This window comes from Electrophorus electricus, chromosome 23, assembly GCF_041902795.1.
Source record: "Electrophorus electricus isolate QZ-2024a chromosome 23, ASM4190279v1, whole genome shotgun sequence".
In the NCBI taxonomy this organism is placed as follows: Eukaryota; Metazoa; Chordata; class Actinopteri; order Gymnotiformes; family Gymnotidae; genus Electrophorus; species Electrophorus electricus.
In genome coordinates, this window is record NC_137519.1 from 1,044,638 (window position 1) to 1,097,875 (window position 53,238).

The 53,238-nt window shown below is 41.2% G+C and overlaps 5 non-coding genes across 5 annotated transcripts; all 5 read right to left on the reverse strand.

Annotated features, from left to right (window-relative positions):
* Window positions 1-5,520: 5,520 nt before the first annotated feature.
* Window positions 5,521-5,592, reverse strand: trnap-cgg (transfer RNA proline (anticodon CGG)). The gene has a single exon. It is a non-coding gene; the product is annotated as a tRNA-Pro (tRNA).
* A 9,438-nt stretch (window positions 5,593-15,030) lies between these two features.
* trnap-ugg (transfer RNA proline (anticodon UGG)) lies at window positions 15,031-15,102 on the reverse strand. The gene has a single exon. It is a non-coding gene; the product is annotated as a tRNA-Pro (tRNA).
* Window positions 15,103-17,426: 2,324 nt separating this feature from the next.
* On the reverse strand, window positions 17,427-17,498 carry trnap-ugg (transfer RNA proline (anticodon UGG)). The gene has a single exon. It is a non-coding gene; the product is annotated as a tRNA-Pro (tRNA).
* A 2,324-nt stretch (window positions 17,499-19,822) lies between these two features.
* On the reverse strand, window positions 19,823-19,894 carry trnap-ugg (transfer RNA proline (anticodon UGG)). Its single transcript has one exon. It is a non-coding gene; the product is annotated as a tRNA-Pro (tRNA).
* Window positions 19,895-22,855: 2,961 nt separating this feature from the next.
* trnap-ugg (transfer RNA proline (anticodon UGG)) lies at window positions 22,856-22,927 on the reverse strand. The gene has a single exon. It is a non-coding gene; the product is annotated as a tRNA-Pro (tRNA).
* Between the last annotated feature and the right edge of the window lie 30,311 nt (window positions 22,928-53,238).

Consider the following 53,238-nt stretch of genomic DNA (forward strand, 5'->3'; position numbering starts at 1 on the left):
CACTTTTTAAAAATCACTGTGGAAGCCGGGGCGCGCCAGCCCTTTAACCTATCTCTATCAAATTCACTGGCTATAAACTAGGCCTTGATCTGATAGAGCCCACTGAGTTGCTTAGCCTGTGAAAACCACACTGGCAATGACATGGGAAAACACACTTAATAAAAACCCCACAATGCATGTGCATCAATGAGTAGAGCTAGCCGTACAAATCTCAAGGACATTAATACAGGCATTGGACAGATGGTTGACATTAAGTTTGAAAGATCTAGTAAATTGGTAAATATTTGGTACATATTAGAGACACATATTTTAGTACCATGTGTGGGGAAGTTGGAAAATCAGCTCTGGCGGATGATCATTTCAGCGCTTTGCAATGTTTTTGGCTATGCTGTGGTTCCGCCAGAGCTGATTTTCCAACTTCACCACACATGGTACTAAAATATGTGTCTCTAATATTTACCAAAGCTCAAGCCAGGTCTGGTCCCTTAAATCTTCCACCCTACAAAGTTTAGTCGCAAGGCTAATCTAATTTGATTGTTACAGTTAAGACAGCATATTTAAATAGCCTGTGAAAAAACACTCCTAAGTCTAGCGCACTAATACTTTGACTCAGCAAAATGCACTTTTTAAAAATCACTCTTGAAGCCTGCATGCCAACCTTTTAACCTTTCTCCAGCAAACTCACTGGCTATAAACTAAGTCTTAGTCTCATAGAGCCCAGTGAGTTGCTTAGCCTGTGAAAACCACACTGGCAATGACATGGCAAAACAGACTTAAAAAATAAAACCCGACAATGCATGTGCATCAATGATTTGACCTAGCCTTACAAAAATCAAGGACTTTAATCCAGGCATTGGACAGATGGATGACATTCAGTTTAAAAGCCCTAGCTTTAAAGTTGCTGGTTGGGTGACACTGTGCATTTCACTGTAAAAATAGACATCTGATAGACCCCACTGCTCGTTGTGACCTTCCACATGCTAAGCGCTCTTAGGCATTCTTGAGAGGCCTTAACATCAAAGGTATGATCATTTCAGCCCTTTGCACTGTTTTTGGCTATGCTGTGGTTCCGCCAAAGCTGAATCAAGGCCATGGCCAGATGGAGCATGCCGAGGTTTGTGATGCTGCATCAAATGGCTTAGATTTTATTCACCTTTGAAAAGAAGCATTGGCAATGACTCAGCAAAATGCACTTTTTAAAAATCACTGTGGAAGCCGGGGCGCGCCAGCCCTTTAACCTATCTCTAGCAAATTCACTGGCTATAAACTAGGCCTTGATCTGATAGAGCCCACTGAGTTGCTTAGCCTGTGAAAACCACACTGGCAATGACATGGGAAAACACACTTAATAAAAACCCCACAATGCATGTGCATCAATGAGTAGAGCTAGCCGTACAAATCTCAAGGACATTAATACAGGCATTGGACAGATGGTTGACATTAAGTTTGAAAGTTCTAGTAAATTGGTAAATATTTGGTACATATTAGAGACACATATTTTAGTACCATGTGTGGGGAAGTTGGAAAATCAGCTCTGGCGGATGATCATTTCAGCGCTTTGCAATGTTTTTGGCTATGCTGTGGTTCCGCCAGAGCTGATTTTCCAACTTCACCACACATGGTACTAAAATATGTGTCTCTAATATTTACCAAAGCTCAAGCCAGGTCTAGTCCCTTAAATCTTCCACCCTACAAAGTTTAGTCGCAAGGCTAATCTAATTTGATTGTTACAGTTAAGACAGCATATTTAAATAGCCTGTGAAAAAACACTCCTAAGTCTAGCGCACTAATACTTTGACTCAGCAAAATGCACTTTTTAAAAATCACTCTTGAAGCCTGCATGCCAACCTTTTAACCTTTCTCCAGCAAACTCACTGGCTATAAACTAAGTCTTAGTCTCATAGAGCCCAGTGAGTTGCTTAGCCTGTGAAAACCACACTGGCAATGACATGGCAAAACAGACTTAAAAAATAAAACCCGACAATGCATGTGCATCAATGATTTGACCTAGCCTTACAAAAATCAAGGACTTTAATCCAGGCATTGGACAGATGGATGACATTCAGTTTAAAAGCCCTAGCTTTAAAGTTGCTGGTTGGGTGACACTGTGCATTTCACTGTAAAAATAGACATCTGATAGACCCCACTGCTCGTTGTGACCTTCCACATGCTAAGCGCTCTTAGGCATTCTTGAGAGGCCTTAACATCAAAGGTATGATCATTTCAGCCCTTTGCACTGTTTTTGGCTATGCTGTGGTTCCGCCAAAGCTGAATCAAGGCCATGGCCAGATGGAGCATGCCGAGGTTTGTGATGCTGCATCAAATGGCTTAGATTTTATTCACCTTTGAAAAGAAGCATTGGCAATGACTCAGCAAAATGCACTTTTTAAAAATCACTGTGGAAGCCGGGGCGCGCCAGCCCTTTAACCTATCTCTATCAAATTCACTGGCTATAAACTAGGCCTTGATCTGATAGAGCCCACTGAGTTGCTTAGCCTGTGAAAACCACACTGGCAATGACATGGGAAAACACACTTAATAAAAACCCCACAATGCATGTGCATCAATGAGTAGAGCTAGCCGTACAAATCTCAAGGACATTAATACAGGCATTGGACAGATGGTTGACATTAAGTTTGAAAGTTCTAGTAAATTGGTAAATATTTGGTACATATTAGAGACACATATTTTAGTACCATGTGTGGGGAAGTTGGAAAATCAGCTCTGGCGGATGATCATTTCAGCGCTTTGCAATGTTTTTGGCTATGCTGTGGTTCCGCCAGAGCTGATTTTCCAACTTCACCACACATGGTACTAAAATATGTGTCTCTAATATTTACCAAAGCTCAAGCCAGTTCTGGTCCCTTAAATCTTCCACCCTACAAAGTTTAGTCGCAAGGCTAATCTAATTTGATTGTTACAGTTAAGACAGCATATTTAAATAGCCTGTGAAAAAACACTCCTAAGTCTAGCGCACTAATACTTTGAATAAGCAAAATGCACATTTTAAAAATCACTCTCGAAGCCTCCGTGCCAACCCTTTAACCTATCTCCAGCAAACTCACTAGCTACAAACTAGGACTTAGTCTCATAGAGCCCAGTGAGTTGCTTAGCCTGTGAAAACCACACTGGCAATGACATGGCAAAACACACTTTAAAAAAAAAACCCCACAATGCATATGCATCGATGAGTTGACCTAGCCGTACAAAAATCAAGGACTTTAATCCAGGCATTGGACAGATGGATGACATTAAGTTTGAAAGCCCTAGCTTTAAAGTTGCTGGTTGGGTGACACTGTGCATTTCTCTATAAAAATAGATGTCTGATACAGCCCACTGCTCGTTGTGACCTTCCACGTGTTAAGCTCACTTAGGCATTCTTGGGAGGCCTTAACATCAAAGGTATGATCATTTCAGCCCTTTGCACTGTTTTTGGCTATGTTGTGGTCCCGCCAGAGCTAATTTTCCAACTTCACCACACATGGTTCTAAAATATGTGTCTCTAATATTTACCAAAGCTCAAGCCAGTTCCGGTCCCTTAGATCTTCCACCATACAAAGGTTAGTCGCAAGGCTAATCTAATTTGATTGTTACAGTTAAGACAGCATATTTAAATAGCCTGTTAAAAAACACTCCTAAGTCTAGCGCACTAATACTTTGACTCAGCAAAATTCACTTTTTAAAAATCACTCTCGAAGCCTCCGTGCCAACCCTTTAACCTATCTCCAGCAAACTCATTGGCTATAAACTAGTCCTTAGTCTCATAGAGCCCACTGAGTTGCTTAGCCTGTGAAAACCTTACTGGCAATGACATGGCAAAACACACAGTAAAAAAAAACCCACACAATGCATGTGCATCAGTGAGTTGACCTAGCCGTACAAAACTCAAGGACTTTAATCCAGGCATTGGACAGATGGATGATATTAAGTTTGAAATCCCTAGCTTTAAAGTTGCTGGTTGGGTGTCACTGTGCATTTCACTGTAAAAATAGACATCTGATAGAGCCCAATGCTCGTCGTGACCTTCCACCTGCTAAGCTCTCTTAGGCATTCTTGAGAGGCCTTAACATCAAATGTATAATCATTTCAGCCCTTTGCAATGTTTTTGGCTATGCTCTCGTTCCGCCAGAGCTGATTTTCCAACTTCACCACACATGGCACTAAAATATGTGTCTCTAATATTTACCAAAGCTCAAGCCAGTTCCGGTCCCTTAGATCTTCCACCATACAAAGGTTAGTCTCAAGGCTAATCTAATTTGATTGTTACAGTTAAGACAGCATATTTAAATAGCCTGTGAAAAAACACTCCTAAGTCTATCGCACTAATACTTTGACTCAGCAAAATTCACTTTTTAAAAATCACTCTCGAAGCCTCCGTGCCAACCCTTTAACCTATATCCAGCAAACTCACTGGCTGTAAACTAGGCCTTTGTCTCATAGATCCCAGTGAGTTGCTTAGCCTGTGAAAACCACACTGGCAATGACATGGCAAAACACACTTTAAAAAAAAAACCCACACAATGCATGTGCATCGATGAGTTGACCTAGCCGTACAAAAATCAAGAACTTTAATCCAGGCATTGGACAGATGGATGACATTAAGTTTGAAAGCCCTAGCTTTAAAGTTGCTGGTTGGGTGACACTGTGCATTTCTCTATAAAAATAGATGTCTGATACAGCCCACTGCTCGTTGTGACCTTCCACGTGTTAAGCTCACTTAGGCATTCTTGGGAGGCCTTAACATCAAAGGTATGATCATTTCAGCCCTTTGCAATGTTTTTAGCTATGTTGTGGTCCCGCCAGAGCTAATTTTCCAACTTCACCACACATGGTACTAAAATATGTGTCTCTAATATTTACCAAAGCTCAAGCCAGTTCCGGTCCCTTAGATCTTCCACCATACAAAGGTTAGTCGCAAGGCTAATCTAATTTGATTGTTACAGTTAAGACAGCATATTTAAATAGCCTGTTAAAAAAACACTCCTAAGTCTAGCGCACTAATACTTTGACTCAGCAAAATTCACTTTTTAAAAATCACCCTCGAAGCCTCCGTGCCAACCCTTTAACCTATCTCCAGCAAACTCATTGGCTATAAACTAGTCCTTAGTCTCATAGAGCCCACTGAGTTGCTTAGCCTGTGAAAACCTCACTGGCAATGACATGGCAAAACACACATTAAAAAAACCCCCACACAATGCATGTGCATCAGTGAGTTGACCTAGCCGTACAAAACTCAAGGACTTTAATCCAGGCATTGGACAGATGGATGATATTAAGTTTGAAATCCCTAGCTTTAAAGTTGCTGGTTGGGTGACACTGTGCATTTCTCTGTAAAAACAGACGTCAGGTTTAGGTGATTGTTACCTAAGTAAATTCCTTAAAACCTAACAAGCAAATTCTGGCTTAGATCACCAGGACAGGAAGTGTGCACTCTTGTATTGTCTGAAGTTGGACACTACTTAGCATAATCTTAAAGGAGTTTCCTCGCTCTAACATCAGTCAGAGATTTGAGGTGAAGGCGGGCTTGTCCGGGAATTGAACCCGGGACCTCTCACACCCGAAGCGAGAATCATACCTCTAGACCAACAAGCCTTTTCACACCCCCCTATAGTCCCCTTTTTACTGGACATTTGAAAGAAACAGAAGTCAGGGGCCCAGCACTTTTCAGAAAGGGCCACTAATAAATGGTGCCAGACACCTGTGGATCTAAAGTAAGGAAATGGGGCTCGTCCGGGATTTGAAACCGGGACCTCTCGCACCCTAACCAAGAATCATACGCCTAGACCAACCAGCCCGTGTTGGCAGTTTCCATTGATTGATTTTTCGATTTCTGGCTGAAGTCCACATTTGGACACCTTCTGCTAGCCGGCACGCCATTGAAGGCCGAAAGAATGCAAGCCATCTGCTCGTTGTGACCTTCCATATGCTGATATCCCTTAGGCATTCTTGAGAGGCCTTAACATCAAAGGTATAATAATTTCAGCCCATTGCATTGTTTTTGGCTATGCTGTGGTTCCGCCAAAGCTGAATCAAGGCCATGGCCAGATGGAGCATGCCGAGATTTGTGATGCTGCATCAAATGGCTTAGATTTTATTCACCTTTGAAAAGAAGCATTGGCAATGACTCATAAAAATGCACTTTTTAAAAATCGCTGTGGAAGCCGGGGCGCGCCAGCCCTTTAACCTATCTCTAGCAAATTCACTGGCTATAAACTAGGCCTTGGTCTGATAGAGCCCACTGAGTTGCTTAGCCTGTGAAAACCACACTGGCAATGACATGGGAAAACACACTTAAAAAACCCCCCACAATGCATGTGCATCAATGAGTAGAGCTAGCCGTACAAATCTCAAGGACATTAATACAGGCATTGGACAGATGGTTGACATTAAGTTTGAAAGCTCTAGTAAATTGGTAAATATTTGAGAAACATATTTTAGTACCAGATGTGGGGAAGTTGGAAAATCAGATCTGGCGGATGATCATTTCAGCGCTTTGCAATGTTTTTGGCTATGCTGTGGTTCCGCCAGAGCTGATTTTCCAACTTCACCACACATGGTACTAAAATATGTGTCTCTAATATTTACCAAAGCTCAAGCCAGGTCTAGTCCCTTAAATCTTCCACCCTACAAAGTTTAGTCGCAAGGCTAATCTAATTTGATTGTTACAGTTAAGACAGCATATTTAAATAGCCTGTGAAAAAACACTCCTAAGTCTAGCGCACTAATACTTTGACTCAGCAAAATGCACTTTTTAAAAATCACTCTTGAAGCCTGCATGCCAACCTTTTAACCTTTCTCCAGCAAACTCACTGGCTATAAACTAAGTCTTAGTCTCATAGAGCCCAGTGAGTTGCTTAGCCTGTGAAAACCACACTGGCAATGACATGGCAAAACAGACTTAAAAAATAAAACCCGACAATGCATGTGCATCAATGATTTGACCTAGCCTTACAAAAATCAAGGACTTTAATCCAGGCATTGGACAGATGGATGACATTCAGTTTAAAAGCCCTAGCTTTAAAGTTGCTGGTTGGGTGACACTGTGCATTTCACTGTAAAAATAGACATCTGATAGACCCCACTGCTCGTTGTGACCTTCCACATGCTAAGCGCTCTTAGGCATTCTTGAGAGGCCTTAACATCAAAGGTATGATCATTTCAGCCCTTTGCACTGTTTTTGGCTATGCTGTGGTTCCGCCAAAGCTGAATCAAGGCCATGGCCAGATGGAGCATGCCGAGGTTTGTGATGCTGCATCAAATGGCTTAGATTTTATTCACCTTTGAAAAGAAGCATTGGCAATGACTCAGCAAAATGCACTTTTTAAAAATCACTGTGGAAGCCGGGGCGCGCCAGCCCTTTAACCTATCTCTATCAAATTCACTGGCTATAAACTAGGCCTTGATCTGATAGAGCCCACTGAGTTGCTTAGCCTGTGAAAACCACACTGGCAATGACATGGGAAAACACACTTAATAAAAACCCCACAATGCATGTGCATCAATGAGTAGAGCTAGCCGTACAAATCTCAAGGACATTAATACAGGCATTGGACAGATGGTTGACATTAAGTTTGAAAGTTCTAGTAAATTGGTAAATATTTGGTACATATTAGAGACACATATTTTAGTACCATGTGTGGGGAAGTTGGAAAATCAGCTCTGGCGGATGATCATTTCAGCGCTTTGCAATGTTTTTGGCTATGCTGTGGTTCCGCCAGAGCTGATTTTCCAACTTCACCACACATGGTACTAAAATATGTGTCTCTAATATTTACCAAAGCTCAAGCCAGTTCTGGTCCCTTAAATCTTCCACCCTACAAAGTTTAGTCGCAAGGCTAATCTAATTTGATTGTTACAGTTAAGACAGCATATTTAAATAGCCTGTGAAAAAACACTCCTAAGTCTAGCGCACTAATACTTTGAATAAGCAAAATGCACATTTTAAAAATCACTCTCGAAGCCTCCGTGCCAACCCTTTAACCTATCTCCAGCAAACTCACTAGCTACAAACTAGGACTTAGTCTCATAGAGCCCAGTGAGTTGCTTAGCCTGTGAAAACCACACTGGCAATGACATGGCAAAACACACTTTAAAAAAAAAACCCCACAATGCATATGCATCGATGAGTTGACCTAGCCGTACAAAAATCAAGGACTTTAATCCAGGCATTGGACAGATGGATGACATTAAGTTTGAAAGCCCTAGCTTTAAAGTTGCTGGTTGGGTGACACTGTGCATTTCTCTATAAAAATAGATGTCTGATACAGCCCACTGCTCGTTGTGACCTTCCACGTGTTAAGCTCACTTAGGCATTCTTGGGAGGCCTTAACATCAAAGGTATGATCATTTCAGCCCTTTGCACTGTTTTTGGCTATGTTGTGGTCCCGCCAGAGCTAATTTTCCAACTTCACCACACATGGTACTAAAATATGTGTCTCTAATATTTACCAAAGCTCAAGCCAGTTCCGGTCCCTTAGATCTTCCACCATACAAAGGTTAGTCGCAAGGCTAATCTAATTTGATTGTTACAGTTAAGACAGCATATTTAAATAGCCTGTTAAAAAACACTCCTAAGTCTAGCGCACTAATACTTTGACTCAGCAAAATTCACTTTTTAAAAATCACTCTCGAAGCCTCCGTGCCAACCCTTTAACCTATCTCCAGCAAACTCATTGGCTATAAACTAGTCCTTAGTCTCATAGAGCCCACTGAGTTGCTTAGCCTGTGAAAACCTTACTGGCAATGACATGGCAAAACACACAGTAAAAAAAAACCCACACAATGCATGTGCATCAGTGAGTTGACCTAGCCGTACAAAACTCAAGGACTTTAATCCAGGCATTGGACAGATGGATGATATTAAGTTTGAAATCCCTAGCTTTAAAGTTGCTGGTTGGGTGTCACTGTGCATTTCACTGTAAAAATAGACATCTGATAGAGCCCAATGCTCGTCGTGACCTTCCACCTGCTAAGCTCTCTTAGGCATTCTTGAGAGGCCTTAACATCAAATGTATAATCATTTCAGCCCTTTGCAATGTTTTTGGCTATGCTCTCGTTCCGCCAGAGCTGATTTTCCAACTTCACCACACATGGCACTAAAATATGTGTCTCTAATATTTACCAAAGCTCAAGCCAGTTCCGGTCCCTTAGATCTTCCACCATACAAAGGTTAGTCTCAAGGCTAATCTAATTTGATTGTTACAGTTAAGACAGCATATTTAAATAGCCTGTGAAAAAACACTCCTAAGTCTATCGCACTAATACTTTGACTCAGCAAAATTCACTTTTTAAAAATCACTCTCGAAGCCTCCGTGCCAACCCTTTAACCTATATCCAGCAAACTCACTGGCTGTAAACTAGGCCTTTGTCTCATAGATCCCAGTGAGTTGCTTAGCCTGTGAAAACCACACTGGCAATGACATGGCAAAACACACTTTAAAAAAAAAACCCACACAATGCATGTGCATCGATGAGTTGACCTAGCCGTACAAAAATCAAGAACTTTAATCCAGGCATTGGACAGATGGATGACATTAAGTTTGAAAGCCCTAGCTTTAAAGTTGCTGGTTGGGTGACACTGTGCATTTCTCTATAAAAATAGATGTCTGATACAGCCCACTGCTCGTTGTGACCTTCCACGTGTTAAGCTCACTTAGGCATTCTTGGGAGGCCTTAACATCAAAGGTATGATCATTTCAGCCCTTTGCAATGTTTTTAGCTATGTTGTGGTCCCGCCAGAGCTAATTTTCCAACTTCACCACACATGGTACTAAAATATGTGTCTCTAATATTTACCAAAGCTCAAGCCAGTTCCGGTCCCTTAGATCTTCCACCATACAAAGGTTAGTCGCAAGGCTAATCTAATTTGATTGTTACAGTTAAGACAGCATATTTAAATAGCCTGTTAAAAAAACACTCCTAAGTCTAGCGCACTAATACTTTGACTCAGCAAAATTCACTTTTTAAAAATCACCCTCGAAGCCTCCGTGCCAACCCTTTAACCTATCTCCAGCAAACTCATTGGCTATAAACTAGTCCTTAGTCTCATAGAGCCCACTGAGTTGCTTAGCCTGTGAAAACCTCACTGGCAATGACATGGCAAAACACACATTAAAAAAACCCCCACACAATGCATGTGCATCAGTGAGTTGACCTAGCCGTACAAAACTCAAGGACTTTAATCCAGGCATTGGACAGATGGATGATATTAAGTTTGAAATCCCTAGCTTTAAAGTTGCTGGTTGGGTGACACTGTGCATTTCTCTGTAAAAACAGACGTCAGGTTTAGGTGATTGTTACCTAAGTAAATTCCTTAAAACCTAACAAGCAAATTCTGGCTTAGATCACCAGGACAGGAAGTGTGCACTCTTGTATTGTCTGAAGTTGGACACTACTTAGCATAATCTTAAAGGAGTTTCCTCGCTCTAACATCAGTCAGAGATTTGAGGTGAAGGCGGGCTTGTCCGGGAATTGAACCCGGGACCTCTCACACCCGAAGCGAGAATCATACGCCTAGACCAACCAGCCCGTGTTGGCAGTTTCCATTGATTGATTTTTCGATTTCTGGCTGAAGTCCACATTTGGACACCTTCTGCTAGCCGGCACGCCATTGAAGGCCGAAAGAATGCAAGCCATCTGCTCGTTGTGACCTTCCATATGCTGATATCCCTTAGGCATTCTTGAGAGGCCTTAACATCAAAGGTATAATAATTTCAGCCCATTGCATTGTTTTTGGCTATGCTGTGGTTCCGCCAAAGCTGAATCAAGGCCATGGCCAGATGGAGCATGCCGAGATTTGTGATGCTGCATCAAATGGCTTAGATTTTATTCACCTTTGAAAAGAAGCATTGGCAATGACTCATAAAAATGCACTTTTTAAAAATCGCTGTGGAAGCCGGGGCGCGCCAGCCCTTTAACCTATCTCTAGCAAATTCACTGGCTATAAACTAGGCCTTGGTCTGATAGAGCCCACTGAGTTGCTTAGCCTGTGAAAACCACACTGGCAATGACATGGGAAAACACACTTAAAAAACCCCCCACAATGCATGTGCATCAATGAGTAGAGCTAGCCGTACAAATCTCAAGGACATTAATACAGGCATTGGACAGATGGTTGACATTAAGTTTGAAAGCTCTAGTAAATTGGTAAATATTTGAGAAACATATTTTAGTACCAGATGTGGGGAAGTTGGAAAATCAGATCTGGCGGATGATCATTTCAGCGCTTTGCAATGTTTTTGGCTATGCTGTGGTTCCGCCAGAGCTGATTTTCCAACTTCACCACACATGGTACTAAAATATGTGTCTCTAATATTTACCGACGCTCAAGCCATTTCCGGTCCCTTAGATTTTCCACCCTACAAAGTTTAGTCGCAAGCCTAATCTAATTTGATTGTTACAGTTAAGACAGCATATTTAAATAGCCTGTTAAAAAACACTCCTAAGTCTAGCGCACTAATACTTTAACTCAGCAAAATGCACTTTTTAAAAATCACTCTCGAAGCCTGCATGCCAACCCTTTAACCTTTCTCCAGCAAACTCACTGGCTATAAACTAGGTCTTAGTCTCATAGAGCCCAGTGAGTTGCTTAGCCTGTGAAAACCACACTGGCAATGACATGGCAAAACAGACTTAAAAAATAAAACCCGACAATGCATGTGCATCAATGATTTGACCTAGCCTTACAAAAATCAAGGACTTTAATCCAGGCATTGGACAGATGGATGACATTCAGTTTAAAAGCCCTAGCTTTAAAGTTGCTGGTTGGGTGACACTGTGCATTTCACTGTAAAAATAGACATCTGATAGACCCTACTGCTCGTTGTGACCTTCCACATGCTAAGCGCTCTTAGGCATTCTTGAGAGGCCTTAACATCAAAGGTATGATCATTTCAGCCCTTTGCACTGTTTTTGGCTATGCTGTGGTTCCGCCAAAGCTGAATCAAGGCCATGGCCAGATGGAGCATGCCGAGGTTTGTGATGCTGCATCAAATGGCTTAGATTTTATTCACCTTTGAAAAGAAGCATTGGCAATGACTCAGCAAAATGCACTTTTTAAAAATCACTGTGGAAGCCGGGGCGCGCCAGCCCTTTAACCTATCTCTATCAAATTCACTGGCTATAAACTAGGCCTTGATCTGATAGAGCCCACTGAGTTGCTTAGCCTGTGAAAACCACACTGGCAATGACATGGGAAAACACACTTAATAAAAACCCCACAATGCATGTGCATCAATGAGTAGAGCTAGCCGTACAAATCTCAAGGACATTAATACAGGCATTGGACAGATGGTTGACATTAAGTTTGAAAGTTCTAGTAAATTGGTAAATATTTGGTACATATTAGAGACACATATTTTAGTACCATGTGTGGGGAAGTTGGAAAATCAGCTCTGGCGGATGATCATTTCAGCGCTTTGCAATGTTTTTGGCTATGCTGTGGTTCCGCCAGAGCTGATTTTCCAACTTCACCACACATGGTACTAAAATATGTGTCTCTAATATTTACCAAAGCTCAAGCCAGGTCTGGTCCCTTAAATCTTCCTCCCTACAAAGTTTAGTCGCATGGCTAATCTAATTTGATTGTTACAGTTAAGACAGCATATTTAAATAGCCTGTGAAAAAACACTCCTAAGTCTAGCGCACTAATACTTTGACTCAGCAAAATGCACTTTTTAAAAATCACTCTTGAAGCCTGCATGCCAACCTTTTAACCTTTCTCCAGCAAACTCACTGGCTATAAACTAGGTCTTAGTCTCATAGAGCCCAGTGAGTTGCTTAGCCTGTGAAAACCACACTGGCAATGACATGGCAAAACAGACTTAAAAAATAAAACCCGACAATGCATGTGCATCAATGATTTGACCTAGCCTTACAAAAATCAAGGACTTTAATCCAGGCATTGGACAGATGGATGACATTCAGTTTAAAAGCCCTAGCTTTAAAGTTGCTGGTTGGGTGACACTGTGCATTTCACTGTAAAAATAGACATCTGATAGACCCCACTGCTCGTTGTGACCTTCCACATGCTAAGCGCTCTTAGGCATTCTTGAGAGGCCTTAACATCAAAGGTATGATCATTTCAGCCCTTTGCACTGTTTTTGGCTATGCTGTGGTTCCGCCAAAGCTGAATCAAGGCCATGGCCAGATGGAGCATGCCGAGGTTTGTGATGCTGCATCAAATGGCTTAGATTTTATTCACCTTTGAAAAGAAGCATTGGCAATGACTCAGCAAAATGCACTTTTTAAAAATCACTGTCGAAGCCGGGGCGCGCCAGCCCTTTAACCTATCTCTATCAAATTCACTGGCTATAAACTAGGCCTTGATCTGATAGAGCCCACTGAGTTGCTTAGCCTGTGAAAACCACACTGGCAATGACATGGGAAAACACACTTAATAAAAACCCCACAATGCATGTGCATCAATGAGTAGAGCTAGCCGTACAAATCTCAAGGACATTAATACAGGCATTGGAAAGATGGTTGACATTAAGTTTGAAAGTTCTAGTAAATTGGTAAATATTTGGTACATATTAGAGACACATATTTTAGTACCATGTGTGGGGAAGTTGGAAAATCAGCTCTGGCGGATGATCATTTCAGCGCTTTGCAATGTTTTTGGCTATGCTGTGGTTCCGCCAGAGCTGATTTTCCAACTTCACCACACATGGTACTAAAATATGTGTCTCTAATATTTACCAAAGCTCAAGCTAGTTCTGGTCCCTCAAATCTTCCACCCTACAAAGTTTAGTCGCAAGGCTAATCTAATTTGATTGTAACAGTTAAGACAGCATATTTAAATAGCCTGTGAAAAAACACTCCTAAGTCTAGCGCACTAATACTTTGACTCAGCAAAATGCACTTTTTAAAAATCACTCTTGAAGCCTGCATGCCAACCTTTTAACCTTTCTCCAGCAAACTCACTGGCTATAAACTAGGTCTAAGTCTCATAGAGCCCAGTGAGTTGCTTAGCCTGTGAAAACCACACTGGCAATGACATGGCAAAACACACTTAAAAAATAAAACCCGACAATGAATGTGCATCAATGATTTGACCTAGCCTTACAAAAATCAAGGACTTTAATCCAGGCATTGGACAGATGGATGACATTCAGTTTGAAAGCCCTAGCTTTAAAGTTGCTGGTTGGGTGACACTGTGCATTTCTCTATAAAAATAGATGTCTGATACAGCCCACTGCTCGTTGTGACCTTCCACGTGTTAAGCTCACTTAGGCATTCTTGGGAGGCCTTAACATCAAAGGTATGATCATTTCAGCCCTTTGCAATGTTTTTGGCTATGTTGTGGTCCCGCCAGAGCTAATTTTCCAACTTCACCACACATGGTACTAAAATATGTGTCTCTAATATTTACCAAAGCTCAAGCCAGTTCCGGTCCCTTAGATCTTCCACCATACAAAGGTTAGTCGCAAGGCTAATCTAATTTGATTGTTACAGTTAAGACAGCATATTTAAATAGCCTGTTAAAAAACACTCCTAAGTCTAGCGCACTAATACTTTGACTCAGCAAAATTCACTTTTTAAAAATCACTCTCGAAGCCTCCGTGCCAACCCTTTAACCTATCTCCAGCAAACTCATTGGCTATAAACTAGTCCTTAGTCTCATAGAGCCCACTGAGTTGCTTAGCCTGTGAAAACCACACTGGCAATGACATGGCAAAACACACATTAAAAAAAACCCCACACAATGCATGTGCATCAGTGAGTTGACCTATCCGTACAAAACTCAAGGACTTTCATCCAGGCATTGGACAGATGGATGATATTAAGTTTGAAATCCCTAGCTTTAAAGTTGCTGGTTGGGTGACACTGTGCATTTCTCTGTAAAAACAGACATCAGGTTTAGGTGATTGTTACCTAAGTAAATTCCTTAAAACCTAACAAGCAAATTCTGGCTTAGATCACCAGGACAGGAAGTGGGCACTCTTGTATTGTCTCAAGTTGGACACTACTTAGCATAATCTTAAAGTAGTTTCCTCGCTCTAACATCAGTCAGAGATTTGAGGTTAAGGCGGGCTTGTCCGGGAATTGAACCCGGGACCTCTCACACCCAAAGCGAGAATCATACCTCTAGACCAACAAGCCTTTTCACACCCCCCTATAGTCCCCTTTTTACTGGACATTTGAAAGAAACAGAAGTCAGGGGCCCAGAACTTTTCAGAAAGGGCCACTAATAAATGGTGCCAGACACCTGTGGATCTAAAGTAAGGAAATGGGGCTCGTCCGGGATTTGAAACCGGGACCTCTCGCACCCTAACCAAGAATCATACGCCTAGACCAACCAGCCTGTGTTGGCAGTTTCCATTGATTGATTTTTCGATTTCTGGCTGAAGTCCACATTTGGACACCTTCTGCTAGCCGGCACGCCATTGAAGGCCGAAAGAATGCAAGCCATCTGCTCGTTGTGACCTTCCATATGCTGATATCCCTTAGGCATTCTTGAGAGGCCTTAACATCAAAGGTATAATAATTTCAGCCCATTGCATTGTTTTTGGCTATGCTGTGGTTCCGCCAAAGCTGAATCAAGGCCATGGCCAGATGGAGCATGCCGAGTTTTGTGATGCTGCATCAAATGGCTTAGATTTTATTCACCTTTGAAAAGAAGCATTGGCAATGACTCATTAAAATGCACTTTTTAAAAATCGCTGTGGAAGCCGGGGCGCGCCAGCCCTTTAACCTATCTCTAGCAAATTCACTGGCTATAAACTAGGCCTTGGTCTGATAGAGCCCACTGAGTTGCTTAGCCTGTGAAAACCACACTGGCAATGACATGGGAAAACACACTTAAAAAAAACCCCAAAATGCATGTGCATCAATGAGTAGAGCTAGCCGTACAAATCTCAAGGACATTAATACAGGCATTGGACAGATGGTTGACATTAAGTTTGAAAGTTCTAGTAAATTGGTAAATTCTTGAGACACATATTTTAGTACCAGGTGTGGGGAAGTTGGAAAACAGCTCTGGCGGATGATCATTTCTGCGCTTTGCAATGTTTTTGGCTATGCTGTGGTTCCGCCAGAGCTGATTTTCCAACTTCACCACACATGGTACTAAAATATGTGTCTCTAATATTTACCAAAGCTCAAGCCAGTTCTGGTCCCTCAAATCTTCCACCCTACAAAGTTTAGTCACAAGGCTAATCTAATTTGATTGTTACAGTTAAGACAGCATATTTAAATAGCCTGTGAAAAAACACTCCTAAGTCTAGCGCACTAATACTTTGACTCAGCAAAATGCACTTTTTAAAAATCACTCTTGAAGCCTGCATGCCAACCTTTTAACCTTTCTCCAGCAAACTCACTGGCTATAAACTAGGTCTAAGTCTCATAGAGCCCAGTGAGTTGCTTAGCCTGTGAAAACCACACTGGCAATGACATGGCAAAACACACTTAAAAAATAAAACCCGACAATGCATGTGCATCAATGATTTGACCTAGCCTTACAAAAATCAAGGACTTTAATCCAGGCATTGGACAGATGGATGACATTCAGTTTGAAAGCCCTAGCTTTAAAGTTGCTGGTTGGGTGACACTGTGCATTTCTCTATAAAAATAGATGTCTGATACAGCCCACTGCTCGTTGTGACCTTCCACGTGTTAAGCTCACTTAGGCATTCTTGGGAGGCCTTAACATCAAAGGTATGATCATTTCAGCCCTTTGCAATGTTTTTGGCTATGTTGTGGTCCCGCCAGAGCTAATTTTCCAACTTCACCACACATGGTACTAAAATATGTGTCTCTAATATTTACCAAAGCTCAAGCCAGTTCCGGTCCCTTAGATCTTCCACCATACAAAGGTTAGTCGCAAGGCTAATCTAATTTGATTGTTACAGTTAAGACAGCATATTTAAATAGCCTGTTAAAAAACACTCCTAAGTCTAGCGCACTAATACTTTGACTCAGCAAAATTCACTTTTTAAAAATCACTCTCGAAGCCTCCGTGCCAACCCTTTAACCTATCTCCAGCAAACTCATTGGCTATAAACTAGTCCTTAGTCTCATAGAGCCCACTGAGTTGCTTAGCCTGTGAAAACCACACTGGCAATGACATGGCAAAACACACATTAAAAAAAGCCCCACACAATGCATGTGCATCAGTGAGTTGACCTATCCGTACAAAACTCAAGGACTTTCATCCAGGCATTGGACAGATGGATGATATTAAGTTTGAAATCCCTAGCTTTAAAGTTGCTGGTTGGGTGACACTGTGCATTTCTCTGTAAAAACAGACATCAGGTTTAGGTGATTGTTACCTAAGTAAATTCCTTAAAACCTAACAAGCAAATTCTGGCTTAGATCACCAGGACAGGAAGTGGGCACTCTTGTATTGTCTCAAGTTGGACACTACTTAGCATAATCTTAAAGTAGTTTCCTCGCTCTAACATCAGTCAGAGATTTGAGGTTAAGGCGGGCTTGTCCGGGAATTGAACCCGGGACCTCTCACACCCAAAGCGAGAATCATACCTCTAGACCAACAAGCCTTTTCACACCCCCCTATAGTCCCCTTTTTACTGGACATTTGAAAGAAACAGAAGTCAGGGGCCCAGAACTTTTCAGAAAGGGCCACTAATAAATGGTGCCAGACACCTGTGGATCTAAAGTAAGGAAATGGGGCTCGTCCGGGATTTGAAACCGGGACCTCTCGCACCCTAACCAAGAATCATACGCCTAGACCAACCAGCCTGTGTTGGCAGTTTCCATTGATTGATTTTTCGATTTCTGGCTGAAGTCCACATTTGGACACCTTCTGCTAGCCGGCACGCCATTGAAGGCCGAAAGAATGCAAGCCATCTGCTCGTTGTGACCTTCCATATGCTGATATCCCTTAGGCATTCTTGAGAGGCCTTAACATCAAAGGTATAATAATTTCAGCCCATTGCATTGTTTTTGGCTATGCTGTGGTTCCGCCAAAGCTGAATCAAGGCCATGGCCAGATGGAGCATGCCGAGTTTTGTGATGCTGCATCAAATGGCTTAGATTTTATTCACCTTTGAAAAGAAGCATTGGCAATGACTCATTAAAATGCACTTTTTAAAAATCGCTGTGGAAGCCGGGGCGCGCCAGCCCTTTAACCTATCTCTAGCAAATTCACTGGCTATAAACTAGGCCTTGGTCTGATAGAGCCCACTGAGTTGCTTAGCCTGTGAAAACCACACTGGCAATGACATGGGAAAACACACTTAAAAAAAACCCCAAAATGCATGTGCATCAATGAGTAGAGCTAGCCGTACAAATCTCAAGGACATTAATACAGGCATTGGACAGATGGTTGACATTAAGTTTGAAAGTTCTAGTAAATTGGTAAATTCTTGAGACACATATTTTAGTACCAGGTGTGGGGAAGTTGGAAAACAGCTCTGGCGGATGATCATTTCTGCGCTTTGCAATGTTTTTGGCTATGCTGTGGTTCCGCCAGAGCTGATTTTCCAACTTCACCACACATGGTACTAAAATATGTGTCTCTAATATTTACCAAAGCTCAAGCCAGTTCTGGTCCCTCAAATCTTCCACCCTACAAAGTTTAGTCACAAGGCTAATCTAATTTGATTGTTACAGTTAAGACAGCATATTTAAATAGCCTGTGAAAAAACACTCCTAAGTCTAGCGCACTAATACTTTGACTCAGCAAAATGCACTTTTTAAAAATCACTCTTGAAGCCTGCATGCCAACCTTTTAACCTTTCTCCAGCAAACTCACTGGCTATAAACTAGGTCTAAGTCTCATAGAGCCCAGTGAGTTGCTTAGCCTGTGAAAACCACACTGGCAATGACATGGCAAAACACACTTAAAAAATAAAACCCGACAATGCATGTGCATCAATGATTTGACCTAGCCTTACAAAAATCAAGGACTTTAATCCAGGCATTGGACAGATGGATGACATTCAGTTTGAAAGCCCTAGCTTTAAAGTTGCTGGTTGGGTGACACTGTGCATTTCTCTATAAAAATAGATGTCTGATACAGCCCACTGCTCGTTGTGACCTTCCACGTGTTAAGCTCACTTAGGCATTCTTGGGAGGCCTTAACATCAAAGGTATGATCATTTCAGCCCTTTGCAATGTTTTTGGCTATGTTGTGGTCCCGCCAGAGCTAATTTTCCAACTTCACCACACATGGTACTAAAATATGTGTCTCTAATATTTACCAAAGCTCAAGCCAGTTCCGGTCCCTTAGATCTTCCACCATACAAAGGTTAGTCGCAAGGCTAATCTAATTTGATTGTTACAGTTAAGACAGCATATTTAAATAGCCTGTTAAAAAACACTCCTAAGTCTAGCGCACTAATACTTTGACTCAGCAAAATTCACTTTTTAAAAATCACTCTCGAAGCCTCCGTGCCAACCCTTTAACCTATCTCCAGCAAACTCATTGGCTATAAACTAGTCCTTAGTCTCATAGAGCCCACTGAGTTGCTTAGCCTGTGAAAACCACACTGGCAATGACATGGCAAAACACACATTAAAAAAAGCCCCACACAATGCATGTGCATCAGTGAGTTGACCTATCCGTACAAAACTCAAGGACTTTCATCCAGGCATTGGACAGATGGATGATATTAAGTTTGAAATCCCTAGCTTTAAAGTTGCTGGTTGGGTGACACTGTGCATTTCTCTGTAAAAACAGACATCAGGTTTAGGTGATTGTTACCTAAGTAAATTCCTTAAAACCTAACAAGCAAATTCTGGCTTAGATCACCAGGACAGGAAGTGGGCACTCTTGTATTGTCTGAAGTTGGACACTACTTAGCATAATCTTAAAGTAGTTTCCTCGCTCTAACATCAATCAGAGATTTGAGGTTAAGGCGGGCTTGTCCGGGAATTGAACCCAGGACCTCTCACACCCAAAGCGAGAATCATACCTCTAGACCAACAAGCCTTTTCACACTCCCCTATAGTCCCCTTTTTACTGGACATTTGAAAGAAACAGAAGTCAGGGGCCCAGAACTTTTCAGAAAGGGCCACTAATAAATGGTGCCAGACACCTGTGGATCTAAAGTAAGGAAATGGGGCTCGTCCGGGATTTGAAACCGGGACCTCTCGCACCCTAACCAAGAATCATACGCCTAGACCAACCAGCCCGTGTTGGCAGTTTCCATTGATTGATTTTTCGATTTCTGGCTGAAGTCCACATTTGGACACCTTCTGCTAGCCGGCACGCCATTGAAGGCCGAAAGAATGCAAGCCATCTGCTCGTTGTGACCTTCCATATGCTGATATCCCTTAGGCATTCTTGAGAGGCCTTAACATCAAAGGTATAATAATTTCAGCCCATTGCATTGTTTTTGGCTATGCTGTGGTTCCGCCAAAGCTGAATCAAGGCCATGGCCAGATGGAGCATGCCGAGTTTTGTGATGCTGCATCAAATGTCTTAGATTTTATTCACCTTTGAAAAGAAGCATTGGCAATGACTCATCAAAATGCACTTTAAATAGCCTGTGAAAAAACAATCCTAAGTCTAGCGCACTAATACTTTGACTCAGCAAAATGCACTTTTTAAAAATCACTCTTGAAGCCTGCATGCCAACCTTTTAACCTTTCTCCAGCAAACTCACTGGCTATAAACTAGGTCTTAGTCTCATAGAGCCCAGTGAGTTGCTTAGCCTGTGAAAACCACACTGGCAATGACATGGCAAAACAGACTTAAAAAATAAAACCCGACAATGCATGTGCATCAATGATTTGACCTAGCCTTACAAAAATCAAGGACTTTAATCCAGGCATTGGACAGATGGATGACATTCAGTTTAAAAGCCCTAGCTTTAAAGTTGCTGGTTGGGTGACACTGTGCATTTCACTGTAAAAATAGACATCTGATAGACCCCACTGCTCGTTGTGACCTTCCACATGCTAAGCGCTCTTAGGCATTCTTGAGAGGCCTTAACATCAAAGGTATGATCATTTCAGCCCTTTGCACTGTTTTTGGCTATGCTGTGGTTCCGCCAAAGCTGAATCAAGGCCATGGCCAGATGGAGCATGCCGAGTTTTGTGATGCTGCATCAAATGGCTTAGATTTTATTCACCTTTGAAAAGAAGCATTGGCAATGACTCAGCAAAATGCACTTTTTAAAAATCACTGTCGAAGCCGGGGCGCGCCAGCCCTTTAACCTATCTCTATCAAATTCACTGGCTATAAACTAGGCCTTGATCTGATAGAGCCCACTGAGTTGCTTAGCCTGTGAAAACCACACTGGCAATGACATGGGAAAACACACTTAATAAAAACCCCACAATGCATGTGCATCAATGAGTAGAGCTAGCCGTACAAATCTCAAGGACATTAATACAGGCATTGGACAGATGGTTGACATTAAGTTTGAAAGTTCTAGTAAATTGGTAAATTCTTGAGACACATATTTTAGTACCAGGTGTGGGGAAGTTGGAAAACAGCTCTGGCGGATGATCATTTCAGCGCTTTGCAATGTTTTTGGCTATGCTGTGGTTCCGCCAGAGCTGATTTTCCAACTTCACCACACATGGTACTAAAATATGTGTCTCTAATATTTACCAAAGCTCAAGCCAGTTCTGGTCCCTCAAATCTTCCACCCTACAAAGTTTAGTCACAAGGCTAATCTAATTTGATTGTTACAGTTAAGACAGCATATTTAAATAGCCTGTGAAAAAACACTCCTAAGTCTAGCGCACTAATACTTTGACTCAGCAAAATGCACTTTTTAAAAATCACTCTTGAAGCCTGCATGCCAACCTTTTAACCTTTCTCCAGCAAACTCACTGGCTATAAACTAGGTCTAAGTCTCATAGAGCCCAGTGAGTTGCTTAGCCTGTGAAAACCACACTGGCAATGACATGGCAAAACACACTTAAAAAATAAAACCCGACAATGCATGTGCATCAATGATTTGACCTAGCCTTACAAAAATCAAGGACTTTAATCCAGGCATTGGACAGATGGATGACATTCAGTTTGAAAGCCCTAGCTTTAAAGTTGCTGGTTGGGTGACACTGTGCATTTCTCTATAAAAATAGATGTCTGATACAGCCCACTGCTCGTTGTGACCTTCCACGTGTTAAGCTCACTTAGGCATTCTTGGGAGGCCTTAACATCAAAGGTATGATCATTTCAGCCCTTTGCAATGTTTTTGGCTATGTTGTGGTCCCGCCAGAGCTAATTTTCCAACTTCACCACACATGGTACTAAAATATGTGTCTCTAATATTTACCAAAGCTCAAGCCAGTTCCGGTCCCTTAGATCTTCCACCATACAAAGGTTAGTCGCAAGGCTAATCTAATTTGATTGTTACAGTTAAGACAGCATATTTAAATAGCCTGTTAAAAAACACTCCTAAGTCTAGCGCACTAATACTTTGACTCAGCAAAATTCACTTTTTAAAAATCACTCTCGAAGCCTCCGTGCCAACCCTTTAACCTATCTCCAGCAAACTCATTGGCTATAAACTAGTCCTTAGTCTCATAGAGCCCACTGAGTTGCTTAGCCTGTGAAAACCACACTGGCAATGACATGGCAAAACACACATTAAAAAAAGCCCCACACAATGCATGTGCATCAGTGAGTTGACCTATCCGTACAAAACTCAAGGACTTTCATCCAGGCATTGGACAGATGGATGATATTAAGTTTGAAATCCCTAGCTTTAAAGTTGCTGGTTGGGTGACACTGTGCATTTCTCTGTAAAAACAGACATCAAGTTTAGGTGATTGTTACCTAAGTAAATTCCTTAAAACCTAACAAGCAAATTCTGGCTTAGATCACCAGGACAGGAAGTGGGCACTCTTGTATTGTCTGAAGTTGGACACTACTTAGCATAATCTTAAAGTAGTTTCCTCGCTCTAACATCAATCAGAGATTTGAGGTTAAGGCGGGCTTGTCCGGGAATTGAACCCAGGACCTCTCACACCCAAAGCGAGAATCATACCTCTAGACCAACAAGCCTTTTCACACTCCCCTATAGTCCCCTTTTTACTGGACATTTGAAAGAAACAGAAGTCAGGGGCCCAGAACTTTTCAGAAAGGGCCACTAATAAATGGTGCCAGACACCTGTGGATCTAAAGTAAGGAAATGGGGCTCGTCCGGGATTTGAAACCGGGACCTCTCGCACCCTAACCAAGAATCATACGCCTAGACCAACCAGCCCGTGTTGGCAGTTTCCATTGATTGATTTTTCGATTTCTGGCTGAAGTCCACATTTGGACACCTTCTGCTAGCCGGCACGCCATTGAAGGCCGAAAGAATGCAAGCCATCTGCTCGTTGTGACCTTCCATATGCTGATATCCCTTAGGCATTCTTGAGAGGCCTTAACATCAAAGGTATAATAATTTCAGCCCATTGCATTGTTTTTGGCTATGCTGTGGTTCCGCCAAAGCTGAATCAAGGCCATGGCCAGATGGAGCATGCCGAGTTTTGTGATGCTGCATCAAATGTCTTAGATTTTATTCACCTTTGAAAAGAAGCATTGGCAATGACTCATCAAAATGCACTTTAAATAGCCTGTGAAAAAACAATCCTAAGTCTAGCGCACTAATACTTTGACTCAGCAAAATGCACTTTTTAAAAATCACTCTTGAAGCCTGCATGCCAACCTTTTAACCTTTCTCCAGCAAACTCACTGGCTATAAACTAGGTCTTAGTCTCATAGAGCCCAGTGAGTTGCTTAGCCTGTGAAAACCACACTGGCAATGACATGGCAAAACAGACTTAAAAAATAAAACCCGACAATGCATGTGCATCAATGATTTGACCTAGCCTTACAAAAATCAAGGACTTTAATCCAGGCATTGGACAGATGGATGACATTCAGTTTAAAAGCCCTAGCTTTAAAGTTGCTGGTTGGGTGACACTGTGCATTTCACTGTAAAAATAGACATCTGATAGACCCCACTGCTCGTTGTGACCTTCCACATGCTAAGCGCTCTTAGGCATTCTTGAGAGGCCTTAACATCAAAGGTATGATCATTTCAGCCCTTTGCACTGTTTTTGGCTATGCTGTGGTTCCGCCAAAGCTGAATCAAGGCCATGGCCAGATGGAGCATGCCGAGTTTTGTGATGCTGCATCAAATGGCTTAGATTTTATTCACCTTTGAAAAGAAGCATTGGCAATGACTCAGCAAAATGCACTTTTTAAAAATCACTGTCGAAGCCGGGGCGCGCCAGCCCTTTAACCTATCTCTATCAAATTCACTGGCTATAAACTAGGCCTTGATCTGATAGAGCCCACTGAGTTGCTTAGCCTGTGAAAACCACACTGGCAATGACATGGGAAAACACACTTAATAAAAACCCCACAATGCATGTGCATCAATGAGTAGAGCTAGCCGTACAAATCTCAAGGACATTAATACAGGCATTGGACAGATGGTTGACATTAAGTTTGAAAGTTCTAGTAAATTGGTAAATATTTGGTAAATATTAGAGACACATATTTTAGTACTATGTGTGGGGAAGTTGGAAAATCAGCTCTGGCGGATGATCATTTCAACGCTTTGCAATGTTTTTGGCTATGCTGTGGTTCCGCCAGAGCTGATTTTCCAACTTCACCACAGATGGTACTAAAATATGTGTCTCTAATATTTACCAAAGCTCAAGCCAGTTCTGGTCCTTAAATCTTCCACCCTACAAAGTTTAGTCGCAAGGCTAATCTAATTTGATTGTTACAGTTAAGACAGCATATTTAAATAGCCTGTGAAAAAACACTCCGAAGTCTAGCGCACTAAAACTTTGACTCAGCAAAATGCACTATTTAAAAATCACTTTCGAAGCCTGCATGCCAACCCTTTAACCTAGCTCCAGCAAACTCACTGGCTGTTAACTAGGCCTTAGTCTCATAGATCCCACTGAGTTGCTTAGCCTGTGAAAACCGCACTGGCAATGACATGGGAAAACACACTAAAAAAAAAACGCACAATGCATGTGCATCGATGAGTTGACCTAGCCGTACAAAAATCAAGGACTTTAATCCAGGCATTGGACAGATGGATGACATTAAGTTTGAAAGCCCTAGCTTTAAAGTTGCTGGTTGGGTGACACTGTGCATTTCTCTTTAAAAATAGATGTCTGATAGAGCCCATTGCTCGTTGTGACCTTCTACGTGTTAAGCTCACTTAGGCATTCTTGAGAGGCCTTAACATCAAAGGTATAAACATATCAGCCCATTGCAATGTTTTTGGCTATGTTGTGGTCCCGCCAGAGCTGATTTTCCAAATTCACCACACATGGTACTAAAATATGTGTCTCTAATATTTAGCAAAGCTCAAGCTAGTTCCGGTCCCTTAGATCTTCCACAATACAAAGGTTAGTCACAAGGCTAATCTAATTTGATTGTTACAGTTAAGACAGCATATTTAAATAGCCTGTGAAAAAACACTCCTAAGTCTAGCGCACTAATCCTTTGACACAGCAAAATGCACTTTTTAAAAATCACTCTTGAAGCCTGCATACCATCCCTTTAACCTCTCTCCAGCAAACTCACTGGCTATAAACTAGGCCTTAGTCTCATAGAGCCCAGTGAGTTGCTTAGCCTGTGAAAACCACAATGGCAATGACATGGCAAAACACACTTTAAAAAAAACCCCACAATGCATGTGCATCAATGAGTTGACCTAGCCATACAAAAATGAAGGACTTTAATCCAGGCATTGGACAGATGGATGACATTAAGTTTGAAAGCCCTAGCTTTAAAGTTGCTGGTTGGGTGACACTGTGCATTGCTCTTTAAAAATAGATGTCTGTTAGAGCCCACTGATTGTTGTGAGCTTCCACGTGTTAAGCTCTCTTAGGCATTCTTGAGAGGCCTTAACATCAAAGGTATGATCATCTCAGCCCTTTGCAACGTTTTTGGCTATGCTGTTGTTCCTGCAGAGTTGATTTTCCAACTTCACCACACATAGTACAAAAATATGTGTCTCTAATATTTACCAAAGCTCAAGCCAGTTCCCGTCCCTTAGATCTTCCTCCATACAAAGCTTAGTCGCAAGGCTAATCTAATTTGATTGTTACAGTTAAAACAGCATATTTAAATAGCCTGTGAAAAAACACTCCTAAGTCTAGCACACTAATCCTTTGACTTAGCAAAATGTACTTTTTAAAAATCACTCTTGAAGCCTGCATGCCAACCCTTTAACCTCTCTCCAGCAAACTCACTGGCTATAAAATAGGCCTTAGTCTCAAAGAGACCAGTGAGTTGCTTAGCCTGTGAAAACCACACTGGCAATGACATGGCAAAACACACTTTAAAAAAAAAACCCACAATGCATGTGCATCGATGAGTTGACCTAGCCGTACAAAAATCAAGGACTTTAATCCAGGCATTGGACAGATGGATGACATTAGTTTGAAAGCCCTAGCTTTAAAGTTGCTGGTTGGGTGACACTGTGCATTTCTCTTTAAAAATAGATGTCTGATAGAGCCCACTGCTCGTTGTGACCTTCTACGTGTTAAGCTCACTTAGGCATTCTTGAGAGGCCTTAACATCAAAGGTATAAACATTTCAGCCCTTTGCAATGTTTTTGGCTATGTTGTGGTCCCGCCAGAGCTGATTTTCCAAATTCACCACACATGGTACTAAAATATGTGTCTCTAATATTTAGCAAAGCTCAAGCTAGTTCCGGTCCCTTAGATCTTCCACAATACAAAGGTTAGTCGCAAGGCTAATCTAATTTGATTGTTACAGTTAAGAGAGCATATTTAAATAGCCTGTGAAAAAACACTCCTAAGTCTAGCGCACTAATCCTTTGACACAGCAAAATTCACTTTTTAAAAATCAATCTCTAAGCCTCCGTGCCAACCCTTTAACCTATCTTTAGCAAACTCACTGGCTATAAACTAGGCCTTAGTCTCATAGAGCCCAGTGAGTTGCTTAGCCTGTGAAAACCACACTGGCAATGACATGGCAAAACACACTTTAAAAAAAAAACCCACAATGCATGTGCATCAATTACTTGACCTAGCCGTACAAAACTCAAGGGATTTAATCCAGGCATTGGACAGATGGATGACATTCAGTTTAAAAGCCCTAGCTTTAAAGTTGCTGGATGGGTGACACTGTGCATTTCACTGTAAAAATAGACGTCTGATAGAGCCCACTGCTTGTTGTGACCTTCCACATGCTAAGCTCTCTTAGGCATTCTTGGGAGGCCTTAACATCAAAGGTATGATCATCTCAGCCCTTTGCAACGTTTTTGGCTATGCTGTTGTTCCTGCAGAGTTGATTTTCCAACTTCACCACACATGGTACAAAAATATGTGTCTCTAATATTTACCAAAGCTCAAGCCAGTTCCCGTCCCTTAGATCTTCCTCCATACAAAGCTTAGTCGCAAGGCTAATCTAATTTGATTGTTACAGTTAAGACAGCATATTTAAATAGCCTGTGAAAAAACACTCCTAAGTCTACTGCACTAATACTTTGAATAAGCAAAATGCACATTTTAAAAATCACTCTCGAAGCCTCCGTGCCAACCCTTTAACCTATCTCCAGCAAACTCACTAGCTATAAACTAGGCCTTAGTCTCATAGAGCCCAGTGAGTTGCTTAGCCTGTGAAAACCACATTGGCAATGACATGGCAAAACACACTTTAAAAAAAAAAACCCACAATGCATATGCATCGATGAGTTGACCTAGCCGTACAAAAATCAAGGACTTTAATCCAGGCATTGGACAGATGAATGACATTAAGTTTGAAAGCCCTAGCTTTAAAGTTGCTGGTTGGGTGACACTGTGCATTTCTCTTTAAAAATAGATGTCTGATAGAGCCCACTGCTCGTTGTGACCTTCTACGTGTTAAGCTCACTTAGGCATTCTTGAGAGGCATTAACATCAAAGGTATAAACATTTCAGCCCTTTGCAATGTTTTTGGCTATGTTGTGGTCCCGCCAGAGCTGATTTTCCAACTTCACCACACATGGTACTAAAATATGTGTCTCTAATATTTAGCAAAGCTCAAGCCAGTTCCGGTCCCTTAGATCTTCCACAATACAAAGGTTAGTCGCAAGGCTAATCTAATTTGATTGTTACAGTTAAGACAGCATATTTAAATATCCTGTGAAAAAACACTCCTAAGTCTAGCGCACTAATCCTTTGACACAGCAAAATTCACTTTTTAAAAATCACTCTTGAAGCCTGCATGCCATCCCTTTAACCTCTCTCCAGCAAACTCACTGGCTATAAACTAGGCCTTAGTCTCATAGAGCCCAGTGAGTTGCTTAGCCTGTGAAAACCACAATGGCAATGACATGGCAAAACACACTTTAAAAAAAAACAAAATACAATGCATGTGCATCAATGAGTTGACCTAGCCGTACAAAAATCAAGGACTTTAATCCAGGCATTGGACAGATGGATGACATTAAGTTTGAAAGTCCTAGCTTTAAAGTTGCTGGTTGGGTGACACTGTGCATTTCACTGTAAAAATAGACGTCTGATAGAGCCCACTGCTCGTTGTGACCTTCCACATGCTAAGCTCTCTTAGGCATTCTTGAGAGGTCGTTACCTTCAAAGGTATGATCATTTCAGCCCTTTGCACTGTTTTTGGCTATGCTGTGTTTCCGCCAGATCTGATTTTCCAACTTCACCAGACATGGCACTAAAATATGTGTCTCCACTATTTACCGAAGCTCAAGCCAGTTCCGGTCCCTTAGATCTTCCACCCTACAAAGTTTATTCGCAAGGCTAATCTAATTTGATTGTTACAGTTAAGACAGCATATTTAAATAGCCTGTGAAAAAACACTCTTAAGTCTAGCGCACTAAAACATTGACTCAGCAAAATGCACTTTTTAAAAATCACTCTCGAAGCCTGCATGCCAACCCTTTAACCTATCTCCAGCAAACTCACTGGCTATGAAATAAGCCTTAGTCTCATAGAGCCCACTGAGTTGCTTAGCCTGTGAAAACCACACTGGCAATGACATGGCAAAACACACTTTAAAAAAAACCCCCCACAATGCATGTGCATCAATGAGTTGACCTAGCCATACAAAAATCAAGGACTTTAATCCAGGCATTGGACAGATGGATGACATTAAGTTTGAAAGCCCTAGCTTTAAAGTTGCTGGTTGGGTGACACTGTGCATTTCTCTATAAAAATAGATGTCTGATAGAGCCCACTGCTCGTTGTGGCCTTCCACGTGTTAAGCTCACTTAGGCATTCTTGGGAGGCTTTAACATCAAAGGTATGATCATTTCAGCCCTTTGCAATGTTTTTGGCTATGTTGTGGTCCCGCCAGAGATAATTTTCCAACTTCACCACACATGGTACTAAAATATGTGTCTCTAATATTTACCGACGTTCAAGCCATTTCCGGTCCCTTAGATTTTCCACCCTACAAAGTTTAGTCGCAAGGCTAATCTAATTTGATTGTTACAGTTAAGAAAGCATATTTAAATAGCCTGTGAAAAAACACTCCTAAGTCTAGCGCACTAATACTTTGACTCAGCAAAATTCACTTTTTAAAAATCACTCTCGAAGCCTCCGTGCCAACCCTTTAACCTATCTCCAGCAAACTCACTAGCTATAAACTAGGCCTTAGTCTCATAGAGCCCAATGAGTTGCTTAACCTGTGAAAACCACAATGGCAATGACATGGCAAAACACAATTTAAAAAAAAAAACCCACAATGCATGTGCTTCAATGATTTGACCTAGTCATACAAAAATCAAGGACTTTAATCCAGGCATTGGACACATGGATGACATTAAGTTTGAAAGTCCTAGCTTTAAAATTGCTGGTTGGGTGACATTGTGCATTTCACTGTAAAAATAGACGTCTGATAGAGCCCACTGCTCGTTGTGACCATCCACATGCTAAGCTCTCTTAGGCATTCTTGAGAGGTCGTAACATCAAAGGTATGATCATCTCAGCCCTTTGCAACGTTTTTGGATTTGCTGTGGTTCGGCCATAGCTGATTTTCCAACTTCACAACACATGGTACTAAAATATGTGTCTCTAATATTTACCAAAGCTCAAGCCAGTTCCGGTCCCTTAGATCTTCCACCATACAAAGGTTAGTCGCAAGGCTAATCTAATTTGATTTTTACAGTTAAGACAGCATATTTAAATAGCCTGTGAAAAAACACTCCTAAGTCTAGCGCTCTAATCCTTTGACTCAGCAAAATTCACTTTTTAAAAATCACTCTTGAAGCCTGCATGCCATCCCTTTAACCTATCTCCAGCAAACTCATTGGCTATAAACTAGGCCTTAGTGTCATAGAGCCCAGTGAGTTGCTTAGCCTGTGAAAACCACACTGGCAATGATATGGTAAAACACACTTTAAAAAAAAAAAACTCACAATGAATGTGCATCGATGAGTTGACCTAGTCGTACAAAAATGAAGGACTTTAATCCAGGCATTGGACAGATGGATGACATTAAGTTTGAAAGTCCTAGCTTTAAAGTTGCTGGTTGGTTGACACTGTGTATTTCACTGTAAAAATAGACGTCTGATAGAGCCCACTGCTCGTTGTGACCTTCCACATGCTAAGCTCTCTTAGGCATTCTTGAGAGGTCGTAACATCAAAGGTATGATCATTTCAGCCCTTTGCAATGTTTTTGGCTATGCTGTGGTTCCGCCAGAGCTGATTTTCCAACATCACCACACATGGTACTAAAATATGTGTCTCTAATATTTACCAAATCTCAAGCCAGTTCCGGTCCCTTAGATCTTCCACCATAGAAACGTTAGTCGCAAGGCTAATCTAAGTTGATTGTTACAGTTAAGAAAGCATATTTAAATAGCCTGTGAAAAAACACTCCTAAGTCTAGCGCACTAATCCTTTGACTTAGCAAAATGTACTTTTTAAAAATCACTCTTGAAGCCTGCATGCCATCCCTTTAACCTCTCTCCAGCAAACTCATTGGCTATAAACTAGTCCTTAGTCTCATAGAGCCCACTGAGTTGCTTAGCCTGTGAAAACCACACTGGCAATGACATGGCAAAACACACTTAAAAAAAAAAACCCACAATGCATGTGCATCGATGAGTTGACCTAGCCGTACAAAACTCAAGGGCTTTAATCCAGGCATTGGACAGATGGATGACATTAAGTTTGAAAGCCCTAGCTTTAAAGTTGCTGGTTGGGTGACACTGTGCATTTCTCTATAAAAATAGATGTCTGATAGAGCCCACTGCTCGTTGTGACCTTCCACGTGTTAAGCTCACTTAGGCATTCTTGAGAGGCCTTAACATCAAAGGTATGATCATTTCAGCCCTTTGCAATGTTTTTGGCTATGTTGTGGTCCCGCCAGAGCTAATTTTCCAACTTCACCACACATGGTACTAAAATATGTGTCTCTAATATTTACGAAAGCTCAAGCCAGGTTCCGGTCCCTTAGATCTTCCACCATACAAAGGTTAGTCGCAAGGCTAATCTAATTTGATTGTTACAGTTAAGACAGCATATTTAAATAGCCTGTGAAAAAACACTCCTAAGTATAGCGCACTAATCCTTTCACTCAGCAAAATTCACTTTTTAAAAATCACTCTTGAAGCCTGCATGCCATCCCTTTAACCTCTCTCCAGCAAGATCACTGGCTATAAACTAGGCATTAGTCTCATAGAGCCCAGTGAATTGCTTTGCTTGTGAAAACCACACTGGCAATGACATGGGAAAACACACTTTAAAAAAAAAAACCCACAATGCATGTTCATCAATGAGTTGACCGAGTCATACAAAAATCAAGGACTTTAATCCAGGCATTGGACAGATGGATGACATTAAGTTTGAAAGCCCTAGCTTTAAAGTTGTTGGTTGGGTGACACTGTGCATTTCACTGTAAAAATAGACGTCTGATAGAGCCCACTGCTCGTTGTGACCTTCCACATGCTAAGCTCTCTTAGGCATTCTTGAGAGGCTTTAACATCAAAGGTATGATCATTTCAGCCCTTTGCAATGTTTTTGGCTATGTTGTGGTCCCGCCAGAGCTGATTTTCCAACTTCACCACACATGGTACTAAAATATGTGTCTCTAATATTTACCAACGCTCAAGCCATTTCCGGTCCCTTAGATTTTCCACCCTACAAAGATTAGTCACAAGCCTAATCTAATTTGATTGTTACAGTTCAGACAGCATATATAAATAGCCTGTGAAAAAACACTACTAAGTCTAGTGCACTAATCCTTTCACTCAGCAAAATTCACTTTTTAAAAATCACTCTCGAAGACTCCGTACCAACCCTTTAACCTATCTCCAGCAAACTCACTGGCTGTAAACTAGGCCTTAGTCTCATAGATCCCACTGAGTTGCTTAGCCTGTGAAAACCACACTGGCAATGACATTGCAAAACACACTTAAAAAAAAAAAACCCACAATGCATGTGCATCAATGACTTGACCTAGCCGTACAAAACTCAAGGGTTTAATCCAGGCATTGGCCAGATGGATGACATGCAGTTTAAAAGCCCTAGCTTTAAAGTTGCTGGTTGGGTGACACTGTTCATTTCACTGAAAAAATAGACATCTGATAGAGCCCACTGCTTGTTGTGACCTTCCACAGGCTTAGCTCTCTTAGGCATTCTTGGGAGGCCTTAACATCAAAGGTATGATCATTTCAGCCCTTTGCAATATTTTTGGTTATGCTGTGGTTCCGCCAGAGCTGATTTTCCAACTTCACCACACATGGTACTAAAATATGTGTCTCTAATATTTAACGAAGCTCAAGCCATTTTTGTTCCCTTAGATTTTCCACCTTACAAAGTTTAGTCACAAGGCTGATCTAATTTGATTGTTACAGTTAAGACAGAATATTTAAATAGCCTGTGAAAAAACACTCCTAAGTCCAGCGCACTAATACTTTGACTCAGCAAAATTCACTTTTTAAAAATCACTCTCGAAGCCTCCGTGCCAACCCTTTAACCTATCTCCAGCAAGCTCACTGGGAATAAACTAGGCCTTAGTCTCATAGAGTCCAGTGAGTTGCTTAGCCTGTGAAAACCACACTGGCAATGACGTGGCAAAACACACTTTAAAAAAAAACCCCACAATGCATGTGCATCGATGAGTTGACCTAGCCGTACAAAAATCAAAGGACTTTAATCCAGGCATTGGACAGATGGATGACATTAAGTTTGAAAGCCCTAGCTTTAAAGTTGCTGGTTGGGTGACACTGTGCATTTCTCTATAAAAATAGATGTCTGATAGAGCCCACTGCTCGTTGTGACCTTCCACGTGTTAAGCTCACTTAGGCATTCTTGGGAGGCCTTAACATCAAAGGTATGATCATTTCAGCCCTTTGCAATGTTTTTGGCTATGTTGTGGTCCCGCCAGAGTAAATTTTCCAACTTAACCACACATGGTACTAAAATATGTGTCTCTAATATTTACCAAAGCTCAAGCCAGTTCCGGTCCCTTAGATCTTCCACCATACAAAGGTTAGTCGCAAGGCTAATCTAATTTGATTGTTACAGTTCAGACAGCATATTTAAATAGCCTGTGAAAAAACACTACTAAGTCTAGTGCACTAATCCTTTCACTCAGCAAAATTCACTTTTTAAAAACCACTTTCGAAGCCTCCGTACCAACCCTTTAACCTATCTCCAGCAAACTCACTGGCTGTAAACTAGGCCTTAGTCTCATAGATCCCACTGAGTTGCTTAGCCTGTGAAAACCATACTGGCAATGACATTGCAAAACACACTTAAAAAAAAAAAAACCCACAATGCATGTGCATCAATGACTTGACCTAGCCGTACAAAAATCAAAGGAATTTAATCCAGGCATTGGACAGATGGATGACATTAAGTTTGAAAGCCCTAGCTTTAAAGTTGCTGGTTGGGTGACACTGTGCATTTCTCTATAAAAATAGATGTCTGATAGAGCCCACTGCTCGTTGTGACCTTCCACGTGTTAAGCTCACTTAGGCATTCTTGGGAGGCCTTAACATCAAAGGTATGATCATTTCAGCCCTTTGCAATGTTTTTGGCTATATTGTGGTCCCGCCAGAGCAAATTTTCCAACTTAACCACACATGGTACTAAAATATGTGTCTCTAATATTTACCAAAGCTCAAGCCAGTTCCGGTCCCTTAGATCTTCCACCATACAAAGGTTAGTCGCAAGGCTAATCTAATTTGATTGTTACAGTTCAGACAGCATATTTAAATAGCCTGTGAAAAAACACTACTAAGTCTAGTGCACTAATCCTTTCACTCAGCAAAATTCACTTTTTAAAAACCACTTTCGAAGCCTCCGTACCAACCCTTTAACCTATCTCCAGCAAACTCACTGGCTGTAAACTAGGCCTTAGTCTCATAGATCCCACTGAGTTGCTTAGCCTGTGAAAACCATACTGGCAATGACATTGCAAAACACACTTAAAAAAAAAAACCCACAATGCATGTGCATCAATGACTTGACCTAGCCGTACAAAAATCAAAGGAATTTAATCCAGGCATTGGACAGATGGATGACATTAAGTTTGAAAGCCCTAGCTTTAAAGTTGCTGGTTGGGTGACACTGTGCATTTCTCTATAAAAATAGATGTCTGATAGAGCCCACTGCTCGTTGTGACCTTCCACGTGTTAAGCTCACTTAGGCATTCTTGGGAGGCCTTAACATCAAAGGTATGATCATTTCAGCCCTTTGCAATGTTTTTGGCTATATTGTGGTCCCGCCAGAGCAAATTTTCCAACTTAACCACACATGGTACTAAAATATGTGTCTCTAATATTTACCAAAGCTCAAGCCAGTTCCGGTCCCTTAGATCTTCCACAATAAAAAGGTTAGTCGCAAGGCTAATCTAATTTGATTGTTACAGTTCAGACAGCATATTTAAATAGCCTGTGAAAAAAACTCCTAAGTCTAGCGCACTAATACTTTGACTCAGCAAAATTCACTTTTTAAAAATTACTCTCGAAGCCTCCGTGCCAACCCTTTAACCTATCTCCAGCAAACTCACTGGCTGTAAACTAGGCCTTAGTCTCATAGATCCCACTGAGTTGCTTAGCCTGTGAAAACCACACTGGCAATGACATGGCAAAACACACTTTAAAAAAAAAAACCCACAATGCATGTGCATCAATGACTTGACCTAGCCGTACAAAACTCAAGGGCTTTAATCCAGGCATTGGACAGATGGATGACATTCACTTTAAAAGCCCTAGCTTTAAAGTTGCCGGTTGGGTTACATTGTGCATTTCACTGTAAAAATAGATGTCTGATAGAGCGCACTGCTCGTTGTGACCTTCCACATGTTAAGCTCACTTAGGCATTCTTGGGGGGCCTTAACATCAAAGGTATGATCATTTCAGCCCTTTGCAATGTTTTTGGCTATGCTTTCGTTCCACCAGAGCTGATTTTCCAACTTCACCACACATGGTACTAAAATATGTGTCTCTAATATTTACCAACGCTCAAGCCATTTCCGGTCCCTTAGATTTTCCACCCTACAAAGATTAGTCACAAGCCTAATCTAATTTGATTGTTACAGTTCAGACAGCATATATAAATAGCCTGTGAAAAAACACTACTAAGTCTAGTGCACTAATCCTTTCACTCAGCAAAATTCACTTTTTAAAAATCACTCTCGAAGCCTCCGTACCAACCCTTTAACCTATCTCCAGCAAACTCACTGGCTGTAAACTAGTCCTTAGTCTCATAGATCCCACTGAGTTGCTTAGCCTGTGAAAACCACACTGGCAATGACATTGCAAAACACACTTAAAAAAAAAAAACCCACAATGCATGTGCATCAATGACTTGACCTAGCCGTACAAAACTCAAGGGCTTTAATCCAGGCATTGGCCAGATGGATGACATGCAGTTTAAAAGCCCTAGCTTTAAAGTTGCTGGTTGGGTGACACTGTTCATTTCACTGAAAAAATAGACATCTGATAGAGCCCACTGCTTGTTGTGACCTTCCACAGGCTAAGCTCTCTTAGGCATTCTTGGGAGGCCTTAACATCAAAGGTATGATCATTTCAGCCCTTTGCAATATTTTTGGTTATGCTGTGGTTCCGCCAGAGCTGATTTTCCAACTTCACCACACATGGTACTAAAATATGTGTCTCTAATATTTAACGAAGCTCAAGCCATTTCTGTTCCCTTAGATTTTCCACCTTACAAAGTTTAGTCACAAGGCTGATCTAATTTGATTGTTACAGTTAAGACAGAATATTTAAATAGCCTGTGAAAAAACACTCCTAAGTCCAGCGCACTAATACTTTGACTCAGCAAAATTCACTTTTTAAAAATCACTCTCGAAGCCTCCGTGCGAACCCTTTAACCTATCTCCAGCAAGCTCACTGGGAATAAACTAGGCCTTAGTCTCATAGAGTCCAGTGAGTTGCTTAGCCTGTGAAAACCACACTGGCAATGACGTGGCAAAACACACTTTAAAAAAAAACCCCACAATGCATGTGCATCGATGAGTTGACCTAGCCGTACAAAAATCAAAGGACTTTAATCCAGGCATTGGACAGATGGATGACATTAAGTTTGAAAGCCCTAGCTTTAAAGTTGCTGGTTGGGTGACACTGTGCATTTCTCTATAAAAATAGATGTCTGATAGAGCCCACTGCTCGTTGTGACCTTCCACGTGTTAAGCTCACTTAGGCATTCTTGGGAGGCCTTAACATCAAAGGTATGATCATTTCAGCCCTTTGCAATGTTTTTGGCTATGTTGTGGTCCCGCCAGAGTAAATTTTCCAACTTAACCACACATGGTACTAAAATATGTGTCTCTAATATTTACCAAAGCTCAAGCCAGTTCCGGTCCCTTAGATCTTCCACCATACAAAGGTTAGTCGCAAGGCTAATCTAATTTGATTGTTACAGTTCAGACAGCATATTTAAATAGCCTGTGAAAAAACACTACTAAGTCTAGTGCACTAATCCTTTCACTCAGCAAAATTCACTTTTTAACAATCACTTTCGAAGCCTCCGTACCAACCCTTTAACCTATCTCCAGCAAACTCACTGGCTGTAAACTAGGCCTTAGTCTCATAGATCCCACTGAGTTGCTTAGCCTGTGAAAACCACACTGGCAATGACATTGCAAAACACACTTAAAAAAAAAAAAACCCACAATGCATGTGCATCAATGACTTGACCTAGCCGTACAAAACTCAAGGGCTTTAATCCAGGCATTGGCCAGATGGATGACATGCAGTTTAAAAGCCCTAGCTTTAAAGTTGCTGGTTGGGTGACACTGTTCATTTCACTGAAAAAATAGACATCTGATAGAGCCCACTGCTTGTTGTGACCTTCCACAGGCTAAGCTCTCTTAGGCATTCTTGGGAGGCCTTAACATCAAAGGTATGATCATTTCAGCCCTTTGCAATATTTTTGGCTATGCTGTGGTTCCGCCAGAGCTGATTTTCCAACTTCACCACAAATGGTACTAAAATATGTGTCTCTAATATTTAACGAAGCTCAAGCCATTTCTGTTCCCTTAGATTTTCCACCTTACAAAGTTTAGTCACAAGGCTAATCTAATTTGATTGTTACAGTTAAGACAGAATATTTAAATAGCCTGTGAAAAAACACTCCTAAATCCAGCGCACTAATACTTTGACTCAGCAAAATTCACTTTTTAAAAATCATTCTCGAAGCCTCCGTGCCAACCCTTTAACCTATCTCCAGCAAGCTCACTGGGAATAAACTAGGCCTTAGTCTCATAGAGCCCAGTGAGTTGCTTAGCCTGTGAAAACCACACTGGCAATGACATGGCAAAACACACTTTAAAAAACCCCCCCACAATGCATGTGCATCGATGAGTTGACCTAGCCGTACAATAATCAAAGGACTTTAATCCAGGCATTGGACAGATGGATGACATTAAGTTTGAAAGCCCTAGCTTTAAAGTTGCTGGTTGGGTGACACTGTGCATTTCTCTATAAAAATAGATGTCTGATAGAGCCCACTGCTCGTTGTGACCTTCCACGTGTTAAGCTCACTTAGGCATTCTTGGGAGGCCTTAACATCAAAGGTATGATCATTTCAGCCCTTTGCAATGTTTTTGGCTATGTTGTGGTCCCGCCAGAGCAAATTTTCCAACTTAACCACACATGGTACTAAAATATGTGTCTCTAATATTTACCAAAGCTCAAGCCAGTTCCGGTCCCTTAGATCTTCCACCATACAAAGGTTAGTCGCAAGGCTAATCTAATTTGATTGTTACAGTTAAGACAGCATATTTAAATAGCCTGTGAAAAAACACTCCTAAGTCTAGAGCACTAATACTTTGACTCAGCAAAATGCACTTTTTAAAAATCACTCTCGAAGCCTCCGTGCCAACCCTTTAACCTATCTCCAGCAAACTCACTGGCTGTAAACTAGGCCTTAGTCTCATAGATCCCACTGAGTTGCTTAGCCTGTGAAAACCACACTGGCAATGACATGGCAAAACACACTTTAAAAAAAAAAAACCACAATGCATGTGCATCAATGACTTGCCCTAGCCGTACAAATCTCAATGGCTTTAATCCAGGCATTGGACAGATGGATGACATTCACTTTAAAAGCCCTAGCTTTAAAGTTGCCGGTTGGGTTACATTGTGCATTTCACTGTAAAAATAGACGTCTGATAGAACCCACTGCTCGTTGTGACCTTCCACATGCTAAGCTCTCTTAGGCATTCTTGGGAGGCCTTAACATCAAAGGTATGATCATTTCAGCCCTTTGCAATGTTTTTGGCTATGCTGTGGTTCCGCCAGATGTGATTTTCCAACTTCACCACACATGGTACTAAAATATGTCTAATATTAAGCGACGCTCAAGCCATTTCCGGTCCCTTAGATTTTCCACCATACAAAGTTTAGTCGCAAGCCTAATCTAATTTGATTGTTACAGTTAAGACAGCATATTTAAATAGCCTGTTAAAAAACACTCCTAAGTCTAGCGCACTAATACTTTGACTCAGCAAAATGCACTTTTTAAAAATCACTCTCGAAGCCTCCGTGCCATCCCTTTAACCTCTCTCCAGGAAACTCACTGGCTACAAACTAGTCCTTAGTCTCATAGAGCCCAGTGAGTTGCTTAGCCTGTGAAAACCACACTGGCAATGACATTTCAAAACACACTTTAAAAAAAAAAACCCACAATGCATGTGCATCAATGAGTTGACCTAGCCGTACAAAAATCAAGGACTTTAATCCCGGCATTGGACAGATGGATGACATTAAGTTTGAAAGCCCTAGCTTTAAAGTTGCTGGTTGGGTGACATTGTGCATTTCTCTTTAAAAATAGATGTCTGATAGAGCCCACTGCTCGTTGTGACCTTCTACGTGTTAAGCTCACTTAGGCATTCTTGAGAGGCCTTAACATCAAAGGTATAAACATTTCAGCCCTTTGCAATGTTTTTGGCTATGTTGTGGTCCCGCCAGAGCTGATTTTCCAACTTCACCACACATGGTACTAAAATATGTGTCTCTAATATTTAGCAAAGCTCAAGCCATTTCCGGTCCCTTAGATTTTCCACCCTACAAACTTTAGTCGCAAGCCTTATCTAATTTGATTGTTACAGTTAAGACAGCATATTTAAATAGCCTGTGAAAAAACACTCCTAAGTCTAGCGCATTAATACTTTGACTTAGCAAAATTCACTTTTTAAAAATCACTCTCGAAGCCTCCGTGCCAACCCTTTAACCTATCTCCAGCAAATTCACTGGCTGTAAACTAGGCCTTAGTCTCATAGATCCCAATGAGTTGCTTAGCCTGTGAAAACCACACTGGCAATGACATGGCAAAACACACTTTAAAAAAAAAAACCCACAATGTATGTGCATCAATGACTTGACCTAGCCATACAAAACTCAAGGGCTTTAATCCAGGCATTGGAGAGATGGATGACATTCACTTTAAAAGCCCTAGCTTTAAAGTTGCCGGTTGGGTTACATTGTGCATTTCACTGTAAAAATAGATGTCTGATAGAGCCCACTGCTCGTTGTGACCTTCCACATGCTAAGCTCTCTTAGGCATTCTTGGGAGGTCTTAACATCAAAGGTATTATCATTTCAGCCCTTTGCAATGTTTTTGGCTATGCTTAGGTTCCGCCAGAGCTGATTTTCCAACTTCACCACACATGGTACTAAAATATGTGTCTCTAATATTTACCGACGCTCAAGCCTTTTCCGGTCCCTTAGATTTTCCACCCTACAAAGATTAGTCACAAGCCTAATCTAATTTGATTGTTACAGTTAAGACAGCATATTTAAATAGCCTGTGAAAAAACACTCTTAAGCCTAGTGCACTAATACTTTGACTCAGCAAAATTCACTTTTTAAAAATCACTCTCGAAGCCTCTGTGCCAACCCTTTAACCTATCTCCAGCAAGCTCACTGGGAATAAACTAGGCCTTAGTCTCATAGAGTCCAGTGAGTTGCTTAGCCTGTGAAAACCACACTGGCAATGAAATGGCAAAACACACTTTAAAAAACCACCCCACAATGCATGTGCATCGATGAGTTGACCTAGCCGTACAAAAATCAAAGGAATTTAATCCAGGCATTGGACAGATGGATGACATTAAGTTTGAAAGCCCTAGCTTTAAAGTTGCTGGTTGGGTGACACTGTGCATTTCTCTATAAAAATAGATGTCTGATAGAGCCCACTGCTCGTTGTGACCTTCCACGTGTTAAGCTCACTTAGGCATTCTTGGGAGGCCTTAACATCAAAGGTATGATCATTTCAGCCCTTTGCAATGTTTTTGGCTATGTTGTGGTCCCGCCAGAGCAAATTTTCCAACTTAACCACACATGGTACTAAAATATGTGTCTCTAATATTTACCAAAGCTCAAGCCAGTTCCGGTCCCTTAGATCTTCCACCATACAAAGGTTAGTCGCAAGGCTAATCTAATTTGATTGTTACAGTTCAGACAGCATATTTAAATAGCCTGTGAAAAAACACTACTAAGTCTAGTGCACTAATCCTTTCACTCAGCAAAATTCACTTTTTAAAAATCACTCTCGAAGCCTCCGTACCAACCCTTTAACCTATCTCCAGCAAACTCACTGGCTGTAAACTAGGCCTTAGTCTCATAGATCCCACTGAGTTGCTTAGCCTGTGAAAACCACACTGGCAATGACATTGCAAAACACACTTAAAAAAAAAAACCCCACAATGCATGTGCATCAATGACTTGACCTAGCCGTACAAAAATCAAAGGAATTTAATCCATGCATTGGACAGATGGATGACATTAAGTTTGAAAGCCCTAGCTTTAAAGTTGCTGGTTGGGTGACACTGTGCATTTCTCTATAAAAATAGATGTCTGATAGAGCCCACTGCTCGTTGTGACCTTCCACGTGTTAAGCTCACTTAGGCATTCTTGGGAGGCCTTAACATCAAAGGTATGATCATTTCAGCCCTTTGCAATGTTTTTGGCTATATTGTGGTCCCGCCAGAGCAAATTTTCCAACTTAACCACACATGGTACTAAAATATGTGTCTCTAATATTTACCAAAGCTCAAGCCAGTTCCGGTCCCTTAGATCTTCCACAATAAAAAGGTTAGTCGCAAGGCTAATCTAATTTGATTGTTACAGTTCAGACAGCATATTTAAATAGCCTGTGAAAAAAACTCCTAAGTCTAGCGCACTAATACTTTGACTCAGCAAAATTCACTTTTTAAAAATTACTCTCGAAGCCTCCGTGCCAACCCTTTAACCTATCTCCAGCAAACTCACTGGCTGTAAACTAGGCCTTAGTCTCATAGATCCCACTGAGTTGCTTAGCCTGTGAAAACCACACTGGCAATGACATGGCAAAACACACTTTAAAAAAAAAACCCCACAATGCATGTGCATCAATGACTTGACCTAGCCGTACAAAACTCAAGGGCTTTAATCCAGGCATTGGACAGATGGATGACATTCACTTTAAAAGCCCTAGCTTTAAAGTTGCCGGTTGGGTTACATTGTGCATTTCACTGTAAAAATAGATGTCTGATAGAGCGCACTGCTCGTTGTGACCTTCCACATGTTAAGCTCACTTAGGCATTCTTGGGGGGCCTTAACATCAAAGGTATGATCATTTCAGCCCTTTGCAATGTTTTTGGCTATGCTTTCGTTCCACCAGAGCTGATTTTCCAACTTCACCACACATGGTACTAAAATATGTGTCTCTAATATTTACCAACGCTCAAGCCATTTCCGGTCCCTTAGATTTTCCACCCTACAAAGATTAGTCACAAGCCTAATCTAATTTGATTGTTACAGTTCAGACAGCATATATAAATAGCCTGTGAAAAAACACTACTAAGTCTAGTGCACTAATCCTTTCACTCAGCAAAATTCACTTTTTAAAAATCACTCTCGAAGCCTCCGTACCAACCCTTTAACCTATCTCCAGCAAACTCACTGGCTGTAAAATAGGCCTTAGTCTCATAGATCCCACTGAGTTGCTTAGCCTGTGAAAACCACACTGGCAATGACATTGCAAAACACACATAAAAAAAAAAAAACCCACAATGCATGTGCATCAATGACTTGACCTAGCCGTACAAAACTCAAGGGCTTTAATCCAGGCATTGGCCAGATGGATGACATGCAGTTTAAAAGCCCTAGCTTTAAAGTTGCTGGTTGGGTGACACTGTTCATTTCACTGAAAAAATAGACATCTGATAGAGCCCACTGCTTGTTGTGACCTTCCACAGGCTAAGCTCTCTTAGGCATTCTTGGGAGGCCTTAACATCAAAGGTATGATCATTTCAGCCCTTTGCACTATTTTTGGTTATGCTGTGGTTCCGCCAGAGCTGATTTTCCAACTTCACCACACATGGTACTAAAATATGTGTCTCTAATATTTAACGAAGCTCAAGCCATTTCTGTTCCCTTAGATTTTCCACCTTACAAAGTTTAGTCACAAGGCTGATCTAATTTGATTGTTACAGTTAAGACAGAATATTTAAATAGCCTGTGAAAAAACACTCCTAAGTCCAGCGCACTAATACTTTGACTCAGCAAAATTCACTTTTTAAAAATCACTCTCGAAGCCTCCGTGCCAACCCTTTAACATATCTCCAGCAAGCTCACTGGGAATAAACTAGGCCTTAGTCTCATAGAGTCCAGTGAGTTGCTTAGCCTGTGAAAACCACACTGGCAATGACGTGGCAAAACACACTTTAAAAAAAAACCCCACAATGCATGTGCATCGATGAGTTGACCTAGCCGTACAAAAATCAAAGGACTTTAATCCAGGCATTGGACAGATGGATGACATTAAGTTTGAAAGCCCTAGCTTTAAAGTTGCTGGTTGGGTGACACTGTGCATTTCTCTATAAAAATAGATGTCTGATAGAGCCCACTGCTCGTTGTGACCTTCCACGTGTTAAGCTCACTTAGGCATTCTTGGGAGGCCTTAACATCAAAGGTATGATCATTTCAGCCCTTTGCAATGTTTTTGGCTATGTTGTGGTCCCGCCAGAGTAAATTTTCCAACTTAACCACACATGGTACTAAAATATGTGTCTCTAATATTTACCAAAGCTCAAGCCAGTTCCGGTCCCTTAGATCTTCCACCATACAAAGGTTAGTCGCAAGGCTAATCTAATTTGATTGTTACAGTTCAGACAGCATATTTAAATAGCCTGTGAAAAAACACTACTAAGTCTAGTGCACTAATCCTTTCACTCAGCAAAATTCACTTTTTAAAAATCACTTTCGAAGCCTCCGTACCAACCCTTTAACCTATCTCCAGCAAACTCACTGGCTGTAAACTAGGCCTTAGTCTCATAGATCCCACTGAGTTGCTTAGCCTGTGAAAACCACACTGGCAATGACATTGCAAAACACACTTAAAAAAAAAAAAACCCACAATGCATGTGCATCAATGACTTGACCTAGCCGTACAAAACTCAAGGGCTTTAATCCAGGCATTGGCCAGATGGATGACATGCAGTTTAAAAGCCCTAGCTTTAAAGTTGCTGGTTGGGTGACACTGTTCATTTCACTGAAAAAATAGACATCTGATAGAGCCCACTGCTTGTTGTGACCTTCCACAGGCTAAGCTCTCTTAGGCATTCTTGGGAGGCCTTAACATCAAAGGTATGATCATTTCAGCCCTTTGCAATATTTTTGGCTATGCTGTGGTTCCGCCAGAGCTGATTTTCCAACTTCACCACAAATGGTACTAAAATATGTGTCTCTAATATTTAACGAAGCTCAAGCCATTTCTGTTCCCTTAGATTTTCCACCTTACAAAGTTTAGTCACAAGGCTAATCTAATTTGATTGTTACAGTTAAGACAGAATATTTAAATAGCCTGTGAAAAAACACTCCTAAATCCAGCGCACTAATACTTTGACTCAGCAAAATTCACCTTTTAAAAATCATTCTCGAAGCCTCCGTGCCAACCCTTTAACCTATCTCCAGCAAGCTCACTGGGAATAAACTAGGCCTTAGTCTCATAGAGCCCAGTGAGTTGCTTAGCCTGTGAAAACCACACTGGCAATGACATGGCAAAACACACTTTAAAAAACCCCCCCACAATGCATGTGCATCGATGAGTTGACCTAGCCGTACAATAATCAAAGGACTTTAATCCAGGCATTGGACAGATGGATGACATTAAGTTTGAAAGCCCTAGCTTTAAAGTTGCTGGTTGGGTGACACTGTGCATTTCTCTATAAAAATAGATGTCTGATAGAGCCGACTGCTCGTTGTGACCTTCCACGTGTTAAGCTCACTTAGGCATTCTTGGGAGGCCTTAACATCAAAGGTATGATCATTTCAGCCCTTTGCAATGTTTTTGGCTATGTTGTGGTCCCGCCAGAGCAAATTTTCCAACTTAACCACACATGGTACTAAAATATGTGTCTCTAATATTTACCAAAGCTCAAGCCAGTTCCGGTCCCTTAGATCTTCCACCATACAAAGGTTAGTCGCAAGGCTAATCTAATTTGATTGTTACAGTTAAGACAGCATATTTAAATAGCCTGTGAAAAAACACTCCTAAGTCTAGAGCACTAATACTTTGACTCAGCAAAATGCACTTTTTAAAAATCACTCTCGAAGCCTCCGTGCCAACCCTTTAACCTATCTCCAGCAAACTCACTGGCTGTAAACTAGGCCTTAGTCTCATAGATCCCACTGAGTTGCTTAGCCTGTGAAAACCACACTGGGAATGACATTGCAAAACACACTTTAAAAAAAAAAACCCACAATGCATGTGCATCAATGACTTGACCTAGCCATACAAAACTCAAGGGCTTTAATCCAGGCATTGGAGAGATGGATGACATTCACTTTAAAAGCCCTAGCTTTAAAGTTGCCGGTTGGGTTACATTGTGCATTTCACTGTAAAAATAGATGTCTGATAGAGCCCACTGCTCGTTGTGACCTTCCACATGCTAAGCTCTCTTAGGCATTCTTGGGAGGTCTTAACATCAAAGGTATTATCATTTCAGCCCTTTGCAATGTTTTTGGCTATGCTTAGGTTCCGCCAGAGCTGATTTTCCAACTTCACCACACATGGTACTAAAATATGTGTCTCTAATATTTACCGACGCTCAAGCCATTTCCGGTCCCTTAGATTTTCCACCCTACAAAGATTAGTCACAAGCCTAATCTAATTTGATTGTTACAGTTAAGACAGCATATTTAAATAGCCTGTGAAAAAACACTCTTAAGCCTAGTGCACTAATACTTTGACTCAACAAAATTCACTTTTTAAAAATCACTCTCGAAGCCTCTGTGCCAACCCTTTAACCTATCTCCAGCAAGCTCACTGGGAATAAACTAGGCCTTAGTCTCATAGAGTCCAGTGAGTTGCTTAGCCTGTGAAAACCACACTGGCAATGAAATGGCAAAACACACTTTAAAAAACCCCCCCACAATGCATGTGCATCGATGACTTGACCTAGCCATACAAAAATCAAGGACTTTAATCCAGGTATTGGACAGATGGATGACATTAAATTTTCCAACTTCACCACACATGGTACTAAAATATGTGTCTCTAATATTTACCAACGCTCAAGCCATTTCCGGTCCCTTAGATTTTCCACCCTACAAAGATTAGTCACAAGCCTAATCTAATTTCATTGTTACAGTTCAGACAGCATATATAAATAGCCTGTGAAAAAACACTATTAAGTCTAGTGCACTAATCCTTTCACTCAGCAAAATTCACTTTTTAAAAATCACTCTCGAAGCCTCCGTGCAAACCCTTTAACCTATCTCCAGCAAACTCACTGGCTGTAAACTAGGCCTTAGTCTCACAGATCCCACTGAGTTGCTAAGCCTGTGAAAGCCACACTGACTATGACATGGCAAAACACACTTTAAAAAAAAAAACCCACAATGCATGTGCATCAATGAATTGACCTAGCCGTACAAAACTCAAAGGCTTTAATCCAGGCATTGGACAGATGGATGACATTCAGTTTAAAAGCCCTAGCTTTAAAGTTGCTGGTTGGGTGACACTGTGCATTTCACACTAAAAATAGACATCTGATAGAGCCCACTGCTCCTTTTGACCGTCCACATGCTAAGCTCTCTTAGGCATTCTTGGGAGGCCTTAACATCAAAGGTATGATCATTTCAGCCCTTTGCAATGTTTTTGGCTATGCTGTGGTTCCGCCAGAGCTGATTTTCCAACTTCACCACACATGGTACTAAAATATGTGTCTCTAATATTTACCGAAGCTCAATCCATTTCCGGTCTAGCGCACTAATACTTTGAATCAGCAAAATTCACTTTTTAAAAATCACTCTCGAAGCCTCCGTACCAACCCTTTAACCTATCTCCAGCAAACTCACTGGCTGTAAACTATGCCTTAGTCTCATAGATCCCACTGAGTTGCTTAGCCTGTGAAATCCACACTGGCAAGGACATTGCAAAACACACTTAAAAAAAAAAACCCACATTGCATGTGCATCAATGACTTGACCTAGCCGTACAAAACTCAAGGGCTTTAATCCAGGCATTGGACAGATGGATGACATGCAGTTTAAAAGCCCTAGCTTTAAAGTTGCTGGTTGGGTGACACTGTGCATTTCACTGTAAAAATAGACATCTGATAGAGCCCACTGCTTGTTGTGACCTTCCACATGCTAAGCTCTCTTAGGCATTCTTGGGAGGCCTTAACATCAAAGGTATGATCATTTCAGCCCTTTGCAATGTTTTTGGCTATGCTGTGGTTCCGACAGAGCTGATTTTCCAACTTCACCACACATGGTACTAAAATATGTGTCTAATATTTACCGACGCTCAATCCATTTCCGGTCCCTTAGATTTTCCACCCTACAAAGTTTAGTCGCAAGGCTAATCTAATTTGATTGTTACAGTTAAGACAGCATATTTAAATAGCCTGTTAAAAAACACTCCTAAGTCTAGCGCACTAATACTTTGACTCAGCAAAATTCACTTTTTAAAAATCACTCTCGAAGCCTCCGTTCCATCCCTTTAACCTCACTCCAGCAAACTCACTGGCTACAAACTATTCCTTAGTCTCATAGAGCCCATTGAGTTGCTTAGCCTGTGAAAACCACACTGGCAATGACATTTCAAAACACACTTTAAAAAAAAAACCCCACAATGCATGTGCGTCAATGACTTGACCTAGCCGTACAAAAATCAAGGACTTTAATCCAGGCATTGGACAGATGGATGACATTAAGTTTCAAAGCCCTAGCTTTAAAGTTGCTGGTTGGGTGACATTGTGCATTTCTCTTTAAAAATAGATGTCTGATAGAGCCCACTGCTCGTTGTGACCTTCTAGGTGTTAAGCTCACTTAGGCATTCTTGAGAGGCCTTAACATCAAAGGTATAAACATTTCAGCCCTTTGCAATGTTTTTGGCTATGTTGTGGTCCCGCCAGAGCTGATTTTCCAACTTCACCACACATGGTACTAAAATATGTGTCTCTAATATTTAGCAAAGCTCAAGCCAGTTCCTGTCCCTTAGACCTTAGACAATACAAAGGTTAGTCGCAAGGATAATCTAATTTGATTGTTACAGTTAAGACAGCATATTTAAATAGCCTGTTAAAAAACACTTCTAAGTCTAGCGCACTAATCCTTTGACACAGCAAAATTCAGTTTTTAAAAATCACTCTTGAAGCCTGCATGCCATCCCTTTAACCTCTCTCCAGCAAACTCACTGCCTATAAACTAGGCCTTAGTCTCATAGAGCCCAGTGAGTTGCTTAGCCTGTGAAAACCACAATGGCAATGACATTTCAAAACACACTTTAAAAAAAAAAACACAATGCATGTGCATCAATGAGTTGACCTAGCCATACAAAAATCAAGGACTTTAATCCAGGTATTGGACAGATGGATGACATTAAGTTTGAAAGCCCTAGCTTTAAAGTTGCTGGTTGGGTGACACTGTGCATTTCACTGTAAAAATAGACATCTGATAGAGCCCACTGCTCGTTGTGACCTTCCACATGCTAAGCTCTCTTAGGCATTCTTGGGAGGGCTTAACATCAAAGGTATGATCATTTCAGCCCTTTGCAATGTTTTTGGCTATGCTGTGGTTCCGCCAGATCTGATTTTCCAACTTCACCACACATGGTACTAAAATATGTGTCTAATATTAAGCGACGCTCAAGCCATTTCCGGTCCCTTAGATTTTCCACCCTACAAAGTTTAGTCGCAAGCCTAATCTAATTTGATTGTTACAGTTAAGACAGCATATTTAAATAGCCTGTTAAAAAACACTCCTAAGTCTAGCGCACTAATACTTTGACTCAGCAAAATTCACTTTTTAAAAATCACTCTCGAAGCCTCCGTGCCATCCCTTTAACCTCTCTCCAGGAAACTCACTGGCTACAAACTAGTCCTTAGTCTCATAGAGCCCAGTGAGTTGCTTAGCCTGTGAAAACCACACTGGCAATGACATTTCAAAACACACTTTAAAAAAAAAACCCCACAATGCATGTGCATCAATGACTTGACCTAGCTGTACAAAAATCAAGGACTTTAATCCAGGCATTGGACAGATGGATGACATTAAGTTTGAAAGCCCTAGCTTTAAAGTTGCTGGTTGGGTGACATTGTGCATTTCTCTTTAAAAATAGATGTCTGATAGAGCCCACTGCTCGTTGTGACCTTCTACGTGTTAAGCTCACTTAGGCATTCTTGAGAGGCCTTAACATCAAAGGTATAAACATTTCAGCCCTTTGCAATGTTTTTGGCTATGTTGTGGTCCCGCCAGAGCTGATTTTCCAACTTCACCACACATGGTACTAAAATATGTGTCTCTAATATTTAGCAAAGCTCAAGCCATTTCCGGTCCCTTAGATTTTCCACCCTACAAAGTTTAGTGGCAAGGCTAAACTAATTTGATTGTTACAGTTAAGACAGCATATTTAAATAGCCTGTGAAAAAACACTCCTAAGTCTAGCGCACTAATACTTTAAATCAGCAAAATGCACATTTTAAAAATCACTCTCGAAGCCTCCGTGCCAACCCTTTAACCTCACTCCAGCAAATTCACTAGCTATAAACTAGGCCTTAGTCTCATAGAGCCCAGTGAGTTGCTTAACCTGTGAAAACCACAATGGCAATGACATGGCAAAACACAATTAAAAAAAAAAAAACCCACAATGCATGTGCTTCAATGTGTTGACCTAGTCATAGAAAAATCAAGGACTTTAATCCAGGCATTGGACACATGGATGACATTCAGTTTAAAAGCCCTAGCTTTAAAGTTGCCGGTTGGGTGACACTGTGCATTTCACTGTAAAAATAGACGTCTGATTGAGCCCACTGCTCCTTTTGACCTTCCACATGCTAAGCTCTCTTAGGCATTCTTGGGAGGCCTTAACATCAAAGGTATGATCATTTCAGCCCTTTGCAATGTTTTTGGCAATGCTGTGGTTCCGCCAGAGCTGATTTTCCAAATTCACCACACATGGTACTAAAATATGTGTCTCTAATATTTACCGAAGCTCAAGCCATTTCCGGTAGAGCGCACTAATACTTTGACTCAGCAAAATTCACTTTTTAAAAATCACTCTCGAAGCCTCCGTGCCAACGCTTTAACTATCTCCAGCAAACTCACTGGCTGTAAACTAGGCCTTAGTCTCATAGATCCAACTGAGTTGCTTAGCCTGTGAAAACCACACTGGCAATGACATGGTAAAACACACTTAAAAAAAAAAAACCCCACAATGCATGTGCATCAATGAGTTGACCTAGCTATACAAAAATCAAGGACTTTAATCCATGTATTGGACAGATGGATGACATTAAGTTTGAAAGCCCTAGCTTTAAAGTTGCTGGTTGGGTGACATTGTGCATTTCTCTTTAAAAATAGATGTCTGATAGAGCCCACTGCTCGTTGTGACCTTCTACGTGTTAAGCTCACTTAGGCATTCTTGAGAGGCCTTAACATCAAAGGTATAAACATTTCAGCCCTTTGCAATGTTTTTGGCTATGTTGTGGTCCCGCCAGAGCTGATTTTCCAACTTCACCACACATGGTACTAAAATATGTGTCTCTAATATTTAGCAAAGCTCAAGCCATTTCCGGTCCCTTAGATTTTCCACCCTACAAACTTTAGTCGCAAGGCTAAACTAATTTGATTGTTACAGTTAAGACAGCATATTTAAATAGCCTGTGAAAAAACACTCCTAAGTCTAGCGCACTAATACTTTAAATCAGCAAAATGCACATTTTAAAAATCACTCTCGAAGCCTCCGTGCCAACCCTTTAACCTCACTCCAGCAAATTCACTAGCTATAAACTAGGCCTTAGTCTCATAGAGCCCAGTGAGTTGCTTAACCTGTGAAAACCACAATGGCAATGACATGGCAAAACACAATTTAAAAAAAAAACCCCCACAATGCATGTGCTTCAATGAGTTGACCTAGTCATAGAAAAATCAAGGACTTTAATCCAGGCATTGGACACATGGATGACATTCAGTTTAAAAGCCCTAGCTTTAAAGTTGCCGGTTGGGTGACACTGTGCATTTCACTGTAAAAATAGACGTCTGATTGAGCCCACTGCTCCTTTTGACCTTCCACATGCTAAGCTCTCTTAGGCATTCTTGGGAGGCCTTAACATCAAAGGTTTGATCATTTCAGCCCTTTGCAATATTTTTGGCTATGCTGTGGTTCGGCCAGAGCTGATTTTCCAATTTCACCACACATGGTACTAAAATATGTGTCTCTAATATTTACCGAAGCTCAAGCCATTTCCGGTCTAGGGCACTAATACTTTGACTCAGCAAAATTCACTTTTCAAAAATCACTCTCGAAGCCTACGTGCCAACCCTTTAACCTATCTCCAGCAAACTCACTGGCTGTAAACTAGGCCTTAGTCTCATAGATCCCACTGAGTTGCTTAGCCTGTGAAAACCACACTGGCAATGACATGGCAAAACACACTTTAAAAAAAAAAAACCACAATGCATGTGCATCAATGACTTGCCCTAGCCGTACAAATCTCAATGGCTTTAATCCAGGCATTGGACAGATGGATGACATTCACTTTAAAAGCCCTAGCTTTAAAGTTGCCGGTTGGGTTACATTGTGCATTTCACTGTAAAAATAGACGTCTGATAGAACCCACTGCTCGTTGTGACCTTCCACATGCTAAGCTCTCTTAGGCATTCTTGGGAGGCCTTAACATCAAAGGTATGATCATTTCAGCCCTTTGCAATGTTTTTGGCTATGCTGTGGTTCCGCCAGATGTGATTTTCCAACTTCACCACACATGGTACTAAAATATGTCTAATATTAAGCGACGCTCAAGCCATTTCCGGTCCCTTAGATTTTCCACCATACAAAGTTTAGTCGCAAGCCTAATCTAATTTGATTGTTACAGTTAAGACAGCATATTTAAATAGCCTGTTAAAAAACACTCCTAAGTCTAGCGCACTAATACTTTGACTCAGCAAAATGCACTTTTTAAAAATCACTCTCGAAGCCTCCGTGCCATCCCTTTAACCTCTCTCCAGGAAACTCACTGGCTACAAACTAGTCCTTAGTCTCATAGAGCCCAGTGAGTTGCTTAGCCTGTGAAAACCACACTGGCAATGACATTTCAAAACACACTTTAAAAAAAAAAACCCACAATGCATGTGCATCAATGAGTTGACCTAGCCGTACAAAAATCAAGGACTTTAATCCCGGCATTGGACAGATGGATGACATTAAGTTTGAAAGCCCTAGCTTTAAAGTTGCTGGTTGGGTGACATTGTGCATTTCTCTTTAAAAATAGATGTCTGATAGAGCCCACTGCTCGTTGTGACCTTCTACGTGTTAAGCTCACTTAGGCATTCTTGAGAGGCCTTAACATCAAAGGTATAAACATTTCAGCCCTTTGCAATGTTTTTGGCTATGTTGTGGTCCCGCCAGAGCTGATTTTCCAACTTCACCACACATGGTACTAAAATATGTGTCTCTAATATTTAGCAAAGCTCAAGCCATTTCCGGTCCCTTAGATTTTCCACCCTACAAACTTTAGTCGCAAGCCTTATCTAATTTGATTGTTACAGTTAAGACAGCATATTTAAATAGCCTGTGAAAAAACACTCCTAAGTCTAGCGCATTAATACTTTGACTTAGCAAAATTCACTTTTTAAAAATCACTCTCGAAGCCTCCGTGCCAACCCTTTAACCTATCTCCAGCAAATTCACTGGCTGTAAACTAGGCCTTAGTCTCATAGATCCCAATGAGTTGCTTAGCCTGTGAAAACCACACTGGCAATGACATGGCAAAACACACTTTAAAAAAAAAACCCCACAATGCATGTGCATCAATGACTTGACCTAGCCGTACAAATCTCAATGGCTTTAATCCAGGCATTGGACAGATGGATGACATTCACTTTAAAAGCCCTAGCTTTAAAGTTGCCGGTTGGGTTACATTGTGCATTTCACTGTAAAAATAGACGTCTGATAGAGCCCACTGCTCGTTGTGACCTTCCACATGCTAAGCTCTCTTAGGCATTCTTGGGAGGCCTTAACATCAAAGGTATGATAATTTCAGTCCTTTGCAATGTTTTTCGCTATGCTGTGGTTCTGCCTGAGCTGATTTTCCAACTTCACCACACATGGTACTAAAATATGTGTCTCTAATATTTACCGAAGCTCAAGCCATTTCCGGTACCTTAGATTTTCCACCCTACAAAGTTTAGTGGCAAGGCTAAACTAATTTGATTGTTACAGATAAGACAGCATATTTAAATAGCCTGTGAAAAAACACTCCTAAGTCTAGCGCACTAATACTTTAAATCAGCAAAATGCACATTTTAAAAATCACTCTCGAAGCCTCCGTGCCAACCCTTTAACCTCACTCCAGCAAATTCACTAGCTATAAACTAGGCCTTAGTCTCATAGAGCCCAGTGAGTTGCTTA